The sequence below is a fragment of the Bos taurus genome, chromosome 10, assembly GCF_002263795.3.
Source record: "Bos taurus isolate L1 Dominette 01449 registration number 42190680 breed Hereford chromosome 10, ARS-UCD2.0, whole genome shotgun sequence".
NCBI lineage: Eukaryota > Metazoa > Chordata > Mammalia > Artiodactyla > Bovidae > Bos > Bos taurus.
The window spans coordinates 42,338,591-42,410,679 of NC_037337.1; the positions used below are offsets into that span (position 1 = coordinate 42,338,591).

Consider the following 72,089-nt stretch of genomic DNA (forward strand, 5'->3'; position numbering starts at 1 on the left):
CACTTTCACTTTTCACTTTCATGCACTGGAGAAGGAAATGGCAACCCACTCCAGTGTTCTTGCCTGGAGAATCCCAGGGACAGGGGAACCTGGTGGGCTGCCATCTCTGGGGTTGCACAGAGTCGGACACGACTGAAGCAACTTAGCAGCAGCAGCAGCAGCAGCAGCAGCAGCAAGACTACCCTCTACCTCTGGCCAGTCTCCAATCATTATTTGTTTAGCAGATTATCCAGAATTAAAATAACCTTCATGAACATCTAAATATGTAATAATATCATGAGTTGTCTTCCCACAAAATCTGTAAGAGAATTCAATAGGAGAAAGGAAAAAAAAATTAATTTGATAACATAACTACAAGGAGATTCAATGTCACATTTTTATAATAACACAAAGATAAAAACATGAATGCTGATCAATAGCTGATTAGCAACTGGCAATATAAAACCATATCATAGGCTATTATGTAGCCATTAAAATAATTATAAAATTGTATATCAATATTTATTAATATGAAAAGTTATCAATATCTACAGCATTGTGTTAAGGTAAAAGCAAATGATTAAATAGTATGTTAGTGTGCTTTTATTTTGTAAATGCCTAGGAAACATTCCCCAATATGTAAATGCTGGATTCTCTTGGTGGGTTAATTAGAGATAGTTCATATTTATACATGCAGGATAATCCTACTAGTTGTCTCAAGACCTGCTGGCCTGAGTCTGGAGTTGCCTGGGTAACTGACCCCATCCTTGGTTTGTAGCACTCAGTTCAGAAAAGCTGGAAGCCCAGGCTATGAGAGTCTAGGGAGTCTGAAGGTGATAAATGAGCATTGTGTTCTAGCTTAAGTGTGCTTTACTGAAGCACACACAGGAGACCTTTTGTATATTTTTTAACACTGGCATGGATGAAATACACCTGGCTCAGTGGAGCACTCCCAGCTTACATCAAACTATGCGTGCAAAACTGCTCTGGCCTCAGGTGTAAAAGGCTGAACTTCCAGAGGTTTTAACATAACCACTGGTCACTCAGACTTCTTACCCACAGTGTATCTTACCCAAGTGTATCTACCAGGAAGGTCCTGTTTATTGGGAAGGACCTTCCCTGAAGGTCCTAGGAAAGTCACTGGATAATGTTGCTATGACCTCTTTCTACAACCTCTAAATTAAAAAAAAGCTTAGTTGATTTACCCTAATGTGATCAGCGTCCGATCAATCTGAACCTATTACAACTGACATTTGTTCATTCAGTTCATTTCCATTTGTAAAAAGAAAAGAAAACCCATTTAGTGAGTCTGTAATATTATTCATGACAAATAATATTAAAAAGATAATCTGTTGGCTTTAAGACAGAAAGTCCTTATTAAATTAAAATTGACACCTCTTTGAACTATGGATTCTAGTTCTTTCAAAGATATGCCTCGAGCTTATTTCTGATCGGGTATAATTCATTATATTTTTCTATTATAGAATTTATTAAATTACACAAATTTTATTAAACAAAAAAACTTCTGCTGTATAAATAATTTCTGGAGAAAATATTTTTTAAATAATATTCTTTCTAAGCCATACTAAAAGCAAACTATGACTTTTACAGTGGATATGGAAGATGGGTTATAAAATAAACAAAAAAAAGCTATTGAAAGGTACACAATAAATTAGTTGAGAAGTAGGAGAAATCTGAGCTGCTGAAACTACTTACATCCATTCCCTGAGCCATCATGGCCGAATGGAAATTATCCTCTTTTTTAGTGTCTGCTTTTACACTGAGTATTGGAAGGAAAACTGAAAACACACAAATATCTACATAAAAACACAGGCACCAAAACAAACACACAAAACCAAATTGCAGATGACTACCCAATTACATTCCCCAGTGGCACTGAAGAGCAGTCAGCGCTAATCAAATAATTCAGAACATAGGACTTGAAACATGCTAAATTCGTCTTGATCTCAGACCCATCACCTTTTAAAGTGCAGACAGGATTACTCCCTCATTTCCATATCGTGAGTCATATTCCACCTGAATTTAAGCCCTGAAAAACTGAGGGATTACTGCATTGTAGTCTGAGTACATACAGTATTGAGCAAAGGCAACACAGATACCAGTCCTTCCACACAGACTAATACTTGAGTCTTTGTCTCAACCAACAGAGTAATTTTGAGCTTGCATTTATACATAACACTGTAATCATGGCTATCACACATCCCAGATTTTCAAAACATGTCTGATTTTAAGTGTTCCATTATTACATGGTCTGGTTTTTTAAGACTGAAAAAGAAATGCAGTCCTCTAAATAGCATAAAACAGAGGGCTGTTATTGGCAAGGAGGCCTTATGGGAAGACCAGATACAGTTGAACAGTATAAGTTGGTAGAGAAGTAAAAGGTGACTGATCCAATGCCTGAAGTTCAGAGGAGCAATAATAACCCTGGTCTCATTATAGTCAAGGCTTCATAACACATGTGTAACTTTCCCTACTAGAACTGTGAGTTGTATATCTAAGTATGTTAATAACTTTAAATAGGTGTTAGAAGATTGAAAGGCATGCTTGTATTATTAATGCTATAGAAATAATCAAGAGCAGCAGTCTCTAAACTTTTTAATCACATACACATTCCCTCAGGAAAAAATTCTGAGTATTCACTCAAAATGTACATTTATTTATATAAACATACACAAGTACTTGGAAAAGGCAACGGCACCCCACTCCAGTACTCTTGCCTGGAAAATCCCATGGATGGAGGAGCCTGGTGGGCTGCAGTCCATGGGGTCGCTAAGAGTCAGATACGACTGAGCAACTTCACTTTGACTTTTCACTTTCATGCATTGGAGAAGGAAATGGCAAACCACTCCAGTGTTCTTGCCTGGAGAATCCCATGGACAGAAGAGCCCGGCGGGCTACAGTCCATGGGGTCCTTAGTCACATCCGACTGAGCCTACACAGAGTTTACTTTTTAAACTCTTCTTGATGGTTTTAAACTGTGGTTGTTTTGTGATGTGATTGATAAAGGTTAAAATTAGGATGAGGAGTGTCAGGGTGGGAATTTCTGCATAGTTCCCAGCATTTCTAGTTTCACCTTAGCCAAAATTCTTTGGTTAGAATCTTTGTAAACCACTTGTCCATTTTATGAGAGTTTTTATTTACATCTAGACTATAATCCATAGATCTACTTAACCAGAGGCAAATTAACTGCAAAATATTACAACATACTGAAAGTAAAGAGTTGGGGCACTGACCTGTGGAGCCCCCAAGTTTCTCATGGCATATTTTTGTGATGTGACATACATGCTAAGGAAAGGAGACAATATCAACCTGCATATTAAATATTAGTAAAGCTTAATTTCTTTCTTAATTTCTTAATTTGGGGGCGGGGCTTCCCTGGTGGCTCAGCAGTAAAAAATCTACCTGTAATGCATAAGATTCAGCAAACATGGGTTAGATCCCTGGCTTGGGAAAATCCCCTGGAGGAGGAAATGGCAACCCACTCCAGTATTCTTGCCTGAAGAATTCCACAGAGGAGCCTGGCTGGCTACAGTCCAAAGGAACACAAAGAGTCAGACACAAATGAGCACACACACATGTGATTTCTTTCTCTTATATATAATACACATATGATAAATTTAAGTAAAAGTTCTAATGCTTTCTACATGAACCCTAACCACTCCCTCTCCCACCATGCACCATGTAAGTAATTCTCAACTTCCGAACAGAAATAACCAATATACTAAAATTAATATTATTTACTATTGAATTGCATTTAAGAGGGACCACGTAAGTATTATAAGGAAAGGGTAGGTCACAAAAATACTCAAACCAAATAACAAGACAAAAACTTCAAGTACCTAAGAACCAACCTCTGTATGAGGTTAATCCAATGGACTTATCTCCCTGGTATCTAAACTCTATGGTATCTAAACGCTATACTTTCCAGAACTATTCTACAGAAAATAATAATGACTCTCCATGGTATTGTCCTCAGTTACATCTCAGTATTTCCTATTTACTTTCACTGTTTTCTATCCTTCCCATTGGCACCATCTTTTTCCTAAGTGATCAATATTTAGATAATCCATTTCTCTACTAACAGAATCTCAACTTGGTACACCGTGGAACATTTGCCAAGATCACTCGATAGGCTCTCCATCCAAGCTCTTCATCAACTTTCCCTCCCTGTCCTTTGTCATCTGGTCTCATGCAAGAACTGTGTCCAAAGTAATTACCTATTACCATCTAAATTTAGATCCATCAAACTCCTCTGGATTTTCCCATTTCCCTTAGTCCCTCATACTTTTCAGTCTACAAGACATTTCAGACAGGCTATCTTACTGCTTAAACAAATTCAAGAAGACACAGAAAGCCACTCAATCTTACTTTTACATCCTTTTCCAGTGCCCTAAGGGCATCACCACATGCCATGGGCCTCAGAAAGGATCATTTACCCCACATCACTGTCTGCACACATCATGCAGAGTGCAGCCAGCTCCTGCTGCTGCTAACTTTGAAACAGCTGAACCTGCACCAGAGTCACTGCTATTCTTTTTTTTCCCAACTTTATTCAAGTATGGTTGACAAATAAAAAGTGTATATTTAAGGTATAGGCTTCCCCAGTGGCTCAGAGGTAAAGAATCCACCTGCAATGCAAGAGCCACAGGAGATGTAGGTTCATCCCTGGGTCAAGAAGATCCCCTGGAGGAGGGTATGGCAACACACTCCAGTATTCTTGCTTGGAAAATCCCATGGACAAAGGAGCCTGGTGGGCTGCAGTCCATAGGGTCACAGTGACTTAGCACACATATTTTAGGTATACAGTGGGATGGTTTGTTATATGTGCAGATTGTTAAATAATTATCATAATCAAGTTCATTAATACATGCATCACCTCACCTAGTTACAATTTTTTGTGTGTGGTAAAAACACTTGTGGTATACTCTCTTAGCAGATTTCAACTATAGAATACTATATCATTAACTACAGTCACCATGCTGTGCATTAGATCCCCAGAACGTGTTCATCTTATAACTGGAAGCCTGTACACGCTGAACATCTCCCCATTTCCCCCACACCCCAACTCCTAGCAGTCACCATTCTACTTTCTGCTTCTATGAGCTCAAGTATTTTAGATTCCACTTATAAATGAGATGATACAGTATCTGTCCGTCTGTCTGATTTATTTCACCTAGCATAATGGCCTCTAGGCTTATCCCTATTGTTGCAAATGGCAGGATTTCCTTCTTTTTATGACTGAATACTATCCCATTGTTTGTATATACCATATTTTCTTTATCCATTCATCCATCAGTGGACATTTTTGGTATTTCCATATTTGACTATTGTAAATGATGCTGCAGTGAACAAGAGAGGGCAGATATTTTTTGAAGGTATTGCTTTCATTTCTTTTGGATACATACCCAGGAGTAGAATTGCTGGATCACATGGAAGTGGTATTTTTTTTTTTTTCCCAGAAACTTCCATATTGTTTTCCATAATGGCTGTACCATTTTACATTCTTATATGTGCTATGAATGTATGTACTTCTTGATCACTTTTACCACTGCTAAACTTCAGTCAAGCCTTTTGGAAGTTTTATGAGGTATTCATACTCCAAAAAAGTTATGGATAAACAAAGGCCATTTGACTTCTAATGAGTCTTTTTTTAAGTTTACCTTTACTTTAAACAGCTAAAAATAAACAGCATAAACCAAATGTCAACACATACTACATAGAAAAAATGCTGGGTATGGCCATTTTTCACAGGGGAAAAAAACCCTGCATTTTTAAAGCCCACACAATGTGGGTTATGAAGTAATTCAGCAATGATTTTGAGATGCTACTATTTGGAGAAGGCTTTCTGGGGCTTTAGAAAGCATAACAGAGTGGTGTGTAAAGTGGGGCAAATCTATTTCTGGCCCCAGATTTAAGGAAGGAAATAACTCTACTCACCAATGAAGATACTTAATTTTCCTTCTCAGTCTCTCAACACAGAAAACTTCTATTTTCCACAGAGAGAACAAGACCTCAGAGAGAATGCAGTCACAATGTGCTGAAACTCAGTGAGTCATTTTCATTAACAAATAAAGGAGTTAACTTTTTCTGTAACCTATTTGAGGGAAGTAAATTCTATAGAAATCAACTGATTAATAACTGATTGATGAGTGTTTAAGAAAAGCCCAGGACACAGTGACAAGAGGTGGACAACCAGGATATATATCCCAGGACACAAGCATCAGGGCACAAAGAAAAAGATCTGAACAACATAATAGAAACCATATTTTTAACTCTATGGTTTTGGATTATCACTCCCTCCTTGAAGGAGTTGGAAATGTTTCTAAAACACTATCTAACCTTATATTTTGTCATATATAAATGTTTATAGTAGACTGTTTGTAGACCACATTAATTCAGTCAGTCTTCCCAAATATTTTATTATCTGATTTAAAGAACCCTTCCACCAGATATGATGATCCATAGAGTCGTATAGTGGCTGGGCCTTGTTAACTATCGTTCCTCAAGGCCAGGCCAACTCAGTCAAGGAGAATCCTTAATGAGCAATGTCTTAGCCAGGCTGAATTTTGTTTAAGTATGCTACAACTTACACTGAGAAAAATAGCTTTCAGCAAATAAACTGTAGGTATATGATTTTTAAAAGTACAGAAGTATTTAACACTAAGAAAAGTCTTTTGACATTGGTTCAATGTGTTGATGATATACAACAGAACTATTATACTTACACTCATGTTCTGGTAAAGGTCTGAATGCTAATTTTAAAAATGTATCTATAAATAGCAACTGTCCTCCACCCTCAGGAAACTGCAGGAAAAAATTGTCTCAGAGGTTATAAATTATATACTGTTCATCTTGATCTCAGTCAAACTGATCATGTTTGCTTCAGTTGAAATGAAGACATCTTTTGAAATTTTGGATCAGAGATGTTTTCTTTCAGAAGAAATAAAATCAAGAAACAAACCAGACATCCATTCTCCACTAGCTACTACAGGTTATTATTCATCTACCGAGAAACCCCCAACAGGAGAGTGGACAAGTCTTACCTGTGAGGTCACTAGGGTGATGAGTCCAGGCTTTCTGGAACCAGAAGTACAACCTCTTCTGGGATTCTCTTCTCTGAGGCATTTCTTGGGCAGCATTCACAAGCTCCCCTCAGCCTCAACCACACTAGAACATTCTTCACTCTACCTGCACCAGTTGCGACAAAAAGCTTTAGGAAACAAAAACTCTCTCATTTGAATAGCAAAGATGGAATCAATGTGATGTGAAGATTTAGTGATTTAATGGTTTTGTGATTTAATGTCTAAATTTAATTTAATATAAAAGCCAGTCATAAAATTGAAGTTATATGAAGGAGATTTCCAATCTATGCTAGTTGGCACTGTCTACTAAATACCATACCAAAATGTACACGAGAGAATATTTGCTATAATGTGTTATGTTAGAGTGAAACAGATGAGTACCTATAACTGGAAATTACTCCCAAAGAAAGCTAAATTAGCAAGCCTTTTACTTTGATAGATAAGCAATTTGAATGATATGCTGTCAAATCCCTACTATCTTTTGAAAATAGCTTTAAAGACTGTGTGTGAATCAGGGCTGTCTTGATTACAAAAGGGAAAAAATAACTCAAGCCTGGTTAAGTAGACCAGCTCATGAAAGCCAAAGAGATCACCTGATCAAACAGCAGAATATGCAGGGTTAGAACCAACCCTAACAGCCTGCCCACAACCTAGAGAAAAATCTCTGTGCCTGTCTGTCTCTGTCTCCCTCCTTCCCTCTCTCTCTTGCCCCCAACCTCAATCCCCTCTCACTGCCTACTAACGCCTCCAAACAGCAAGTTCTGGGCTGCATTTGTGCTTTACCTCTTGTGACTTTCTATGACTTTCACCATTCACAGAGAGAATACCTCACCAGCTCTCTGCAAATGTAAAAATCCCAGGAAGAAATGAATGTCCAAGTTCAGGTCAAGAAGCAAACTTTGGGATTTTGAAAGCATATCACACCTATCACAGGATTCTGCCCTGAGAGAAAAGGAGTTTCCAGTAAAAGAGAGAGCAATGAGTCCATAAAACCACCGTCTGATTCCACTGCATTGTAAAGATCAAAAGAGTTCTTGATGGGAAGGTCAGATTATTTTTGTCAAACTCATGATGTTTTTTAATTGCTTTGTTTTAATTTTCTCAGGCCTGACTCCAAATCTTTGATATCATTTTGTCTTTTGTTTAATGGGTTTATCAAACTAATGATTGACATTTTAAAAATAAAGTTTATTCTGTTTTTACCTACTTAAATCACAACCCCTATTATATTCAGGATATGAGAAAAAATTGCTTTTTTAAGAGATAAAAAGAATCAAGCAAGTTAACTTCCAGAAATTGACATGTTTTATTCTTTGCAAATAAAGCAGCAGAGGGAGAAAAGCACAACGAAAATATAGGTGGGGGGAGGGTGAATAAGAGAAATGAGTGAACTGTTTTGTTTCAGTATAAATTCACAATCTATTGTGAAACTGAATTCCTTTTAACTTATCGTACATGGCAATATTTGTTCTCAGTATAATTTCATCCAAATAAACTATTTGGCAAGAAAAAATAATAAATAAACAAATAAACTTAATTTGAAAATAAAATGCTTGATAAACAAGTCTTAGTTCTATACAGAACATTGTAAGGGGTCAACAGATGCTCTAAAATTCACAGTCAACTGGCCCACAAACGAGTGGGCTTATATGCTCGCTTGAGTTATTTTCTCTCTCACTCTTCTGAGGCAGGCTAAATAAATACACATGCAAGAAAAATCTCAGCAACTAAAAATCCTTGATATACTCTCTACTACCATATTAGTATCCAGAAAGTACACTAGGATAAAATCTCTTCCTCATTCACCTATACTGAATACCATTCACTTTCAATCATTCATTACATCCATTTCCTTTTCTTTTCAGAATCAATTCTCTATCACTCATGCTGTCTAAATGGTAGTACACATATTCTCCCCAAACTTATTTAACACTGTGGAGATCTTCAAAGAGAACATATACTGCACTTCAGAGCTTTAAAATGTATATATACACATGTGTGTGTATATTACTTAGAATATTTTATCGTGAAGTATTTTAGAAGTTTGTAGCAAGCCATACATTTTTACTTCTGTCGGAGGAAATTCATTTGTCTATGGTCATTCTTATCTCCTTAAGAGTCAGGCGTTACTTGCCTACCAACACCTCAACCTATAAAAAAACTGCTACAGGCTCCCCTTCCACTCAAGACATGCAGAGCACAATAGCCCTGGTGAGCCCTGCACAGGTGTTCCTGACGCCTTAAGTCTCTAGATAACCAAGTAGCATGTATCTTTTGTTATGCCCAGTGACAAGTGGGATGCATAGCAAGGAACTTATAAGACATTTCTTCAGGTGGCTCTTACACTATGACAACCTAGATGAGTCAGTGAGTCTAGGACAGAACAAGAAAGGCCAGTAAACCTGAAGCCTTGGCCCGTGTCTCCCCTGAGCTCTGCTTAGGTGACGTGGACTCCAGGGTAACTCTCCAGGGAAACAGCCCACCAGCCAGCCAAAGTTAAAAACATCTCAACTATTTCTCATAAATATATTACACAGAGAGCAATGGGGCCTGTAAAGGAGGTTCTTTTACACTATTTTGGGCTGAGATCAGTCCATCTGATGGCCTCATGCTTACAACAGTCACAGGAGACAATCTGATTATGCATGCCCTGGGTATTGGTCAACTGAAGACTGAAAAAGCAGCCATTCTAATAGAGCAATTAATATGGAACAAGGATGACTTTCTGATTATGGTCAGAATAAACATGCAATCATTCATGATGAGCCTAATAGACATGGCTGGACACAAATACAAAGCCAGTTGAAATCCAGATGATTTCAGTCAGTATACTTCTTTCATGTAATGCCTCCCATCCCTAGTCAAACCCTGTCTAGGATTGTCTGCAATGTCCAGACTGATAGTGTAATGAATCTGAGTATAAATTCCTTGAAGCCAAAACAAAGCATTTTTGTTCTACTTTGTGAATGGTATATGGGGCTTCCCAGGTGATGCACCAGTAACAGATCTGCCTGCCAATGCAGGAGATATGAGACGCAGGTTCAATCCCTGGGTCAGGGAAATCCCCCTAGAACAGGAAATGTCAACCCACTCCAGTATTCTTGCCTGAGAAATCCCATGGACAGAGGAGCTTTGGCAGGCTACAGTCCACGCAGTCGCAAAGAGTCGGACATGATGGAGAAACTGAGCACACACAGCACACACACATGTATCGCATATAGCATCTATGGTGTGATAGTTAAACTTATGTGTCAGCTTGACTGGGTAAGGGGTGCACCCAGATAGCTGGTAAGACATTATTTCTGGGTGTGTCTATGAGGTGTTTCTGGAAGAAATTAGCATTTGAGTAGGTAAACTGAGCAAAGAAGACTGTGCTCCCCAATGTAGGTGGGCATCGTCCAATCTGTTGAGGGCCTTAATAGAACAAAAGAGCAGAGGAAGGGGGACTTCGCTCTCTTTGCCTGAGATGAGACATTCATATTCTGCCCTTGGACATCAGCACTTCCAGTTCTTGGGCCTTCAGACTCAAACCAGGATGTAATACCATCAGCTTCCCCTGATTCTTAGGCCTTCAGATTCAGACACTGAACTGTATAACCAGGTTTCCTGGGTTTCCAGCTTTTAGACAACAGACTGTGGTTTTTCTCAGCCTCCATAATCACATGAGCCAATTCCCATAATAAATCTCCTCATACATATCTATGCCTATGGAGATATATCGGGCTTCCCAAGGAGCTCAGCAGGTAAAGAATCTGCCTGCAATGCAGGAGACACAGGTTTGATCCTTGGGTCAGGAAAATCCCCTGGAGGAGGGCATGGCAACCCATTCCAGTAATCTTATCTGGAGAATCCCATGGACAGAGGAGACTGGCAGGCTACAGTCCATGGGGTCGCAGAGTCGGACACGAATGAAGTAACTTAGCATAGGTTCTGTTTCTCTGGAGAACTCTAATAAATATAGTATTCAAATATAATAAATAACATTGAGGTAACAAAAACTGGAAAAGTATGCTTTTTCCCTGAAATGTTCAAATTAAGTCAATCCACCAGACAGTTTCATTAAGAAAAAAACATATGGCAAATGTTCAAAATAGATCACTCACACAAATGCAGCAAAGGCAAAGACAATAGGATGTGTTTAATAAATTTAAAACATCCCAACAGAGAGTCTTCACATTTTTAAGGGAAAATAGAGAATAATCAAACATATTTCCAAATAACTCTTTTAACAATCTAAGCAATGGTGTGGAGGGCCGGAGGAGGGAGGGTTTATTACAGCCAAACCCATTCCTACATGGCTTCAGTGAGACTTGGAGAAAGAAACGTTGCAAGGACAAACACCACCTCTTATTTCTGACTCACATACCAATTACGTAGTTTTTAGAATTTTGAGTACAGAGATCCCTTGACAAGTGGGCACTATCACTGCACCAAGGGCAAATTTCCCCTACAGTCAGTTAATAGGGGACTGCCAATTACAGACCTTTCTCGGGCACCCTTGTGACCGCAGAGAAATTAGCAACTGAGTAGGGAGGGGCAAGACAGGGACACTGATGGACCCCACAAGCCAGGTAACCAAACACACTGCAATGGGAGAGAATGAGGTTGCAGAATGAACAATGCAAAAGGTTTTAAAATGGAGGCTTTTTAATATTTTAATACATGACAGCTTAAAAGCATTGATGTTCGGTTTGAGTTGCAGGTAATACTCTGTATCCGTACTGTCCAACCAAAATATAGTGCAAGCCACATGTGTAATTTAAATTTTCTAGAAACCCCATTTAAAAATGTAAAAAAAATGATGAAATTAATTTTAACATTACATTTTATTTAACCCAATATGCCCAACATATTATCATGTAAATGTGCAATAAATAGAAAAATATATTAATGAGGAATTCTACATTTTTTTCTTATTAAAGTCTTTGAAATCTAATGTGTACATTACACTTACAGCACCTCTCACTGACCACATGTGGCCAGTGGCTACTTTATCAGACATTATAACTCTGTATGCATTCTAAGAATAGTCATTAATTCACTCAATTAATATATAACAAGTGCCTACTTTGTGCCAAATACTGTGCAATACATTAATAATTAATGCATCTCTGCTCAGAGCTTGGAGTTCATCATCTTAGCAGGAACACAGACATTAAGCAAATGTTTATGAAAGAGTGCTATACAGGAAATGTATAGTGTCGCAAGAGTATAGAATGTGTGTACATGTGCTAAGTCGCTTCAGTCATGTTCAATTCTTTGCAACCCTATGAACTGTAGCCCACCAGGGTCCTCTGTCCATGGGATTCTCCAGGCAAGAATACTAGAGTGGGTTGCCATGCCCTCCTCCAGGGGATCTCCCCAACCAAGGGATTGAACCCAAGTCTCTATGTCTTCTGCTTTGGCAGACAGGTTCTTTACCACTAGCTCCACCTGGGAAGCATCAGTTATAGAACAATATGGGCCTATCAGCTAGAAGGAGCAATCAAGAAAATATTCATGAAGAAAGCAATATCTGATCTGAGATTAGAAGGACAAATAGAAGTTGATTAAGTTTGGAGGCTGAAAGAAGGGTGGAAACAGGGAGAAAAGTGATCCAGGCAACCCTTGAGGATCAGATAAGGACGAGGAACTGAACAGGAGCCCATGAGCTGAAAGCATAGTGCATAAGGAGAAGCACAGCAAAAAATGAAGTCAAAGAGGAGGGAAAAATCACACCCATCAAGAAAGTGTGTTTTACCATAATAGCACATGGCAGCTTGGGGATAATGTTAGAGAGGGTGTGAGATGATCATATTGCACGTGAAGAAGGTTATATAGAGTGATTTTTTTGGAGATCACACTGAGGGCTTTAACAGCTGCTCAGGAAAAAGATGGTGGTGGTTCAAAACAGGATGGAGAGAGATGCCAGAAATATCTAGGATGTAGACTCAGTAGGATATGATGCCAATGACTAAGTTGGGATGTGAGCAGTGAGAGAGAGGGATGCCAGCTGAGAAACCAGGTAAACGGTTTCATCACCATATGATGAACTGGAGATATCATGGAAGAGCAAGTCTGAGGTGGAAGAACATGAGTTCTATTTTGAACATGTTCATGTTGAGGTGCCTATTATACATACAAGAAGGAATATCATTTAGATATTGCACCTGGAGAGAGGTTGGAGCTAAAAGTTTAACTTTAGAGGTCAACAAAAAGATCTAAAGCCACAGAAAGGAATGAAATCACCTGGAGTCCAAATGTCCAGTGAAAGAACAGAGGACTTGATCCTGAGAAGCTTCATCATGTAAAGACCGAATAAGAAGAATCCCAAATGGCTGAGATATGTCCAGGGAAGTCAGAGGATGAAAATGCAGAACCAAGACAGGACAGGGAAGCTAAGAAAAGAGTTTTCTCTAGGAAGGAGTGAATAGTGAATGTGTGAAAAGCACATAAAAAAGTCAAGAAAGGTAAGAGGTAAGAATTGTCCACTGGACCTAAAAACCAGACAGCATTGTAAGAGCAGCTCCCATGGAGTAGTGGGGGCCATGGAATCAGGACACGGAGATGACATGTTTCAAAAACTGTGACAATCTGGCTATGACAGGAAGATAAGAGTCAAGGCAGTAACTTCATCTCCATTCTCTATTCTCTATTGACTCAGCGCTGACATACACATAGTTACAGCTACACACAGAAGGTCTGCCCACAGCTAAAGCCAAGCTAACATAGTCCCCACAGTGGGGAAAGTGACTAAATATTACAAGGTGATTGTTGGCCATCAAAAGATGCTTCCTTTTTAAGGAACCCCCAAGTGTAAAAGGATTGGCACTCTGGTAAAGAGATTGTTCCAAAACATTCTTCTGTTGCTAAGGGACTCCTAGGCTACAGAACTATATGTATGTGTTCATATATATGTGTTCATCTACCTCTGGTCTATGGTGATCATCATTATTCCCTATCTATCTTCCTACCTTCAGAACAACTGGGAAGAAAAATTTCTGTGGGCAGGCCAGTGAGACACTGAAGATGGAGAAAGAGAGATGGCATAAAACTGAATCACTGGGTTTGAGAACCAAAGGGCAACCTGTCAACTCATTTCTAAGATCCTTAGCAGATGGTCTGTAAAAGGTAGTTTCCGTGGATTGCAAAACCTTGAAAGTATGGTGAAAAAAATAAGCTGAAATTTCAGATCTGCCTGGATCTGAGATTTCAGCTTATTAAACCCTGATATCCTTACTGCTGCACTTCCTCAGGTAACTCACTTCCAAAGGGTAAGCCTCCATTTCTTCATCCAAAAAAGGGTCTAATATCCCATTACAGTCTTGTGGCAGAAATTAAATGGGATAATGCTTAGGATGGAAAGCACTCACTCATCTGTCTGGCACTGAATAGTTATAGATAGTTAATAAATGTTCATTTCTTCCCATAAAAGGCTTCTGATCCTTCTGACTCTTTGATCAAAATGTCCCTTAAATGTGCATTAAACAGCATGAATGGGAGGTGTGTGCCAGTGGAATACTTCAGCAAGAAGAATCAATGTGAAAATCAGAAGACCAAGCAATTTAATATGCCAACATATTCTGAAGGAGTTAAAGAAATCATGAAATCATACCAGTGATGATTATCTGACAGATGAGTGACTAAAATAGCCTCTGACACTCTTGTTTTAGACTTCTCAGAAAAGAATGAAGTTACAGTGACCTCTAGTTTGGCTCCCCACAACACACATGAGGAGATTTTGTCACTAATATCCTTCCTAACACAAAAAACCAATGGGATTTTCCCACTTCTCCATGGTCAATTTCAGAACCATAGCTAAACAACCACTTTTTTTAAGGATTTAACATTTCAGGAAATATTCTTTTAAATTTCATCTCATTCATCAATTTGGAGATTAGTGGGCCTGTATTGGAGAAGGAAAATGGCAACCCACTCCAGTACTCTTGCCTGGAGAATCCCATGGAGGAAGGAGCCTGGTAGGCTACAGTCCACGGGGTCACAAAGAGTTGGACACGACTGAGCAACTTCACTTTCACTTTCATTCTGCTTCCTTATCCATTATCCCAGATTTTTAGCTATGGATCATTTCTCTAAATCTCAAGGTCAGCAGGGATGCTCTGACATCAATCTCTCTGCTCTTCAGAGGGAGCTTGTCCTAAGGCCATGCTCATCTTCTATGCTCAGCACAGTCAGTGACAGTCTCTGGGCTTAACCAAGATTTCAAAACACTTTCCTCTCTTGCCTCCAGAAAACATTCAAAACACTGTGAATTAAAAGAGTTAAATGTTTAACCAAATCTAACACAATTTTTAGAGTAAATTAGTACTTTAATATTCTTCTTGACTCTCCTCACAACTGAGCCAGACTCAGTACAGAGAACAAGTGAAGACTTTTGCCCTTTTCAAGGGCCGTTTTTGTCCTGATCCACACTAGCTGGAAACCAGGGTGATGACTACTGAATTAAGAACAAATTCTTAAATGTTGAAGCAAGGTTCCCTACAGCCCATTTTATCTTCCACATCTCCCTCCTGCAAACATTACAGTCTCATTCATTAGCTTCTATGTGAGTGTGCTCAGTTGTCATGTCTGACTCTTTGAGACCCTATGGACTGTAGCCCACCAGGCTCCTCTGTCCAAAGGATTCTCCAGGCAATACTGGAGTGGGTTTCCATTCCCTTCTCCAGGGGATCTTCCTGACCCAGGGATGGAACCCAGGTCTCCTGCATTGCAGGCAGTTTCTTTACCATCTGAGTCACCTTCTGGGAGCTCCATTAGCTGCTAGCTGGTTCCCAAACATGCCCATCACTCTGTCTCATGCTGCACTTTACTGACAGTCACCTTTGCCTGGACTGACTCTTCATCTCCACTAGTCAAACTTACTCACCCTTTAAGGTCCAATTCAAATGCCACCTCATCTATGAAATTTTCAGGTCAACACAGACAGTGATGAGTTCTCACTCTACCAAACAGCCACAGCACTCAGACTATACCCACCCCATGGTGCTTCGCACAAATCAAATTTAACTCTGCTTATGTGGAGGTATAATTTATCTCTCCTACTAGTCTGTAAATTTACTGAAAAGAAAAATCATATGTAAACATCATAATAATTTCTATAAATAATAAGTGCTTACAAATAATCAGTGTTCAATAAATAATAATCTGCTTTTAAAAAGTCTTACCAAATGCTCAAAATCACTAATCACATAATTCTCCATTCTCCTAACACACAAGGGCTATGTGACAGGATGGGCAGAGCCAAGGTTCTTTTAACTAGTTTCCAAATTCTCACCACTTACCACATCCTAGTTTTCCTTCCAGTCATCACAACATATTCATTATGGCTTTCATTCTAAACCCAGATGAGTTCTTCAGAGGAGTCAATCCTCCTTGGAAACAGACTATATTTCATAATAAGGATTTGCGACTGGCACGGAAATTTGGTTTTCGGCCTATGGGCTGGTCCTTTAGGTTTTGACATTTCTATTGTGACAAGATAGTAAACATATTCATCATGGAAGAAAACATCCTTCCTTCTATACAACAGATTTAGGAGTCACAGAGCCCACTGCCTGCCATTCGCCATCTCATCAGAAAGGCAGAGCTCATTATTGGGAAGGTGGGAGCTTTCCATGACCCTATCAAAAGAGGAACTTCAGCAAACACACCTGTTGAGGACAGCAGGTTTTTAATAGCTTGAAGACTGACATAATTTATAATCATTTTCAGTTTGAACCTATGTCATGCTCGTCATGTAAGAGATTATTTTTTTTCCTAGGATACACTTTCCTCAATCACTTTTGAAGGTTACCAAAGCAAAATGCTCTAATTCTACACTTTTTTTGGTAGGGGAGAGGGGGACAGGTGATGCTTTTAGGAGAGGAGAAGACCCTATGCCCCTGTCCGGAAGAATTAAAGCCAATCAGATCATTTTCTAGGTCTTTTCTGACAACTCACCCTCTGCCTCAGAGGCAGAGTCCCAGCTGCACTGTGCAAAAGCAAACGATATGCAGGAGGAGACAGCTTGGGCCTCTCCTAAGGAGCTTTGCTACAGAAAAACCCAGCTGCTGCTACAGCTGGACAGATCCTAGGGAAAGGTGGCCAGCTCTGGAGAGGTCAAGGTTCAGGAATAGCTGCTTGAAGTTCAATTAAATTCTACAATATGGGAAATCTGTGCTTCCAAATTAAAAAAAAAAAAAAAATAGATGACAGACTAAAAAGCTAGGTCCTTTAAGTGGGGGCGGGGAATTAGGAGATTGGGATGGACACATATACACTATTGACACTACATGTAAAATAAATAACTAATGAGAACATAACTGTATAGCACAGGGAACTCTACCAAGTGAACTCTGGTGACCTGAATGGGAAGGAAGTCCAAAAGGGAGGAGACATATGTATCTGTGGGGCTTTCCCGGGGACTCAGTGGTAAAGAATCTGCCTGCAATAGAGATGCAGCAGGAGCCACGTGTTTGACCCTAGAGTCAAGAAGATCCCCTGGAGAAGGCAAAGGCAACCCACAACAGTATTCTCGCCTGGGAAATGCCATCGACAGAGGATCCTGGAGGGCTACAGTTCATAGAGTTGCAAAGAGTCAGATATGACTTAGCAACTAAACAATGACAAATATACAGATAGCTGATTCATTTTGCTGTACAGTAGAAACTATCACATTGTAAAGCAAATATACTTCAATAAAAATTAATTTTATAAAAATTTTAAAGGGACATAAGATTTTGACAAAGCATAAGTAACCTTCAAGTCCCAATTCTAATCATGTAGTGAAGCCAAGATATCTGTGTTTATAGTAAAGCAGCATCCACATGACCATGTAAGTAACAGCCCCATTAACTGATGCCAAAGCAAAAAAACCATACTGGGTGGAAGATGGGCCACTGGTAAGAAGGCAGGCTGCACAGAGACAAACACGTCCCTTCCTCTTGCCACTTGTCCTAAAGACACCCTCAGAGCAGCCCAGTTTGGAGTGCTGCAAAGCATCACTACCCCTTTTCAACTTTTAGCTGTTCGATTAGTCTTCAATGAATTCAAAGAGGGCAGAGTTTGGTCAAGGTTTTATGCCCACACCTCTAGAAAAATTCACAGAGCTTGACCAGAAAGCAGTGTTGCTGCCTAAATGATAAAGGGATAATTCTAATTTAATTTAAAAGGGCAAACTGTCAGGGGACTGAACACCTCAGGGCTTATCTACAAGAGCTAAGGCCTTTCATTACTAGATTTATATATCCCCGTACCACTCAGATCAAAAGTGAGTGAAAGTCATTTCCACATAATGACTCTCCAGTAGCCTATGGATAATGAGTTTGTTATCTCCATCCATCTCTTATTAGGAAGGGATTGGCCCCTTTACAAACACAGGACGGAGTGACTAAACCTTACATAAAGCTTTTATGAAGAAAGAGCTGGGCAGAGTTTCCCAGAGCAACCAGGAAAGCAGATTCTATCCTCATCTTCACTGGCTGGGTCTGGTAAACTTAACCTTGACACGCCTCCATTTCTGAAAATGTAAAACGGAGACTCCCTAACAGCCCAACTGCAACAAAGAGTCTTTGTCAGGTTAATGATGTTGGTATGCACTGTAAGAAAAATGTACAAAAAGAATCCACAGCTATACTTTTACCTTGTTCTCTGGCCATTGCCAAGTCTGTTAAAAACAATGATTTGGAAAGAAAAAGAAAGCAAAAGTTTGTTTCCAAGGGTCAGCAGTAATATCCTTATATAGTGGACTTTCAGTGTTGAGGTGGCTATTAATCCACCCTTACGGTACTCAAGTGGCTAACCCACAACTCTGAACTCTTCTGATGAGGTGAGTATACCAGGGCCAAATAATCCTGTCAAGATGCCTCCCAAGAGAAGCAGATGAGGAGACTGATGAACTATATCCACTCTTCTGTCTCCTTATTATCTAGAGTATAGCTTTGGATTGCTTGTGTGTTACTTAAGTATTAAGCAGTAGCAGAAGGCAAGACAAGATTTAACACCGTCCAAGACATCATTCTCCCCAACCTGAAACCCAAACCAAAGTTCGTCATTAGGCCTAGCTCACCAAGTCCAAACAACATGTACAGTGCCAAAGCTATGAGAACAAGCTGGTTCCATACTAAGACCCGCCTGACACAGCAGATCTCCTACACATTAGGATCACCTGGGGAGCTCTTAAAATCTGGATGCCTAGGCAACATCCTAATTAAGTCACAATGCCAAGTGTGTGCTTGCATGCTAACTCGCTTTAGTCCAACTCTGTGTAACTCTATGGACTGTAGTCTGCCAGGCTCCTCTGTCCATGGGGATTCTCCAGGATGGGGATTCTCCAGGCAACTAGTGTAGGTTGCCATGCCCTCCTCCAGGTAATCTTCCTTATCCAGGGATCGAACCCATATCCCCTGCACTGCAGGCAATTCTTTACCACTGAGCCACCGGGGAAGCCCCCAGAATTCCAAGGGAGTGTCATTATATTTCAAGTCTCATTAGGTGATTCCAAAGTGCATTCAAGGTTGAGAACCACTGCAGAATACCTTTCCATCCTCTCTATGAGTTTAGTCCTGAAAAATGAAAGTGAAATTGTTAGTCACGCAGTTTTGTCTGACTCTCTGCAACCCCATGGACTGTAGCTCACCAGCCTTCTCTGTCCATGGAATCCTCCAGGCAATAATACTGGAGTGAGTTGCTACTGAAGTGGACTTCCTATTCCGGGGATCTTCCCAATCCAGGGATTGAACCCAGTCTCCCGTATTACAGGCAGACTCTCTACCGTGCCACCAGGTAAGACTAATTTAATCCTTGGATGACCAATTTATCCACAACTTTGTCAGTTTTAGCAATGAAAGTTCCACATCCCAGAACCCCTTCAGTCCCAAACAAACCAAGACAGTTGATCATTCTAATGCTGAATGCAATTTTTCAACACTTACACTTTAGCCTTATTAAAAAGAAGTCTTTTTTTATGCTTCTTACACTTGCCACTGATGAGTCATCTCAAAACAAAATCCACTATTTTTCACTTTCTCCATACATGCTTTTTATTCTATATCTCATTTCCTATCCAAAGTATTCTGAATAAAATATCTAAGACCCAGGGGTCTGTTGCTTGACTCACAAGCAACAGAAATTACCTGAAAAAGTTAAAAATGGATTTCAGTAAAATTTATTAAAAGTCTACTATATGCCAAGCAGTTTCAAAGCTGTGGATCAAAGATGAATAAGAGAAGTTGACACTCAAAGAGTTCACAATCCACTAGCACTGTAACAGCCTAGGGAGAAAAAGGAGAGTAAAGGGAACAGAAAGAAAATAAAGGAGTAGATTGAAAAGTAGGCCAGAAGAAGAAACTTGCAGATTTCATAGATTTGTAGATTTTAACTTTGAACTTTAACCTTTATAGGAAAACATAATGCATATCTGCTCAAAATAAAAATGTAATGCTGGAAGAACAAAGAAACTTCCAGATGTAATTTTAAAGAGCTATTTCTTCATGTGTCATTTCAGAAAATATTTTAGTTCCAAATTTTAAAAATCAGGGCAGATGAGCTGATTCAAAACCACTTAAAGTTCCTAAAAAATCCAAGGTCAATGACCATAATAAAGCCCAGAATACATCCAACTAAAGGAAGCTATTTGCTAGCAACTTGCCTCCCTTTTGAAATTTGATTTCATTATACTATTAATAATCCTCTCTTGTGAACCTTCCCTTAAGAAAAGCAAAAATTAAAAACAGTGCATATGGTAGTCTGATGGGTCAAGGCACATTGAATAAGACATGAAAATAGTGAAGAGAAAAGGTAATCGTAGAACTGTATAAGAAAATACAGATCTCTCTTTTAATAAGATCAAATATCAAAGAGAATTAGATAAGAATTTCAACATTCTTTTGAAACATTTTCAGCCACCAGACAGACTTCTTATGGTTGATTTTGGATAGGTTCAAATCTTATTTTTATAAATCTCCAGAAAAGGCAATTACTTTATTCTATTTTAAAATCTAATCAGAAAGTCTAGTCTAAATAGGTCTCCCTTTTCCCTATTTTCATTTCACTTCTGAAAAAAAAATGAAGAACTAGTCATCACATCAGGCTTAAAAGATACCTAAGAATATTTAAGTTCCATTTCTTTTTTTATTTCTTACTGAGAAGTGTGTAAAAGTGGATAAAAGTGAAAGTAGCTCAGCTTAAACAAAAAGCGTTTCTGGGTAAGGGTTCTAGGGGTGTGGGGAGCTGGCCTGTACCAACGTGCAGTGGCTGATTGCTGAATTTTGTGAGCTGCATGTGTCACACTGGTAGCTTGAAAACAGCCATGTGGAAGTATTCACACCACAGAAACTGACATTAAAAAACAGGACTGGTTAGTTAGTTAGGAAGCTGGTTGTTAAATATTTACCAGCACAATACCTCTTCTAACCCACCACCTATTTTTTTTTTTTGAAATAAGTAAAAGGTAAATTCTGGATCAGAAAAATAAGAGTCTTGAGGATTACCATCAGTGAGATAGCCAAAGGAGCATGGAGATTGCAAATTGCTTCCCACCACAGTGATAGAATAGGAAGGAATTAAAAAGCTGCTCTGTGTTTCAGCTCAAAGTAGAGCCTCTTTAAGAAGAGGTGCACAAATAAGCCATAGTAGGAAAGAGGTTGACACTCTGGAGTCCCACAGACTCCTCGCCCTCTCCACCTGGACCATCTCTACATAGTACCATATGTGAGTCAGGTGGGGAGGACTAAATGCCTGGTTAGTGAGCAGGACCTGACACCATTTATATGAGATCTATCCAGTTTCACAGGCCAGAATGTCTTTCCAGGGTCCCACAGCGATGCCCTTCATGAAGTTTAAACACAAAGTTTGATTCCAAAGCTGTTTCTCTCCGTCATACCAAAGTCATGCTGAGGAGAGGGGGGAAAAAAAATAGCAGCTTCTTGCTTCCCATTCTGAAGGTGATGGTCAAGGTAAGAGATTTTCTATTTTTGTTCATGCTTTGTAAGAAAGAACACAAAATTATTGGGAGTCCTGACCTGTAGGTTTCTGTTTATGTTTTTCTTCAAACGTTTTGAAATATCACTTTCCTATTTCTTTCCCCAGCATATGCTTTACGTGTCCAGTGCTTCCCTCCTAATCTTTCACATCCCTTTTTGTGACAGTCTAAAGTAAAGGTGCAGCCAGGTGACCCTTCATCGATTTAGCAATGCTTCCCTGAGCTTGGAGAGGTGGAAAAATGTCCCCTATCCCTTTCAAGGCATAACGGTAGAAAATCAAGTTTTACAAAAGGCTGTCAGACTCTGCCCCTGGGAATACATTCCTTAGCCTGCTTAGGGCTCTGCGACCCTGGGCTGACTGCTCCCACACAGCAGTTTTAGACGCTTCATAACCCCAATCAGGCTCTGGCACTCCATGTCAGGCCACTAGTCTCCCACCTGTATGGATGCCCACCTGAAACCTTCTCCGGCTCTGATACCCACACTGGGCTACCCTATCAAGGGATCACCTTTCTTACCTCACTCATGCTCTGAAATCTCTGGAGGTTTTGGCTTCCTTTAAACTCCTCATATCTGGAATCATTTCTTTCCCCGCATCCCACCACCCCCGACCTCGACAGAAAAAATTGCTAAATGTTCCTATGCTCTATAGAAAGAAAATAGGGAAGGAAGGAAAAAAGGAAGGTGGGAGGGAGGAAAAAGAAACAGAGGAAGGAAGGAAATGTCCAGCAACATTTTCTGCCACAAACCACTTCATGCTCATAAAACTAAACTTTTTTCCTTCTGCTGCCTTTTCGTGTCCCTCCCTGGACTGCCAATATTATTCAGCTGTGGCAACACCCATCAACACTGCAGCCACACACCATTTGCAATTTCTGTATCTCTTAACAGTTTACTCTTCTCCCAAGATATTTTAAGGAAAAAAGAAAAAGAAAAGATTAATATTTTTTGCACTGCAGCAGCCCTGGGAATTTTAAACTCTGAGAGGAACATTCACAACATTAAACTTGCTTGCAAACAAACAAGAAAAACTCTGTTTTCCCAGAGCCCATTAAAAAATAATAACTTTTTAAAAAAATAATAAAAAAACAAAGCATCACAGAATCAGATGTAAAAATATTTCATTAATTTGAATGGTACACTGGGCTCCAACCTTCCTGGGATGACACTGATAACTTGATACCAAAAGTGAAGAAGGAATGAATGAACCCATCCCTCTCCCCAGGCAATGGCATACCTAATCTAGGAAAAGTGAAAGGAGAGGCAAGACAGAAACCAGCTAGAAAGACGGAATTTATAATAGGAAGAAGGCTTACCGGAAGCCATCCACAGGGTGACTAAGCTGTTAGAAAGCATAAGTGATACAGGACTTTTTGGACAGCTATAGACGCTCATTTGCATGTGAAGGTAAGCAATGACCAGCCAAAGGAGGTTTAATTAGATTTCATTACTACAGTGATGCAATTAATTATCTCTGTCCCCCAAACCATTATTTTTTTTTTGCTTGATCTTCTGCTGATGGGATCTTACAAATGATGGAGCAGCAAAACTTTTTAATGCTTTGTGTTTCCTCAGGACTTTCAAGCCCTCCAATTGAAAATGCCAACATTAAGGATAGTCTCCCAAGTGAGTTGCACAAACCCTGGGAGGTGTGTCAAGTGAGGCTCTGAAGTGCTAAAAAATATTAGGACTTCTATTTTTTAATATATTTTAATCCTTCAAAAGAAAAGAATAAAGATCTGCTAACATCTAACGTATGGATCAGCTCCAGCATCCTCTCTCCACACAGATGTCTGCCTGCCAGGTCATCAGATGGCACCTCTCTAGGAGGGACGTGGGAGGAGCAGCCAGCCCTGCCCCAGCTTTCTCCTTACTTTTTAGCATCCTGCTCCCTATTGCATTGTACATGTGCCCAATTCAGTGGACTCACAGGCTGTATCATCTAGTTAATCAAACTAATCCTTCACAAAAGCTCTGATGGCTTCAAGATATTTCTGCAAAGAAATCAACTTACTAACAACGCAAGAAAAAACATAAGATGGCAAAAGCAAAGTCAACACTTCTCTGGCTTCCTGTATGAGCTCTTTCTCAGCTACTTACTTAATCTGTCCCTTCAAGGTAAATTAGATGCTTTAACAATAAGCAAGAAAGCAACTGCTTTTCAAAAGAAATTCATGTACAGAAAGACATTGTTAAAATGAATGCTTGAAAATCTTTCCATCATTATATGATTTTGTTGAAGAAAATACTGTAAGCATATTGCTATAAACACTCTCCTCTCTGAAAACTGTTTTTAAATCTTCCAAATGGAGAGTTTCAGTGGGTTTTGAACACCTTTGTTCAAAACATTAAAATGCATTACCTTCAAATTAGTTTTGAGAAAACATCTGATTGATATCACAAACGATGGAAATTCACTAGCTGTATTTCAATGAAAACCTACTGCAAGATGAATTTGGGGCTGTAAATTGACTTACATGATGAAGTGAAGTCCATGATGAATTCCTTCTATTTGGGTGTTTTTGAGGACTATTTTTCAACTATGACAACAATTGAAAAACCAAGTTTCAAACTCGAACTGGAATACCTCTTCTAATTGCTTCATCACAAAGTTTTTTACAGATAGTCTAAAAACTAATAAAACATATTCAAGTACATTGCTCTCATTTTAAATGGTAACTATTTTAATGACAGAAAAAATATTTTGTAACCATAAACTAAATAAAATATCATTTAAGGTATTTATTTATATCATCATTTTAAATTCCTTTAAGTATATGCTTTATAATAAATATATATGACTATTCGAGTACATGTAAACAGTAAAAAATATAAGTAGATTGTGGGTGAATGTTGAAAAATATTTCACAGATAGAGGCATAAGATCTGATAAGCTTTGTGACCACTGGCCTACAATGGCTGCTGACTTGGTAAGAATTTACTTCCAACACATTATGGTGCTTACTTTATACACCAAATAATAAAAGCACCTTGGCAGATAAGAGGACACTAAAAGCATATTCAGAGTAGTGCATCAATAATGCTTAAATTAAGACAAGACAGGTATTCCCACGTGGCTCTAGTGGTAAAGAACCCACCTGCCAATGCAGAAGACAAGAGACACAGGTTCCATCCCTGGGTCAAGAAGATCCCCTGGAGGAGGGCATGGCAACCCACTCCAGTATTCTTGTCTGGAGAATCCCATGGAGAGAGAAGCCTGGCAGGCCACAGTCCTTGGGGTCACAAAGAGTCGGACATGACTCAAGTGACAGCACACACGCACAAGACAAACCATACTAAAACACTGGCCACAAAACACAGGCTTTACGCATTCATACTCAGAATCACAGCACGACGGTCATGCTGTTTTCAGTATTCTGTTTTAAATGCATTTGGAAACTCTGCTGCTGCTGCTGCTGCTTAGCCACTTCAGCTGTGTCCGACTCTGTGTGATCCCATGGACTATAGCTCTCTAGGCTCCTCTGCCCATGGAGATTCTCCAGCAACAGTACTGGAGTGGGTTGCCATGCCCTCCTCCAGGGAATCTTCCCGACCCAGGGATTGAACCCAGGTCTTCCACATTGCAGGCAGAATTTTTAGTGCCTGAGCCACCAGGGAAGCCCTTAGAAACTCTGAATACGTCTAATGTATGCTTTCAAGTCAAAGGTTCCTACAGCCGTTTAACTCCCTTCCACCCTACAGTGAAATGTCATTTTCACTGGTGGCACCAAGATTTCTAATCATCAAAACACAAGTATCATTATTGACAACATATTTCTTAACCTCATATGTCAAATCACATCACTTCAACATTCAGCCTGTGACCTTTCCACGTCACAGCAAAAGTCTGGACTGTAGAAGGTCTTCTCCCATCTCACCCCTTCTTTGCCTGGTGGCTCAGTGGTAAAGAATCTGCCTGCTAATGCAGGAGATGTCGGTTCAATCCCTGGGTCAGGAAGATCCCCTGAAGAAGAAAATGGCAACCCCTCCAGAAAATCCCATGAACAGAGGAGTCTGATGGGCTATAGTCCATGGGGTTGCAAAAGAGGCAGACACAACTCAGCAATCAAACAACAACAACAACATACACACACTTGCTTTTTTATATTTAGCCGCAAGGATGATTTCTGTGTTTTATTCATGCTATATCCCCAGTGCATACAACAGTATCTGGCCCGTAGTATCATGTCTTTAAATAAGTATTCATCGTAAGAAGAAAACTGAAGCGTTGTTTCAAAATACTCAAAAAGACAAGGAGAAACCACCTCCATTAACATTTATTTATTACGTTATTGTGTACTTATTGGTGTATTTACTATGTATAAGGAAACTATTTTTTCTGATTTATTTATTTTTGGTTGTGCTGGGTCTTTACTGCTGCATATGGGCTTTCTCTAGTTGTGGGGGGGGGGGGCTACTCTTTGTTGCGGTCTGCAGGCTTCTCTTGCAGTGGCTCCTCTTGTTGCGGAGCCCAGGCTCAGTAGTTGTGGAGCATGTGCTTAGTTGCTCCACAGTATGTGGGATCTTCCAGGACCTGGGATCGAACCTGTGTCCCCTGCATGGGCAGGAGGATTCTTTAACCACTGGACCACCAGGGAAATCCTAAAGAACTCTTTTTGATTGTTTGAGGAAATAAAGATGAACCAAACACAACTCCCTCAAGAAATGTATGACCCAATGGGTGATACAAACATAAATAATTAAGGACACAACAGACTACAGATGTTCAGCACCCTGGTGGTATGGTGAGGTAGGGGAGAGAGAACCCACTTCTCTCCGATCAAAGAGGGAAGGAAAGTTAGGGACATGGAATATTGGAGGTGATGTTAGAGAATAAAATACTCTCTCAGAGGTAAAATAATGTCCATGCTTTAAACAAGTCACACATTCCATAATATGATTAATTTTTCCCAGTTTTTCCCTCTTTCCACTTCCCAGAGAGATAAATAAAACGGACTTATAAGTGTAGGAATTATTAGAATTTTAACAAAAGCTTTTTCATTCAGAAACAGAGAAATTTGACCCAGCAAAATGAGGGGACATTGTGGGGACATCAGAGGAGGATAAGTGTGAGCTAAAGCCACTGGGATGCCCCCTGGTCTGAACAGGGGAAGACTGTGTTTGTTTGGCTTTAACACCAACAGTTTCTTTCAGCAAATGAGCAAATGCCACATTCCTGGCAGGTTGACGTTTCTTATGTCAGTTTTGAACTTAAAGAAGATAACAAGGAAAAGTCAAAGTCCCATGAATCTCTCTTAATCTTTGATTCAAACATCACCTAGAGGATCAGGACATCAGATGGGACATCTTTCAGCCTTTTTCCCCCCACAAGTACTCAAGTTCTTTTAAAGCCAAATGGGAAGAAAAGATACGAATCCAGGATTACCAGATTTATACTTGCTAGTATTTTTATCTCATTCTGTTATTATATATCTGTGATCATAGCACCTGCTGGTGCAGAAGCGCCAAAAGACCAGGTTCAAGAGCTTTTGCAACTGTTTAGTTGCTGGACTAAAATAGGTATCTGGACAGAAGAAACTTCTGCTTAAAAGAGAAAGGCAAAAATATCTTCCATGCTGCTCAATAGATACAACCTTCCAGCAACAGGGTAAGGGTGGGTCAGTGGGCACAGAGGATAGCAACCAACAGGCACTGTTAGGATTGCTGGGATGTGTTAACTGGATGTGTTCTTCACTGCCGAGGGTTTGTATCAAATGGGGCATCAGAATGACTTCCCAGGAGCCCTAGTGGGCTTGTTTGCTTTACAACAGTCCAAGCAGTGATGTGATGATGAGCGGGTTCTAAGAAGACAGAACTCCAGCATTCTTTCCATATTGACTACAGAGATAGGGATGAATACTGTGGGGACAGAAATATTTTAGTTTGAAAACAGCATATGAACAGAAAGGAACACATTTGAGTCAGTTCTAGTGAGGTGGAAGAACCTAGGGCCTATTATACAGAGTGAAGTAAGTCAGAAAGAGAAAAATTTCATACATTAATGCATACATATGGAATCTAGAAAAATGGTACTGATGAACCTATTTGCAGGGCCAGGAATAAAGACACAGACATAGAGAACAGACTTTAGACACAGTGGGGGAAGGGGGAAGGAGAGGGTCGAACCCAGCGAGAGAGTAGCACTGACATACATAGGCTACCGTGTGTATAATAGCTAGCTAGCGGGAAGCTGCTGTTTGGGCACAGGGAGCTCAACCTGGTGCTCTGGGATGACCTAGAGGGTGGGATGGGGTGGGGGTGTGGGGGGGAGGTTCAGGAGGGAGGGGAAGTATGTGTGCTTGTGGCTGATTCACACTGTTGCATGGCAGAAGCCAACACAATATTGTAAAGCGATTATCCTCCAACTAAAAATATAAACAAATAAACAGCTGTTAATCAAGTATAAAATTATATTTCCTGCTTGAATAATTTTCTTAAGTATTTAGAATACATAAAGCAATGAAGAAAAATGTCTTAGGGGTAAAGCTTTGATCCTATGACCAGGATCTTCATCAGCAGTCCTCAATGTCACATCTACTCAATGTCCTTCAGAAGAAGGGCAAGGAGGGACACTGCCCTTCTCCTTTTACAATGCCCAGAAGAAATTCATTTGGTTTGCCGAATGAAACCAGGCCTTTTGTAACAAAGCGGGTTACAAACCTGCCTTTTGTAACCAGGCTCCTCTTTGTACTCTCTTATTGACTCACAATCAATGACGAGTTTATTTCTCAGTTCAGGATGTCCTGTGGATAAAAGCTGATTTCCAGAGCAAAGGAGTTGAGTTCCATGTTTTACATGACACTCAAGGGGTTAATTATTAGGTAGGTAGTGTGCCTTTCATTTCCAGGAAAAGATAAACATCTCCCCCCAGCAGTCCATGGGGATAATGAAAGGCAGACAAAAGATCTGATCTTCATTTCACTGTTGATGAAGTGAATATCCTGAATGGATATTCTATAGCAGTCTAATGAGAGCACAGCTCACAGCGGAAATTTGAAATATTCTGAGTCCCTAGAAAAAAGGAGATTCAAACCTGCTTTTGTTTAGTTCCTTACTTCCAAGAGCTTTTATACCCTTTCTCCAAGTCTCTCCCCTACCACTCCTTTCTGATTGTGCATATAACTCAGTGCATAATAGCAATTCCAGCCAAGCAGTTATTCTAGCCCCAAACGAGCATCAGAATTTGGCTTCTGTCCAGGAACAGTGTCAGTGAAAATATTTCCATTCAGGCTCTTTATCCTCTTGCCACCTCAGAGAAATGGCCTTGACACAACCCAAGGCCCAGACCATAGGAGACGCAGCACACAGACCCAAGTAGCTCATTCCTTAACTCGTTCCAGCCTGAAAACCACACCTCAACCACACTTCAGAATCAAATGTGGGACACAGCTCCAGCAGAAGTAAAGTCTGTAGCCCAAGGAAATACCACCATCCATTTTTACTGAAATCCTTTATCGGCTAAGGTCTAGTTTCTTTTAGGTTTACACAAATGTCTTTCAAATCCTACGGCCTATGAACCTACACAACTATTATGGCTGACCTATTCCATAAGTAAATGAAGCCTTCTGACCTTCAGAACTGTCAATCCAAAAATTGTCATCAAAAGCTTTTTAAAAACCCCCAAAGTATATCTGAAAAGCAAAGCAATGCTTATTATCTCAGATTTCTCGACACTTCCCTTGGAGAAAATTCTCCCCTCTCAACACCCTTACCACTACCCTTTTCAAGTGCAAAACCCAAAGGCTAGCTCCTATTAAATTCTAAGTCAATGTTGCTCTTGTCAGTCAATCAGTCATGTCCGACTCTTTGTGACCACGTGGACTGCAGCACGCCAGGCCTCCCTCTGCCTCACCATCTCCTGAAGTTTGCCCAAGATTTTTAAGTGGGGGGAGGGAGACAACATTTTGTTTAAAGCAAACCAGCACAAAAATTTTCTTCCATAAATGAAGTCATAGGAAAAGAAAGAAAACTGGAAACCAACAATATAGCCCTCCCACTCAATCAAGATTTTTGTGAAAAGTCCATGACCTGTAAGCAGTACACACATACCCCTGGCTCTCTTCTGCTGCCAGAGAAGCAAAAGGTATGTGAGGTTTCCTTAAGATATGATACCTGCTGGCCAGAGACAAGAATTAACTATGAATAGCCAATAAATATTATTTTATGAACTTTAAGGCCCCAGGGCGACTTTATTTTACCAATGAACTAGCTCTTTAAACAGGATAGATGAGTACATGAGCACATCAGAGATGCCATCCTATGGCCGTTAACTGTCTGTGCATCTTTCTCGGAGATACCAGGTGGCAAAATAAACTGCAGCCCTGTAAGATGAAGCCATAAAAGATGAAAATTAGTTTCACGTCACAATGAACTATGCCCTGTTATATTCCACCCCTGCAGACCAATAGCATCCTCTGTCTGTCTCTCTCTCTCACCTTCCTCTCTGAATATCTTTTCTCTGTGTCTCCATCTGTGGAGGAAGAAGGCCGGAACAATGGGAAGAATTCTTTCTCCTTTGTCTCTCTTTACCTGGTCTCTTTACCCCAGTTTCTCTCCCTCAAGTGTCTCTCCTCCCCCTGTCTCACTTTGGTATTTCCATTTGGGTTTTCCTGTTTTGCGGGGAGTAGTACTGATTTTACATTCCAGGAAATGAGAAGATACAGCTGGGCAAGGAGCTCCCTGGGACTGAATCACTACTGTTCCCAGTGGTTTTATCTGTCTTCATTACAAGTCTCCTTGCTGCCCACAAAAGTGCCAAGCTCCTGATAAATGGGACAGCGAGGTGTCACATTTTTCCCCTCTAAATGCAGAGTAAACTCTCACAACCTTGCTTCACTGAAAAATGAAACTATAACTACATGCAGGAGGCTCCTTAAAGAACTCCTTTCTAGGTTCAGCCCCAGAGTAGTTTCCACATGGCTAATCAAGAGCTTCAGAGGAAAAATATTTATTCTCATGAAATGATGTCCCATGAGATAACTTTGTTTCTACAGCTACCTGTTCCAGGAATCCTAGTGACATCACTGACGTTAGAACCCACACCTGTAATAAGAAGTATCTTGAGGGGGAAAGATGAGCAGCCCTTCCCAATGAGCTCTGGGTCCTCCAGACCTTTCCTTTCCATCCCCACTGGCTGGCACATTTTAAACAATAAATGTGTATTGGTAATGATGAAGCCTATATTTTATGGCCTCAAATCCTGCCAATACTGGAGTCCTGATCCACCCTTTATCCTTCCAGAATTTTATTAATTCTTGAAAATAATAGAAGTTTTCTTACAGGTTTCAATAAGCCACCACTACCCAGAATAAGAGCCTCCCTCTACAACTATACTATTTCATGCCCGTAGTTCCTATTGCTCCAAACCAGGGGCTGGCAAACTATGGCTCAAGGGCCATATCCACCCCACCACATATTTTTTTAAATTTCAGTGGCCATCATGCCTATTTGCTCATGTATTGTCTATAGCTGCTTTTGCAGTCCAATGGCAGGGTTGAGTAGTTGCCACAGAGGCTATTTGAACCATCACTGAAACAATCAGATATACCTGCTTTAAGCAACAGAACATCTGATGATTATACCAAAAATTGTACCACTCACTGAATATTTACCATGAAAAGATGCTAAATGATTTATACAGATATCTCATTTAATTGTCACAACCACCTTATAAGTTATAAGCACTTTCATTACCATCGTTTTAAGAAAGAAACCACATACATCATGTATCTATATCAAATTACCATGATATACACTTGAAATATCCTTTGATTTTATATGTCAATATAATTATACCTCAATAAAGTTGAAGGAAACAAGCTGGGTATCTTATAAGAAGAGCCAGAGTCAAATCTAAAAAGACAGGTTAGAGAGTCCACACTAGTCACCACTTTTCCAAACTGTCTCTAGATTTGAGGATGCTAATGCTCTGGTAAGCAAGAGATTGGACTTCAGGAGGACACAGTGCAAAACAAAACAAAGAAGGTTTATTTTCATGAAGAAAGTAGGACCAAAGAATGAGAAAGTATTTGCGTTCATCAGGACAAGAGCTGGAGCAGTAGACTTCAAACTTGTACCCACTTCAAACTTTAAACCACTTTCATAGATTTCCAGCATGAAATCCAGGAAAGAAAGAACAACTAGCTAGGCACTGAATAAATGTTTGATGAATGGATGGGTGGATAAACGGATGGATGGATGGATGGAAGAAAACCAACTGATCTCACAGAGTCAAAGGGAGAACTGAATGTCTAAGAACTGAGAAAAGTACCACAATAAATTCAAAAACCAACCTCAACAGGAGAATTTAGAAATTTTCTCAGCAGACCACTATCATCAACATGACAGCCCACGAAACATTAAATTTCTGGGTATTTCCATGCCAGATTTCAAATTCCAAAGAGACAAAAATCTTATTAAGTCATCCTGACTCAGGTATACACCTCTACTAGAGGGTGGCTCTCATCCCTGGTTGCACTTTAGAATCACCTGGGGAGTTTTTCGAGCATCCAAATTCCTGAGCATCACCTAAGATCAACTGAAACTGACTCTTTGAGGGTGAAGACTTAGTGAACTCAATACTCTGTTCAGTGATTATGAGGCTGGCAATCATCTTACAAGACCAGCTGGAAGCAGAGCAGAGAGCATCTCAGAGCTCAAGCCTCCCCACGCCTGCTCCCCAACCTGACTCTGGGGTTCTGTTCAGTTCAGTCGCTCAGTCATGTCTGACTGTGACCCCATGAACCGCAGCACGCCAGGCCTCCCTGTCCATCACCAACTCCCAGAGTCCACCCATGTCCATTGAGTCGGTGATGCCATCCAACTACCTTATCCTTTGTCGTCCCTTCTCCTCCTGCCCTCAATCTTTCCCAGCATCAGGGTCTTTTCAAATGAGTGAGCTCTTCGCATCAGGTAGCCAAAGTATTGGTGTTTCAGCTTCAACATCAGTCCTTCCAATGAACACCCAGGACTGATCTCCTTTAGGATGGACTGGTTGGATCTCCTTGCAGTCCAAGGGACTCTCAAGAGTCTTCTCCAACACCACAGTTCAAAAGCATCAATTCTTTGGTGCTCAGCTTTCTTTAAGTCCAAATCTCATATCCATACATGACCACTGGAGAAACCATAGCCTTGACTACACGGACCTTTGTTGACAAAGTAATGTCTCTGCTTTTTAATATGCTGTCTAGGTTGGTCATAACTTACTCTGGGGTAGGAGCTGATAAAAACCTCATTATTCCTTGTTGTTGTTCTTTAGTCACTTAGTCGTGTCTGACTGTCTGCAACCCCATGAACTGTAGCCTGCCAGGATCCTCTGTCCATGGGATTTCCCAGGCAAGAATATTGGAGTGGGTTGTCATTTCCTTCTCCAGGGGATCTTCCCAACCCAAGGATCGAAACTAAGTGTCCTGCTTGGCAGGCAGATTCTTTACCACTGAGCCACCAGTGTTATTTTTTAATTATTCTTTAAGCTAACTTACCTTAGAGCTTTTCTTTTCTGCAAAGTGTAACACCCTAACCAACAGAATCCTGATCCCCAAGAAGAAGGCACTCCAACTAATCTGCATCATCTCAATGAAATCAGATCCAGTTAGTTAATCAACACACCCCAAGGGCCACTCTATACCCAGAACTGTTCTGACTGCTTTAGAGGATATTAATAATTCTTAGACTCCCTGTATCCTTAAGAAACTCTTTTAAAATAGTAATTGTAAAACTCTGACCTACGGAATCTAAAAGAAACAGAGTAAGAATGACTTAAACCGAGCATGCTAGTAGTATATTTCCTTTTTTGTCTGGTTTATCTATTTTTTTAATGCATTTTCAAGCAAAGATATAAAAACTGTATTGGGGGAATTTTTAAGAATGGTTATCTTGTGTATTAGCATAGATTTTGACCTCCTGATATGGGAAGCAAACAAGTAACGTTTCTAGGACTATTTTCTGGGCTGAATAAAAGGCAATCAAAAGAACTCTTACAAGATTATCTACAGCTGCAAAGTCATGATTCCTGAAGCAAATCAAACTCTCCATGCAAAATCCCATCTCCTCAGTGCAACCTTCCGAGGAAGCAAGAGGAACAAAGCACTGATTTCAAAGAGGAGCTTCTTACTGAACTCATTCAAACCTCCAGTGGCCACTTGCTTCTGAGTAAACCACCTGATCTTTGGGAAGAGAAATAAATCTTCTCCTTGGTGGTTCAACTGTTAGTCCCGTGGAGAGTGCTTCCAAGATGGAAAAAGGCAGAAATTTAAATAATGAAGAGAACAAGCAACTGCAGCTTCTCCCCTTCTAGCACTAGGGAATTCAGTTATTCGATTTTCAACCTTCCTGACTCTCAAGCAGCCACATGGGGCACACCAAGACTGCAACCATTTAGGGCCCATCTCTCACTATCAAGAGCTTGCACTGCCTCCCTAATAAGATCCATCTTATATTTTATGGTGCAGTTGAACAGGGAGCTTTAGATATTGGAGCCAGGGTTTATCACTGTGAGGATAATTGAAGAAACCAGTCCAACATGTTAAGTGAGCCTGTAAAAAGGGGCTGCTGCTGCTGCTGCTGCTGTGTCACTTCAGTCGTGTCCGACTCTGTGCGACCCCAGAGACAGCAACCCACCAGGCTCCCCCGTCCCTGGGATTCTCCAGGCAAGAACACTGGAGTGGGTTGCCATTTCCTTCTCCAATGCAGGAAAGTGAAAAGTGAAAGTGAAGTCACTCAGTCATGTCCGGCTCTTCGAGACCCCATGGACTGCAACCCACCAGGCTCCTCCGTCCATGGGATTTTCCAGGCAAGCATACTCGAGAGGGTTGCCATTGCCTTCTCTGGTAAAAAGGGGCAAATTCTGATAAAATTTGTAAACTAAGAAGGCAAATGGGTTTGGATAGTGATGGTGGTGATAATGATGAGTTGAAATTAAAATGTAATGCAGACTAATTTTCCTTTGGAATTCCAAAGTGGTTTTCTTTTTAGCTCTTGTATCTCAAAACTATTTCAGAGACTAGCGGTGGTTAGCACTAGGGCGTATATATTGTGGAATATTCATTCTGGTTGCAAAACAGATTCTTTTAGACTCCAAGAGCAACTGTTTGAATCAACCAAACAAAGAAACACAGTTTTCTAAATAGGAATGGCATCTTTATAAAATACAGTTCTCCTAAAATAAGAATGTTAGCACTGTTATTTTAACAGGTCTCTCCGAAAGACAAGTACCTGGTCAACTCCCTACCATCCTGAATGGAAAGACTCTGTAAAGGATAAGCAGATATTTGTTCAGCAAAATAGAGAACTATTTTTTAAAAATCTTTTTGTATTTATAGCTGTATGGGCCATGCCTTAACACATTTTTTGTATAACTAGCACAAGAGGATTTCTGCAGCTTGGAAACCAGAGATAAAATTAATATATTGGCTGATACCCACAACAGCCTCTCAGGTGTCATCACTGAGAATTATTATTTTCAGTAGTTCATGGCTCATTTCTTTAAAATTAAAATTAGTGTTGTGGCACCCAAGGATAATTTTCCAGCTGTCTCTACAGAGAATAATATAAGCTTGGTGAGTTTAATGAATGGTGGTTTACTGCCAGTCAGTGTCAATGCCGTGGATGCGTTTGTATTTAATAGGAACTAGAGTCATCGTCTTACCACTGTGTCTTCATTAATATGAAATCCTTATATAGCCATGTTAGCTGATAAATTATGCCCAGCATCTCAATTACCTTATCAAAGAAAATGATTCCTAATGACCAAGGAGGGGATACAGGAGTGCAGAGAGAAATCATGACCAAATTAGTTAGGCTGAAAGTGAACCCTCTGCAGATTGGCAGATTAGCTTTGCACTAGTTAGTAGGAAGTGTGCAGCCTGTATGAGCAGGAAGATGTGGAGGTGGCATGAATAAATAGGAAACAAAACATAAAAGTGGAGTTAAGGGAGGTGGCAGACCCCACAACTTCTCCAAACGAGCAACCAGGAAGATCTCACACATTTATATCAGGTTCCCAAACACATACAACCAAGCATACACATAATCCTGAGGGCAAGAAATGTCTAGGGACTTTGCGGAGACCCCATGGGTGAGACCCACATGGGTGCTATGCCCTGGGTGTACCAGCCATGGGCCCCTTTGCTCCTAAAGTTTTTCCCAGCCTTCCCCTGCTCTACTATGCTGCAGAGGGACCTGCCCCTGTATCAGGCTGCTTCTCATCCTGTCTCATCAACTGGCTTCCAACTGGATTTGACCAACAGGAGCACTAAAAGGAGACTGGGAGGCAGGAGAAAGTGAGAAGTCACAGCAATTCCCCCACTCCTTCCCAGTCTGTCTTAAGTAGCATCTCCAGCAGAAGCTATGCTTTTTCCTTGATCCCAGCTCATACTGGACAGCCAGCTATGGGTGAGTCCAAGCCATGAGCTCCAATACCATCACCTTCTCCCTTTGCTTCTCCACATAACGATAGGGAAGCTTCTGGTTGTTTCTAACCCCGTGAATATCTACTGTCCTCCCCTTGACTACCCATCTCTCCCTTGACTGATAATAACAAATACCTTGTATTAAATTCATTTAATTTAAATGCACAGAATGGCTTCTATTCTCTTTGTTGGACTTTGAGTGATGCAGGAAGTAAGAGCTGGAAAGGCCACAAGTGTAAAAGGCCTCAGGAATCTATATGACAGAATCATTCATTCTTACCAATGAATTGGGTTGAGAGGAGCTAATTCATTATAGAGAAGTGCCTGGAGAGCCAGGCACCCAGGTTTACATGAATTCATTGCATTATTCTCCATCCAGCAACCTAGGAATTCAAGAAAACTAGGAGCAATAGCCTTCCCAAGCAGGCCCTTGGGGGAAAAAACAGCTCTAAAATCAAAACCCTCAAGCTTTCCTTTCCCTCCAGAGAAGACTTGAGAAAACAGTTGTGAGAGCTTCTCTATTCAGAGAAAACCATGTAGGCCACAGAACCTCTTCTCTCCATTCAAAGGGAAGAGTTAGAAACATCGTCAGGATCTCTACAGACTCTAAAGAAAGCATAGATTTCCAGCAACAGGGTGGATCCTTAAGCCAATCAGCAAAAATTTATTTGAAAAAAAATGCTAATTAAAATCAGCACCTCTCTGTCTTCAAAATCAAACAAGTGGGCAAGTCTGGGGTGGGAAAGCCTCCAGGCCAAAGGCCATATGCCACCATCTTTACAAGACTTAGAAAATGTTTATGAAGGAACACTCCCCAGTTTCTTTCCCAGATGAGCCCCATAAACCACCAGATCCCCAAGAACTGAAATAATTCCATCTTCCCCATGGAAGAATGGAGGCAATGGAAGGGATCAAGACTGTACAACCTGTCAGTGGAAGAACAGAGACAAATAAGATTTAAACATAAGCAAAAGTCCCTGACATTAACAGTGAGTCTGCTGGCTTGTGGCTGCCTCCCAGGAATCATTACTATATTGCTTTTCATAATCTCCTTAAAGTGAAATTAAAAGTCACCACTCCTCTTCATCTCCCTGCCTATTTGCTCAATGGAATGAAATCGTCCTTCCTTATGCTGCAAATGAACTCCCTACTTCAAACATCCCTTAGACACTCATGGCATTTCCTTGAAGAAAGTCCTCCTCCAGCTATCCTTAATTAAACCAAGGTGACAGGAGAAGCTCCTATCACCGCCCCCGTCAGCCTGTGTAGCTGCACGTTGCTTCGCTCCCTTTCCCTGTGCTTCCCATTTAGGCTTGTAGCCACCCACACCAGCTGCAAGCCAGCTTGGCCCGTGAGGAAATGGCTCATACCTACACTCAGGGAACCTTTCCCGTAGTGCATGGCGCTTTTTTTTTTAATTTATTTTACTGAAGTATAGTTGACCTACAATGTTGTGTTAATTTCTGCTGTACAGTAAAAGTATCCGTATACACATTCTGTTTTCATATCCTTTTTCATTATAGTTTATCACAAGATACTGAATACAATTCCCTGTGCTTAGGATCTTGCTGCTTTTCCATTCTATATATAATAATTTGCATCTACTAACTCCAAACTCCCATGCCACCCTTCCCCCCAACTGCCTCCCCTTTGGCAACCACAAGTCTGTTTCTTTGTCTATCCCACAGTGTTTTGAAGAATGCTATGCCTCTGGGGTACCCAGCTGGGGAGCCGACTTCGAGCTCTGAAAGGAGGGATAAGGGAGATGAGCCAGTCTCTCTGCAAAAACTTGTACCCCTTACCAACAGCTTCCCCTGGGAGCCTCCAAGGCTTGGAGCCAGGCCATTTCTGCCCACAAGCATCTCACCAGATGGACACATGAACCTGACTTTTAGGTCCAGTAGAAAAATGCTCCAGCAACAACTGCATCAATGTCACCTTAGTCTTGAATGATTTTCCATTTTAAGAAATTTTGAGAATATTTAAAGGTAGAGCAATACCTCCTGAAATTAAGCCATTTAAAAGAAATATATAGTAAAATTCAAGACTCTTCATAGGCAGCCAAGGTAACTAGTGTATGTGACCTTAAAGATTCTAGAGAGGTTGCTGTCAGCCCCTGCGGCTGCTGCTGCTGCTGCTGCTGCTACTAAGTCACTTCAGTCATGTCCAACTCTGTGCGACCCCATAGATGGCAGCCCACCAGGCTTCCCCCGTCCCTGGGATTCTCCAGGCAAGAACACTGGAGTGGGTTACCATTTCCTTCTCCAATGCAGGAAAGTGAAAAGTGAAAGTGAAGTCGCTCAGTCGTGTGTGACTCTTTGCACCCCATGGACTGCAGCCCACCAGGCTCCTCCATCCATGGGATTCTCCAGGCAAGAGTACTGGAGTGGGGTGCCATCGCCTTCTCCAGTCAGCCCCTGCTGCTGCTGCTGCTGCTAAGTCACTTCAGTCATGTCCGACTCTTACCTACCCTCCTCCAAAAAGCAGAATAGACTAGTAGCCAAAAAACAGACTTCAGGGCCAGAGGATCTAAATTTGATTCCAAGTATAACAGTAAGAACTTTTGTATTCTTAATCACTATAATCACTATAGGAATGTTACCTATAAGCTTAAATTATACATAATGGTCCACTTCTGGGAACCCTGCCTCCCAGGTAATGATCAGTAAGCTAAAATACCTTTGTTTCACTCACAGGAAGCATCCTGACCAGGCCTGCCTGTGAATGACTGCAGAAAGAAAGAAATTGGAACCAGGAAATGTTTGACTTGACTCCCTCCCCTTCTAGTATAAAAGAAGCCTGAATTCTAACTCAGGTAAGATGGTTCTTTGGGACACAAGTCCACCATCTTCTCCATCTGCTGGCTTTCCAAATACAGTCTCAATTCCTTGTCCTAATAACTTATCTGGAGAAGGAAATGGCAACCCACTCCAGTGTTCTTGCCTGGAGAATCCCACGGACAGGAAGCCTGGTAGGCTGCCTTCTATGGGGTCGCACAGAGTCGGACACGACTGAAGCGATGCAGCAGCAGCAGCAGTAATAACTTATCACTCAATTTATTGGCCTGTTTACAGTAAGTAATACAAACTTAGACTTGGTAACACAAGTTTCACTACATCCTAGATTACTAGAACAAGTTTCTTCTCTGTATTTTTATCTTACGATTTGTAAAAGTACCCACCTCAAGGTAATTATGAGGATTGAATGGGTTGAATGCATGTTAAGTTGCTTCAGTCATGTCAGATTCTTTATGACCCGGTGGACCATAGCCCACCAGGCTCTTTTGTCCATGGGATTCTCCAGGCAAGAATACTGGAGTGGGTTGTTGTGCCCTCCTCCAGGGGATCTTATCAAGAACAGTTTTTAATGAATCCCAGTGAGTGGTGTTTGCCATTCATTATTGACCTATTCATTCAACAAGTATTTACTATTCTCCTTGACTCCTTATGTTATACACTGGAGGCGACAAACAGATTCAAGGGATTAGATCTGGTAGTCAGAGTGCCTGAAGAATTATGGACAGAGGTTCATAACACTGTACAGAAGGCAGTGACCAAAACCATCCCCAAGAAAAAGAAATGCAAGAAGGCAAAAAATGGTTGTCTGAGGAGGCCTTACAAATAGCTGAGAAAAGAAGAGAAGTGAAAGGCAAGGGAGAAAGGGAAAGATATATCCAACTGAGTGCAGCATTCCAGAGAATAGCAAGGAGAGATAAGAAGGCCTTCTTAAATGAACAATGAAAAGAAATAGATGAAAACAATAGAATGGGAAAGACTACAGATCTCTTCAAGAAAATTGGAGATATCAAGGGAACATGTCATGTAAGGATGGGCACGATAAAAGACAGAAACAGTAAGGAACTAGCAGAAAAAGAAGAGATTGAGAAGAGGTGGTAAGAATACACAGAACTATACAAAAAAGGTCTTAAGGACCCAGCTAACCATGATGGTGTGGTCACTCACCTAGAGCCAGACATCCTAGAGAGTGAAGTCAAGTGGGCCTTAGGAAGCATTAATATGAACAAAGCTAGTAGAGGTCATGGAATTCCAGCTGAAGTATTTAAAATCCTAAGACCTGATGCTGTTAAAGTGCCATACTCAATATGCCAGCAAATTTGGAAAACTCAGCAGCAGCCACAGGACTGGAAAAAGTTAGTTTTCATTCCAATTCCAAAGAAGGCCAGTGTCAAAGAATATTCAAACAACTGCACAATTGTACTCATTTCACATGCTAGCAAGGTTATGTTCAAAATTCTTCAAGCTAGGCTTCAGCAGTATGTGAACCAAGAATTTCCAGACATACAAGCTGAGTTTCGAAGAGGCAGAGGAATCAGAGATCAAATTGCCAACATTTGCTAGATCATGGAAAAAGCAAGGGAGTTCTAGAAAAACATCTACTTTTGTTTCGCTGACTATGCTAAAGCCTTTGACTATGTGGATCACAACAAACTGGAAGATTCTTAAAGAGATGGGGGTATCAGATCACCTTACCTGTCTCATGAGAAATCTGTATGCAGGTCAAGAAGCAACAGTTAGAACCGGACATGAAACTGATTGGTTGAAAATTGGGAAAGGAGTACGTCAAGGCTGTATATTGTCACCCTGCTTATTTAACTTCTATGCAGAGTACATCATGTGAAATGCCAAACTGGATGAATCACAAGCTGGAATCAAGATTGCTGGGAGAAATATTAACATCCTCAGATAAGCAGATGATACTACTTTAATGGCAGAAAGTGAAGAGAATTTGAAGAGCCTCTTAAAGAGGGTAAAAGAGGAAAGTGGAAAATGCTAGCCTGAAACTAAGCATTCAGAAAACTAAGATCATGGCTTCTGGTTCTATCACTTCATGGCAAATAGAAGGGGGAAAAAATGGAAGCAGTGACAGATTTTATTTTCTCGAGCTCCAAAATCACTGCAGATGTTGACTGCAGCCATGAAATTAAAAGACTCTTGCTCCTTGGAAGGAAAGCCATGACAAACGTAGACAGCAGAGACATCACCTTGCTGACAAAGGTCTGTCTAGTCAAAACTATGGTTTTTCCAATAGTCATATATGGATGTGAGCGTTGGATGACAAAGAAGGTTGAGTGCCAAACAACTGATGCTTTTGAACTGTGTAGTATTGGAGAAGACTTTCAAGAGTCCCTTGGACTGCAAGGAGATCAAACCAGTCAATCCTAAAAGAAATCAGTTCTGAAAATTCATTGGAAGGACTGATACTGAAGGTGAAGCTCCAATACTTTGGCCACCTAATATGAGGAGCTGACTCATTGGAAAAGACCCTGAAGCTGAGAAAGATTGAAGGCAGGAGAAGTCGGTGGTAGAGAATGAGATGGTTAGATAGCATCACTGACTCAATGGACATAAATCTGAGCAAACTCCAGAAGAAAGTGAAAGACAGGAGCCTGCTGTGCTGCAGTCCATGGGTCAAAAAGAGTCAGGCATGACTTAGCGACTACACAAGAACAACAACAGACTCCTGCATGTGGCTGCTAACAAAGACCCAGACACTATGGTACAGAAACAAAACTCAGTCCCTGAGTCCTTGTTCCCCATGAGAGTCCTATAACCACAAAGAATGAAGTCCATAATATTAGCTCTTAGAGAGCAGAAGCCCACAGAAAAGTGGTGGCAGCCACAGCACTGAAACCATCCCACCAGGGAGAATATGTATAGCTCTAGACGTGCTCATTCCTTGGAACCTTTCCAAATGTAAGTTGCAAAAGCAGAACTGGTTAGTACATCAGTTGCACTTTCCCCTCCTGCTGTCTCTAGAGAGTCTGATAGCAGGACTCCCAGGGCAGTCAGGAGCCCAATGTTACCTGCAGCCTTGCGGATCTGCCCTGGCTGCCCTGCCTCATGGAGGGACTCATCCATCCAGAGCTGCAGGTGCAGGCTGGCTTTCCATGGCCCCTGCGTTTTACAGGACACAGCATCCTGGACAGCAAGCATCTGCAGGAGAAGTCACAGCTGGTCACAGGGTGACACAGGCTAGACCTCTTCTCTTCACTGTCCCTGTACCTCTGGGAAAATGACTGATGTTTCTGAGATTGTGTCTCTCCAGAAGCCCCTCAGAGGTTCTGCCAAGCTGGGGTTGCCAAAGCTAGATGCCTCCTCTGTCTGGAATCTAAATGAGGAGCAACCCAGCCCAGGCTAAAACCTGCATTGTGATAAAAGGAAATTAGGAAAATGCCCCATGAATGGCCCAGAGATAAGGGGACCTGGTCGCTATGTGTGAACATCTTAAGAGATAAACAGGTAAGGAAAAAAGCATCCTTCAGAGAAGTCATCAAGGAAAATAAACCTCTCCGCTATGCTTGTAATATCAATTAACAGAATCATGGATTGAACATCTGGGGTTAGAATTCTAATTCTGAAACATCCTAGCTATGTGACTTCAAGCAGCTTTTAACCTCTCCTTGTGTCTCATTTTCCCCACATGTCAGCTGGGGCGATAAGGCCTGCCCCCAGAGGATGCTATGAAATGAATGTGACCTGGTGTGGAAGTGTAACTGGGGGCCCAGAAATGGGGTCCTCCCTGTGCCTCCAAGCCTCAGTGCCTCCTTCACTCCCATAGCTTTACTTCTCCCTTCTTTCCAGCAAACTAGCACCACAATTCTTTTCAACATCTGTTCTGCTCCTTAGTTTTCTCCACAGTTTCACCTAAACATGGATTTGCTTATCTGTGTTTCCTCAAAGAGTTCCGAGAAGCTCACTGGCCACATAAAGCCCAGGCCACTCCTGGCATCACACTCTAACATCTGAACCACCTTCCCAGAGCAGTTTCTCAAACACCCAATCAATGCATTATAACTCATCATTGTTGTTGAATTGCTGTGTCTGACTCTTTGCCACCCCACGGACTGCAGCACACCAGGCTCCTCTGTCCTCCACTATAAAAAATAACTAATTTTGACAAATATGTCCCTAAAGTTCTTGCTCGTTGATAGAATGTCTTTTATCTTAAATAACACAAACAATCCACTTTGTTGCAACTGTGCAGTCAGAGCTTGTGTTCGCCTGAGACTCATTAGCTGTAGTTCCTGCATGTGGCTCAAAACTCAACGTGTCATCAGGAGCCGTGTGCTCCAACAGCACCCCCCCAATTCACAAGGAGACCCCAAGCAGGTTCCTTTGCCTCAGGTCACTTAAAAACATCTTCAACACTAAAATGAGGAATCTTGATATATATAAATAGCTTCCTGGGATTTATCGAGAAGTCGTTTTTTAAATTTTTTATAGTTTTAATTTTATCAATATAAATACACATCAAAAGATGCACTTCACAACTGTACAGTAACAGTTAAAAAAAATAAGGATTTTTTCAGGAAGAACTGCTTTAATATAAACATCTTTAGGGGGTTATATATTTTAATCACAATCCATGATAAATATTTGATTTGCATTCATTAGATAAATGGGAATAAAGTTATAATCCCAGGAAAGACATTTAGTGATTCTAAATGCTGAACATTTGAATAATAGTGCTAAGAGACTGAAATGGGAGTGAAATGTACCCAAGAGGAAAATTCAGAGACTTCAAAACAGCTTTTTGGAAAAATAAATAAATAATAGAATGATAAAAAGCACTGCAGCTCAAAAGATGGGGGAGGGGCAGAGATTTTAAAAATTAATGAACTGAGATCTTTTCTCCAGAAACATCATTTCTGTATCATTTAATCAGACTTGAGCTTTCTTAAATTGCCTTTGAAACAAGTTAATAAACAATGCATGCCTGCCCTAGCATGCATTTCTTACAAGTTAATGTACTCTGAGATTCGTTCTTCGGTAAATACCGGAGAAACACCAACGGTCCCTGCAGGCTTTATTTGAGGTCAACTGTGAAGGGTAAGGGCCTTCTCAAAGGCTTTGGAAGGCATGGGAAAAGACCACCTGCTCAGAAATATCATTCTATCTAACTACTGCAGGGCAGAAATATCCACTACCAGGGTCAAAGTCACTGATGGCCATTAATCCCTTGTCTCCAAAGGAATGTTAAAAATAAACATGGGGCAACATCAGGATTTCCTCTTTCGTGGCTGAATAATATTTCATCACACACACACACACACACACACACACACACACACACAACATATTCATGATGCACTCATCCACTGATGAACATTAAAATAATTTCCATATCTTGACTATTGTGAATAATGCAAGAAATGAACCTGGGGGTGCAAATATCTCAGTATCTCATCGAAATACTGATTTCACTTCCTTTGGATACATATCCAGAAGTAAATTTGCTGAATCATATGGTAGACCTACTATTACTTTTAGAGGAACCTCCATATCATTTCCCATAATGGCTGAACCAACAAGGACAAAGCTGGAGGACACTATGCTAAGGGTAATAAGCCAAACACAGAAAGACAAATACTGTATGATCTCACTTACGTGTGGAATCTGAAAAAGTTGAACCCTTAGAACCAGACAATGGTGATTACCATTGAGGGATCACCATTGAGGGATGGTGGAAATGATATTGGTGAAAGGCTATGAATCTTCAGTTATGAGATGAATAAGTTCTGGGGATCTAATGTACAGCATGATGACTATAGTTAATAACACTATTGTAAACTTGAAATTTGCTAAGCAAGTAAATCTTAAGTATTTTCACTACCAAAAATATTGGTAACCAGGTAACAGGTAAGTTACTTTTGATTTTAGCAATCACTTCCAAATGTATACATATATTAAATCATCACACATTGTATACCTTTTAAAAATAAGTAAATAAATAAAATCTGAAAAAAATAATAATAAAAGAGATATGTGGACTATGACAGGTGATGTGCTGGTGCTAAGTCGCTTCAGTCGTGTCCGACTCTGTGCGACCCCATGGACTGCAGCCCACCAGGCTCCTTCGTCCATGGGATTTTCCAGGCAAGAGTACTGGAGTGGGGTGCCATTGCCTTCTCCATGACAGGTGATAGATTAATCCATTAGTACCCATCAGTGTGGGCTTCCCATATGGCTCAGTGGTAAAGAATCCACCTGCCAATGCAGGAGACGAAGGAGACACAGGTTTGATCTCTGGGTCAGGAAGATCCCCTGGAGAAGGAAATGACAACCCACCCCAGTATTCTTGCCTGGGAAGTCCCATGGACAGAAGAGCCTGGAGGGCTACAGTCCATTGAGTCACAAAGCGTAGACACAAGAGTCTACTCTTGTGTAGACACAAAGAGTCAGACACAACTGAGAAATTTCGCATACAGACATGCACTCATCAATGTACTAAGAGGAATCAGAATTTCTAGAAGACAAGTGTTGAACCAAAATATTTTGACAGAAAGGGAGGACTGAATTAAAGAGTAAAGACTGAGATGACATTTCAAAGGGCAGAGAGGATGGTGAGGGTTGGAGTTGGGTTAAAATTGGAGAGGGAAAAAAGAAAGAGGGAATAGAGATATCTTAAAAGTATCCCCATCTATTTTTCAATTCTGCCTAAGGTGGTAATACTTCCCCACCAGGGACCTAGGTGTGTCTTAATGTACCATACTGAGATGAGCTGCCAAGGGGATAATTTTTTTTTTTTTAATCACAGAGTTATTTCTCAAAGGCCACTGAGAATCAAGCTCCTTGGTTTTCAAGTCTACAGAAATCTACCTTTCACACAGTCTAGACCTAGGTGGAATTCTTTAACTCATTGTGATAACCTTAAAATAAAACTGAGAGCAAAATCATTAGCAAGGTGTACGCTGAAGAAGATCTCACCTGCTTGGCCACACTTTGATTCCCAGGTGCTGTGTAAACACCTTTACACTACTGATGCTCAACATACTACCCCCAAAAAAGGCTTAAATTTCCAGAGAAATAAATAATTATTCTGCAACTTGGGAGTGGAGTTTGTTTTTGTCAAAATTTTTGTAGGTTGTGACCTTTTCCATTTCTGAAATAGCAGAAAATACAGAGGGAACTGAGGTTTGCAAGTTGAGAGACTAGATCACTGTGGAGCTTGATATGACTCTAAGCCTAGTTAAATGTTGGCTAGAAATGTGCCCCAAACACCCAAACAAGGTGAAAAGGAGGGTCAGAGATTTTCCAAAGGGGAACGGTGGTGAGAAAACTCACTGCCTATTTGCTAGAGAGTTCCCCTCAGATACAGAGCCACTGATTGAAATTTCATTGCCAGGCAATTTCACATTCTCCTATATTAAGCAGGCACCAAACCATCCCAAACCAAGTGCTAAGATACGTGAAATGTTCTAACAATTTTAAATTGCCCTCCTCCACTCATGAAATGACTCCCAATCAACTTCCTATTCCTGAACATATTAATATGGCAGGAATTTTGTTAAAATTCAATCACTGTGAATCAGGCATGGTAATTTAAAACTACTGCAGACTAATGTTTGGTTGAGAACAGTATTCTAATTGAAAAAATGATAGAAAAGTTAGTCTAGTTCAAGGCGCCAGGACATATTGAAAGAAACCGTGGCTACAAAGCATTACCCAATCACACATTCTTGTCCTCTGTGTCCACTTGTTGAGAGGGCAGGACCTACCCCTGGCTCTCTTCATGGGACATTAGCCAATCTGGAAGAGATGTTGCAGAGTAAGCTGTGCTGAAATAGGGTATCTTGGGGGCAGGGATGGACTGCCTAGAAGTCCAATGATTGGTATGCAAAGGAAAGACTGAAGTCAAGGAGAGAGCTGAAAAGGCCAAGCTTGGGACGCATTCCTAAACCTTGGCAAGAAGACAGAGGCAAGGACCAAATCAGGAAGACAAATGTCTCAACAAAAACCAGCAGTGATGAAAGCATGTCAACAAGTAAAGTTTGAAATGGGCCAGAGGGAATGATTATAACTAAGCTCAGGAACCACAGAAGTGCTGTTTTCATATGGTCCAACCACATGGTGAGAAGGTGGGTTACTGGCTCCCAGGAACCATGCAGGTGGGTCTCCTCCCCCAGAGAGTGAAAATCACTCAGTCGTGCCCGACTCTTTGTGACCCCATGGACTATACACTCCATGGAATTCTCCAGGCCAGAACACTAGAGTAGGTACCCTTTCCCTTTCCCAGGGGATCTTCCCAAGCCAGGGATCGAACCCAGGTCTCCCATTTTGCAGGCAGATTCTTTACCAGCTGAGCTACAAAGAAAGCCCAAGAATACTGGAGTGGGTAGCCTATCCCTTCTCCAGCAGACATTCCTAACCCAGGAATTCAACCAGGGTCTCCTGCACTGCAGGCAGATTCTTTACCAACTGAGCTATCAGAGAAGCTCCCCAGAAGCCTCCCCAGAGGCTTGGACAAACAGATACAGCCCAGGATCCAGCCAGGGTTATACTCTCAAATTGTGTTTGTGTGTCTGGTGTGCCAAGGAGTGAACAAAACCCCAAGATAAGCATGGCACATAGACTATGAATTGTCCTAAGTGGATAATTCAAGTGCTATTTTTATTTTAAAACAATCCTAGTTATATTATACAATAGAATTTGAAACTCCCAATAAAAACTGTGGCACTAATGAAAGGAAGATCTGCATTGGGTTCTGCCCCAAAGCTCCCTGGGGGAACTAATTTTCTCTATCAATAAGGGAGCTTGCCTGCAAGATTGACCAAATGTGTGAAAATAGTTGAACCCGTTGGGGTCACCTTTTCTCAAAACAACCAAAACTCAAGTAAATGACCCCTCATCTCCTATAGTCTATGACCGGCCTCATAACAGATGTACATACCTCTTCAATTTGAATACTAATTTAAAATCTGATTTATATAGCGGGTTCTGGAGCCTTAGGCTCACAAGGCTTTTTGAAGGACTGTTTGTAAGGACTCTCTCTCTGCTCTATAAATAGTCCTGAGTTTAAATGGCCTACAGAAGTTGACCAGTGGAATTGCCTCAGGGCCAATGTTATTCTTTTGCAACACCACACACAGCTACCTGGTCATTTGGAATTTACAAAGTGAAATTGCATAGGGATCTATGGCTAACGCTGTTGTTAAACTTCCATTTCCATTTGTGGGGTTTCTCAACATGGTAGTTCTTAACATAAAATGGTTAGTTACCTACTATTTACTCTTTAGCAATACTGTGAGTATTGCTGTGTTCTGGAAATACTGTGGAAGAAAAAAACAACATGAAAATTAATTTCCTCAGCTAAACTGAAGAGAAAAAGAAGGTCTTTCCCAGGAATGAAGAGGAGGAGGGTTAAACAAGAACACCACAAATAAACTAAGAAAAAGCTGTCTCTTTCAAATCTTTGAGCTGGCAGGTGAAGGAGAGAAAAGACATGTGGAAAAGCCAGAGTTGGCCAGAAGAAAGCTAGTATTTTTTGTTTTCTTTTTTTGAGATATAGTTGACTTACAATACTGTGTTAGTTTCAGGTGTATGGCAAAATGATTCAGTTATTTTTTTCTAGAGTATTTTCCATTATAGTTTATTGCAAGGTATTGAACATAGTTCCTTGTGCTATAGAGTAAAAACTTATTGCTTCACTATTTTATGTATAGTAGCTTGTATCTGCTAATCCCATACTTGAAATTTATCCCTCTCCCTTTCTCTTTCCCCTTTGGTAACCATATGTTTGTTTTCTATCCCTGTGAATCTGTTTCTATTTTGTACATAGACCCATTTGTACTATTTTTTATATTCTTACATATAAGTGATATCATATAATATTTGTCTTTCTCTGTCCAACTTACCAGTACCACACAGTATGATATTCTCTAGGTCATTCATGTTGCTGCAAATGGCAGTATTTCATTCTTTCCATGACAAAGTTATATTCCACTGTATTGATATTTATATATTACATCTTATTAAACCAATTGTCTGTTGATGGATACTTGGGTTATTTCCACATCTCGGCATAAAAACAGACATAAAGATATCAATGGAACAAAATAGAGAGCCCAGAAATAAACCACACACCTATGGTCAATTAACCTATAGCAAAAGAGGCAGGAATATACAATGGAGAAAAAATAGTCTCTTCAACAAGTGGTGTTTGGAAAGCTGGACAGTTACATGTAAATCAATGAAATTAGAACACTCCCTCATGCCATATTCAAAAATAAACTCAACATGGTTTAATGATCTATATAAAACTCCTAGAAGAGAACATAGGCAAAACAGTCTCTGACATAAATCTTAGTAATATCTTCTTAGATCAATCTCTAAGGCAAAAGAAATAAAAGCAAAAATAAATAAATGGGACCTAGTCAAACACAAAAACTTTGCACAGCACAGGAAACCACAACAAAATGAAAAGATAACATACAGAATGGGAAAAAATATTTACAAATGATATGACAAAAATGGTGACCATTAACAAATATCATTTGTTAATGGTATTAACAAATGGTTAATATCCAAAATATACAAACAACTCATACACCACAATATCAAAAAAACACAATTCAGTCAAAAAATAGGCAGAAAGACCTAAATAGACATTTAGCCAAAGAAGACATACAGATGGCCAACAAGCACATGAAAAGTTGCTCAACATCACTAATTATTAGAGAAATGCAAATGAAAACCACAATAAGACATTACCTCATACCAGGCAAAATGGCTATCATTAAAAATCTAAAAATATTAAATTCTGGAGACCTGTGGGGAAAAGGTAACCTTTCTACATTATTGGCGGGAATGTACAGCCACTATGGAAAACAGTATGGAGTTTCCTTTCAAAACTAAAAATAGAGCTACCATACGATCCGATAATCCCAGCCCTGAGCATATGTCCCCAAAATACAAAAACTCTATTTTTAAAAGATACATGCACCCCAATGTTCATAGCAGAACTATTAATAATAGAAAGCTAGTTTTTATTCTGTTCTCTAAGTCAATGAGAGCAGACACCTCAGAAATCATACACCAAGAATTAAAAGGTGACCACTTCCATCTATTTAACCCAGAGAGCCTTCTGAAATTTAGTTCCAAGCATCCAATTTGAAGAAATATGAGGTTCCCTATGGCTACTCCCAGCTTTCGTGACCTACTGAGGAGGCACATGAAGAGGAATTTTAGTTCAGATATTGCCTGGAGGAAACTGTAGTTACTTCATAGTAACCACAAGAAGCATAGAAGCTCACTCTGAACTAAGGAATTCTGAAGACCTATGCCTTGCCTCAGAAGTTCAAAACTGCTATAAGGAAACCTCACAGTAGATCTGTAACCCAGACTCACCTCCCTGGTGAACCCATCTTCCTTCCCAGATCCGCCCCAGAAGAACTCAGTTAAGTACTGAAGGTGCTGTGAGCTGCCCTCCACTAGCGGTGCTGAACTACGAGAGCTGCTTGCCAAGATGCCAAAGCAATATTGAAAGAGATGGGAGATAATGAGGAGTAGCTGCTGTCATCGTCTATAAGGGTTTCCAAAAGGAGCCATGATCAAAAAGTGCCACCACCTCTCACCACTGAGCTGCTGTCACTGAGAACAAGTGCCGATCGGTCCTAGCCAATCGGACAGCACCTTCAGTTGGGATTCCCACAGACAGGATTGTTCCTGGATGTAGCAGTGTCAGGCTAACGAGGAAGGAGCAGAAATTTTTTCCTGAGGGGTTTTCGCAGCCCTTCTGCCACCCCAGTGCAATAACACTCTTGCAATATCCAAAAGTAAATGGAATTATACAGCTTTAAATTTATACAGTGTTATATGTCATATCTATGTCAATTTTCTTAAGAGAAATGGGAGATCACTGGCCCTTTGATATGTTTAGGGAAGGCCTTCTGATAAATTCACTGAAGCAAAAGGACAATTTTATACTCACTAATTTCATGGGGATTAGAGACCCAAAATGTGGGGCAGCATCTACTGTGTCTTGAATACCCAAGCCTCTGACTCTCTAGGTCCCAGTATGTGACACTGGAAAAGAACATCACAGATAATAAGATGGGGTCAATGGAACATTGCTTTTATAACTGCTTCAAACCTCATCTATAAACTGTGGTTAATAATATCCCCCTCAAAGATTGTTGTGGAAATTAAATAATTTTTAAAGTATGTGAAAAGTCTCTGGCATGGAAGATGCATATTGAGATGCATATATGAGAAAACCAAGAGTCAGGAAATTAATTATATACATGTATAGAGATAGAGATTGCCATGATAACACTTATCACAATAGTAACAATTATAATTATGCATTTGTGTATATCCTTCAAAAAGACAAAATCCATATTTATTCAGATTCCTGTGTCTAGCTACTAAGATTTTTTGAGTGCTCAGTAACTATCTGTTGAATTAATTTTACTCGGATCCCCCACTACTAGCCTTGAAGCATGAAGAGTTGAGAGAAGCAATGAAATTATTGGAGTGTTCTCTAGTCTTCCTGCCTAGTACCCAGAGACATCTAGAGCAGCAGCTATTCCTCTTTATCTCTAACCTCTTTATCTATTTTATCTCTTTATCTATTCCTCTTTATCTCTAATCTCCTTAAACATCTCTCAGCATCTTAGCAGAAAGTCTAACATACCTACTCCACTATACCCCGTTAATGTGCTCTTAGCATTTACTTATCATGCTTCCAGGCTAACAGTAGAAAAATACCACATACTTGAAATGTGCTTTTTGTACTGCTCACAAGTCAAACAGCAGGAATGGGGGGGAAAGAAAACAGGACAAATGAAAAAAGAATTTGTTACATTTTCTGCTCTCATACCTGTGGTCACAGATGCTGGACACTTTAGTTAGTTTTTTTTTATTCCTGCAAAAAAATTCCTGAAGTTTCACTGAAGAAACAGCATCTTAACTCTGCTATAAATTTCCATATGTAAGTATTTAATTTTATTAATCTTTACTAATAAATTAGTCCAAACTATGGAAGAAGCACAAGCTGGAATCAAGATTGCCAGGAGAAATATCAATAACCTCAGATATGCAAATGACACCACCCTTATGGCAGAAAGTGAAGAGGAACTCAAAAGCTTCTTGATGAAGGTGAAAGAGGAGAGTGAAAAAGCTGGCTTAAAGCTCAATATTCAGAAAACAAAGATCATGGCATCCGGTCCCATCACTTCATGGGAAATAGATGGGGAAACAGTGGCAACAGTGTCAGACTTTATTTCTCTGGGCTCCAAAATCACTGCAGATGGTGACTGCAGCCATGAAATTAAAAGACACTTACTCCTTAGAAGAAAAGTTAGGAACAACCTAGATAGCATATTGAAAAGCAGAGACATGACTTTGCCAACAAAGGTCCGTCTAGTTAAGGCTGTGGTTTTTCCAGTGATCATGTATGGATGTGAGAGTTGGACTGTGAAGAAGGCTGAGCGCCAAAGAATTGATGCTTTTGAACTGTGGTGTTGGAGAAGACTCTTGAGAGTCCCTTGGACTGCAAAAAGATCCAACCAGTCCACTCTGAAGGAGATCAGCCCTGGGTGTTCTTTGGAAGGACTGATGCTAAAGCTGAAACTCCAGTACTTTGGCCACCTCATGCAAAGAGTTGACTCATGGGAAAAGACTCTGATGCTGGGAGGGATTGGGGGCAGGAGGAGAAGGGAACGACAGAGGGTGAGATGGCTGGATGGCATCACCGACTCGATGAACTCCGGGAGATGGTGATGGACAGGGAGGCCTGGCGTGCTGCAATTCATGGGGTCTCAAAGAGTCGGACACAACTGAGTGACTGAACTGAACTGATGGTTACTAATGTTTACTTATAAATCAGTCCAAAATCTAGAGTTTAGATGACATTTCTTAAAGCAAATAGATTACTAATTTAAAAAAAAAATTCTACTAAGCCCTGAAACTGGCTCATGGATGTCCATTTTACAACTCAGCCTACTGCTTCTAAAAGTGACAACCTCTAGACATTTCTTTTTTTAAATTCTGTTTTCTGTGCATAATTCCAAGTATATGGAGAAGCCTCTAGATGTGGCACTAAATGGATTATCCAGATGAGAAAAAACTTTCTTGCTGTATGCATATTTATGATCAAATACATTTGCAGCTTCTAAACCCCAAACTCAACACTGCTAATGTACAGGAGGAGTGAGGCAACACAGACCATGTAACACAAAAGCCAGGGCATTGATATGCATGATGAGAATTCACATCAAAAGATGTCACATTTGATCAAGGACCTGGACATAGCTTCATAGTAAAGTGTAGGTATTTTGGGTCTTTGATGTAGATAATCAAAGGGGAAAAAAAAGTCAATAATGTTTGATCAGACCTCAGAAGGAAATTAATCATAGCTGTTCCATGAAACAACTTGGGGGAAAACTCATTTTACAGAAACACATAACCTACATTTGATGCTAATTTCAGACACTGTTTTAAGTACCTGTACCAAGTTATGACTAAGCCAGTGTAGACAAGAAAGGTGAGAAACAAGTCCCCACCTGAATGAAAACTGAACTAACATTGAGAAAGAGCTCCACCTACTGGAATCAGTTTCCCTAAAACTGGCGAAAAACAGGAAAACACTCAAATCAGACTGGAGAACCACAAAGGTGCCCCCAAACTTTTCTGAACTAAAACTTCAACAGCATCAGAGGTCAAAGAACAGGTGCTGGTTGACCCTGATGTCAAGTCACACTGAGGTGCAGAGAATTTTCCAGTCAAAGGAAACTTTTTAAATTCATTATCTTCTTTCAACCATTGATCCAGAGAGTTGTATTCTAGCAACCAGAATCCATTTTATATAGAAAAATAGGGTTTTTCACATTGTATTTCTAAGAAAACAGAGATAATAATAGTATTACCTAACATCTGTGTAAATCTTTGGTTCACAGAGCTCTTTTATATATATTATCATTTAATAATATTTAATAACAACTGGAAAACTACTGCTTCCATGGTTAATATCCAGCCAGAACACACCAATATGACATATTAAAAGCATTCATTTTAACTGGTCAGTATCTAAATGGTACAGCTTTAGTGGTGGTGGTGGTGTAGTCACTAAGTTGTGTCCGACTCTTGTGACCCCATGGACTGTAGCCTACCAGGTCCCTCTGTCCACGGGATTCTCTAGGCAAGAATACTGGTACCAGCTTTAGAAATTTTTAATATAACCTTTGACTCTATCACATTCAAATAAAACTGAATTGAAAACAGAAATCTGAGTAGATTTCAATCAAGAGATAAATATTTTCTTAAATCTACGCTCCCATTCCATCCTCCCACACAAACCCTAAGTCAATATTTGAGCTGGGGTGGGGAGGAGGGAGTATAGCCACCAGTTCTAACCATAGTCTTCTTAGTCAGAGGGAAATACCTTTCACAGGATTTACACACACTCACACCTCATACACGCACCCCCCACACGCACTCACACCACATACACACTCACGCAATATACTCACACACTACACACGTACACACACTTCTTCTCCCCACTTTCGAGGAAACTTCAATTTCTTCAGTCAACAGACTTTACTGAACACTACCATGTACCAATTAAGTTCTAAAAATATAAAGAAAATAATGAGGAAACTAAAACTGGATCCCTGCTCAACTACATGCAAAGCCCTACACAAACTCTACCTGGATTCATTACTAGGTCAGTTCAGACTGCTATAAACAGCAAGAGTGTCTTTCTCACAGTTCTGGAGGCTTGGAAGTCCAATCTCAAGCTGCTGACACATGTGGTGTCCGGGTGAGGACCTGATTCCTGGGTTACTGGTGGCCATCTTCTTGTTGTATCTTCACACGGTAGAGAGCAGAGAGAAAAGAGGCAAGCTCTCCCATGTCTCTTCTTATGAGGGCACTAATCCCATCCATGAGGGCTTCACCCTCATGACCTAATTACCTCTCAAAGGCGCCACTTCTGAGTACCATCACACTGGGGATTGTATATGGAAATCAGCATATGAATTTGGGGGAGACACAAACTTTCAGTCCATAACAGTTACCTAAATGCTACAATGGCTAGTAAAAGAAAATGCAGAAGACCTACCATGACCTAAGAATGGGAAAAGTCTTCTTAAACTGCAAAAACACAAAACCAAGAATCAAAACATTGACTAATTAGGCTTCATCAAAATTAAGCTTTTCAGTTCCATAAAGAGTACCGTGGACAAAATTAATATAGCACTGACAGAATAGGAGGAGATAGTCACACGGCTTTACCTGTTTGAGATTAATATCTAGAACATCTAAGAAACTCCTAAATCCAAAATAAAAAGACAGCTCTCTCAAAGGAAAAATACGCAAAGGATTACAAAATGCAATTGATGATAAAGGAAATCTTGAAAGCTAACAAGCATAAGAATAGACATTCAAATCAACAAGTAATCAAAGAAAGGAAAGTTAAAATAACAATGAAATGCAACTTTACAACAAGACAGCTAAAATTTAGAAAGCTGGATAATGCTAAGTGTCGGCTGGGGTATAAGACGGTGAGAACTGAAAGACATTAAAAAAAGATAAATAAGACCATTGCCACAATAGTGACTAATGATATCATAGAAATCAGAAATATCTTTTTTAAAAACTACAATTTTGAGCACCTGCTCTGAGCCAGCCCCTGTCCTGCTCACTCTAACATGCATTGTCTCTTTAATCTCTGTGACAATCGTTACTATTTTCCACACTTTGTAACCAGTATAACACAACTTCTGCTCAGAGAGATTAAGCAGTGCTCCTAGGGTCACACACCTATGAACAGTTAGTTTAAAGGGCATTTAAAACCATGTCTTCTGACTCAGAGACCAAGGTTCTTTCTCCTACACCAGAGTCCTCTCCCATTTCTCTGTATACCCTACCCCTAAAAATACTCTAATGGGCCCAGGAAAGAAAACTTCCTTTTAGAAATAAAACACTATAATTGTTTCTGAAGCAGCCATATAAAATAACAGGAAAGTCAACTCCTTTGTTTGGGAAAGCTCATTAATGATGTTTTCTGGCTATGCAAAGGCAGGACCTTAGTCTGAGGTATACACTGAAAGAAATTATGAGCTTCTCACTGGCAAGTTCAAAAGGATAAGAAGGGAATGACTGTATGAAGTGTCCAGACTTAAAGATCAAAAGGAGAGAAAAATCAGCATAGGATGAGAGAAGGGGTCCAGCAATAAGGCGGAGCCCAAGAGAGGACTCAGGAGAAAGAGTGCCTGTTGTGGGGAATGATGGCGACATATTTAGGAACACAGACATTTGAAACCAATAGGAAACAGCTTCCTATTCTGTTCTGAGCTGGGACTCCAGGACCCCTAGTCCTCTAGGAAAGTCTGCCATCTAGCAGCCAGGCCTTAGTGGTGCTGATTCATAACCCCTCTCCCTCCAGCCCACCAGGCACAGTGGCATCAGACAGGACATGTGTGGCACTGTGGACATACACATATTTAGTTTACCAGCTGCACTGACCACAACTAAATCCAGGATTGTTTCACGCCTTTTATACAGGCAACCAACATTCCTTCCCTTGTGATTCCATTTGTCTGCTGCTCAAACCCCTCCAGAACTCCTTCCCATACCTTACCATTGCTTGGAGCTATCCAAACCATCACTGCTCATCCTCTGATTAATAATCACTTTACTTATTTGTGGTTTTTCTTCCCATGATTTCATTGTCATGGTGGAGTGAGGGAGACCATGCAGCCAAGGCAACCCAGAGGAGTGTGTGCTCTAGTCAGTCTCACTAGACACCCTGTTCCGTTTGGTCCCTTTGGTCTGGAGTAAGGGGGAAATCAGGGAGGCCTTCCTGGAAGAGGTAATGTCTGAACCCAATCTGGAAGGCTAAGCAGTGATTTGCAGACAGAGAAAGAATAACAGAACATTCAGACAGAGGAAAGGTGTATATCTGAGATAAATGGAGTGTGGAATAACTGGGAATAAAAACAAGGCAGGATTTGCTGGGACACAGAGCTGAAGAGGACACTGAGCAATGTGCATTTCCCCCTAAGAGTGACAGGGTGTTAAACTTAAGAATGACAGTTAATTCTAATAACCTAAGAACACGCTTTACTTAGCCATACAAAGGATTGTCTCATGGAAGGCCTAGCAATTTTTTTTCCTATTTTTTAAATCAATTGCTACAAAAATATTTACAAAGATTTTTTTAATGTCACATTTGTTTCCTTCTCAAATCCATAGGAATACCCTAAAAATCTGTGACACAGATACCAAATTAATTTCTGAAATATGACAACTGAAAGATAGTAAGATAGTTCTTGTTCTCAGGGTCCTAATTCCAATTTTTTTTTTATTTTTATTTTTTTATTGCTGCATGTATATTCTAATACATGATCTCCCAGTATACATGTTGAGTGTTTTTACTGTACTACTTTTTTTTTTCTGCATGTTATCACTTATATGTGGAATCTAAAAACATAAAACAATTGAATAAATATAACAAGAAAGAAACAGACTCATATATATATATAGAACAAACTAGTGATTACTAGTGTAGAGAGGGATGGGGGAAGGGCAAAATTGGAGTAGGGGAATAAGGGTACAGGCTTCCTGGTATAAAATAAATAAGCTGCAAGGATACATTGTACTGCACAGGAAATATAGCCAATATTTTTATAATAACTTTAGTTTTTAATTAATTAATTTTATTTTCGGCTTCACTGAGTTTTCATTGTTGCGTGTGGGCTTTCTTTAGTTGGAGTGAACAGGGGCTACTCTTCCTGTTGGTGTGAGGGCTTCTTTTTTTTTTTTTTTCTTCCCACCCTCTCCCTCTCCCACAGAGTCCATAAGACTGTTCTATACATCAGTGTCTCTTTTGCTGTCTCGTATACAGGGTTATCGTTACCATCTTTCTAAATTCCATATATATGCGTTAGTATACTGTATTGGTGTTTTTCCTTCTGGCTTACTTCACTCTGTATAATAGGCTCCAGTTTCATCCACCTCATTAGAACTGATTCAAATGTATTCTTTTGAATGGCTGAGTAATACTCCATTGTGTATATGTCCCACAGCTTTCTTATCCATTCATCTGCTGATGGACATCTAGGTTGCTTCCATGTCCTGGCTATTATAAACAGTGCTGCGATGAACATTGGGGTACACGTCCCTTCTGGGAAACCAGAAGGGAAAGAGACACGTGTACTAATTCCAATTTTTAAAAGGACATGGGAGTAAAACTTCACATCAAGAAGTTAAGGTCATCTACAAAAATCCAGGAGGCCAGCACATGGTACTGAAGACAAAACACCAGGTTTGAGGAGGAAGTCCTGCCAGGCAGGCTGGTAAATGCCTTAGCAAGGGGCAGGGGGATCTGCCAGAGCCATGGGAGCAACAGAAGGAACTAGGCAGAGATGTTAATATCAGAAAAGCTTTTAAGGTCTAAGACCAACCAAGGAATCCAGATGCACAAACCAGATCCTACAGGACTCACGCCTGCACCTCAAAGAATCCTCTCAAATCATGTGGTCCACACATGGCATGACAAACTCTGTCCTCTCTCTCTTCTCCTCCCCTAAACTCTACTACATAATGCCTCTCGTTTGCATGTACTTAGTTAGGTGCTCTGGAGAAGGCAATGGCACTCCACTCCAGTACTCTTGCCTGGAAAATCCCATGGACGGAGGAGCCTGGTAGGCTGCAGTCCACGGGGTCTCGAAGAGTCGGACACGACTGAGCCACTGACTTCATTTTCACTTTTCACTTGCATGCATTGGAGAAGGAAATGGCAACCCACTCCAGTGTTCTTGCCTGAAGAATCCCAGGGATGGGGAGCCTGGTGGGTTGCCATCTATGGGGTTGTACACAGTCGGACACAATTAAAGCAACTTAGCAGCAGCAGTTAGGTGCTTGCCTATTTCCATATGCATGAAAATCTGCCAGATACACACACACGTGCACACACATACACAACAATGGACCTGAGTGTTTGACAAGTACACTGTCCCCATTTCCACATACTTCATAAGTATGTAAAGTTCCCACAGTGTACTTTGGCCCCAACCACCCTTGTTATCATCAGAATCAACCAGAAGCCCAGTCTTCTGTGCTGTTACAGAAAGTACAAAGTGGTCAACAGTTTCTAGAGTTGTACATATTCTGATTTAGCAATTCCCCTGCCAGGAATTTATCAAATTAATAGGCAAATATGTATGGAGAATACCATCACAGCATTGTTCATCATAAAAAATAAATGTATTAACAACTTAGATAATCATCAATAGGAAAAAGTTTAAATATATCATAATAACCATACAACTGCACAAAGGAATCCTACAAAGAAATTAAATTTAATAAAGTAATTTCATATTGACTAGAATAGAAAGATCTTTCACGATATAAAAAGTTGAAAAAGATTATACATTTATATGTCTAGTATTATTCACTTTTGTAAAATACATTCAAGAACATATTAAATACATTCCTAAAGTATGATGAACTTACTTAGGTGACTTTTCCTATTTTTTGCATTTCTTAAAGTTTCCACAATAACAATAGCTATATCTTTTATAAGAAAGAAGTTATTTCTTAAAGAAAAAGACCCATGGATTTCAGTAGCTGTCATAATATGAACCAATAACATAAGTGATATAAACACAAACCTGGTAGAAGTGTAGAGCTTAATAGTTCTATTCCCAGTTAATAGAATGTAGGGCTGAGAACCGGGAAGGCCTAAACTCAGGGTCCACAATACTACCTTCCAGTCTGAATTCCAAGTATCGAGCATGACATGAATAAACAAAAAGTTCATCCAGAGAAGTGTTCCCAGGAGACCAAAGGGCCAAGAAACCTGTCCCTGAGGCATGACTGATGAAACTGAGAGGTTTATCCCTGACACCAGATTCCCTGGGGCCAGCAGGAGGGTTGGCTTCAAATACAAAAAAGGGCTAACGTGTGTAAGAAAGATCTGCATCATTCTATATAGCTTTGGAGAACCAGTGAGTGGAAGTATAACTAAATCAAGATTTTCCTTTACAACAGAAGAAGGAATGGGAGAAAAGATGGGAAAAAGGGGAAGGAGGAAAAAAACAGAAAGAATCTTCTAACGATTCAAATTTTTTGAACTATTCGAATAGGCAGAAGTGGTAAGTTAGATCATCATTGAAAATGTGCAAACTGTAGCTGAGGTCCACCTATCAGGAATAGTGTAGCAGGGCTTCTTGTATTGGGGATAATCCCAAATGTTCTTTCCAACTCTAAGCTGTTACAAAATTCACTCGCCCCCAATTTACTCCAATATACACTCTACAAAACAGAAGACAGGAAATAAATGCTTGGGTTCAATAACCCAGAGAAATAAAGGTAACTAATTCCCTTGAGTGCAGAATGACTCATTCAGAGCATTCACATTTTTTCTGTGGAGTCTGAAGAAACTGTTATGAAAATGTTAAGTGCATAAGAAGTGAATGTCACTTAAAGTTAGAATTCTCTCATGTTTACACACTGCAGTAATAACAGCCTCTTGTCCATGTTCCAGATCTAGTTCATCACAAAGAAAGTTGGCCTAAGGATTTGGGTAATGTATGGTCCTTCAACCAGGGAGGCTTCTAGTTGTAATCCTTTCTTAAGAAGTTTTTCCCACACAAAAAGTTATCTCACTACTATGAATCTGTTTCATCTTTTGAAACTGAATGGAATATCAACTTATCTCTCATAAATATAAGGATGAATAATAATAATAAATTATTTAGCTAGAATATAGATGAACTATAGTGTGGGCTTCCCTGGAGGCTCAGACAGTAAAAAACCTGCCTGCAATGCAGGAGACCCAGGTTCAATCCCAGGGTCAGGAAGATCCCCTGGAGAAGGGAATGGGGTTACCCACTCCAGTATTCTTGCCAGAAGTCTATGAACAGGGAAGTCCATGGGGTTGCAAAGAGTCAGACACGACTGAGCTAACTAAGCTCAGCACTTTCACTTTTGATGATAAAGTGTATTTTGTTAGCACAATAAAAACATAATAGAAAAGGAAATAATAAAATAGTAATGTAGAATCGGTTCAGTTCAGTCGCTCAGTCATGTCCGACTCTTTGTGACCCCATGAATCGCAGCATGCCAGGCCTCCCTGTCCATCATCAACTCCCGGAGTTCACTCAAACTCACGTCCATCAAGTCAGTGATGCCATCCAGCCATCTCATCCTCTGTCGTCCCCTTCTTCTCCTGCCCCCAATCCCTCCCAGCATCAGAGTCTTTTCCAATGAGTCAACTCTTCGCATGAGGTGGCCAAAGTACTGGAGTTTCAGCTTTAGCATCATTCCTTCCAAAGAAATCCCAGGGCTGATCTCCTTCAGAATGGACTGGTTGGATATAGAATATTGTAATGCTAATAGAATAGATACTATTCATAATATACAATAGTGTAGTATATATTATATTCTATGCAATAATGTTAATAAAATAAGCCCATATAGAATCATGCATCAGACCTTATGATTGTTTCTGTGTATGTGATTGTTACCTAACCGTGCCTCATGATAACACCATCTGCACATTTCAGCATCCCTTAGAAGAGTGTGGTCCTTTGTCAGTAACATTTCCCCATGCCCCTTGAGTTCTCTTACACAAGGTGAACAAGTAGAGAGCAGTGGATCAAAGTCAGAGACCCATGATCCCATCAGACAGAAATACTAGACTAGAGAGAAAACAACCACCATGTCATGTATGATGATGCTTCGGGCTCTCTCCAGAGGAGTTCTCTACAAATAGTTGGTCCAGAAGATAGTCATACTCAAATGTCTTAATTTTATTGTTCAACTGAGCCAGAAATATGTCTTCACTGTAAAATAGAATGAGCCATTTATGTATTTAGTATCCACTTCTTTGGGCCTTCTCCAGAGTTTCCAGGGATTTCAGTAAGTGAATAAGTGCCTCTGAAACAGTACTTATGATAATCAGTTAATCAACTAATCAACAAAATTTACTTTTTCACTTATTGATTTAGAAAACTTAGGGAGTACCTACTATATCCAGGCACCAGACATCAAGGTTATAATGATGAATGAGATGGTCAGTTCTCTCTCTCAAGGTTATAGTCTAATGGGAAAAATTACATCAAGTATCTATCATTTACTGTCGTATGCTGAAAACTATGATTGTGTTAACTGGGGAAATACAGGAGGGAGGAAGAGAGGGAAGAAAGAAGGAAAAAAATACTATACCATGATATTATCTGTTCTCAAAATTTTCAACCTAGTTGGAAACAGACATAAAATCAACAGAAGTGAAACACCATAAACTTTGGAATGAAAAGTTCAACTTCAAAGGGATCACACACACACACACACACACACACACACATGGTTTGAACTTTGGTATCATCTCAGTAATGTGTCAGCAGTTTTTCTTGTCAGCGAGGGAATTTGTCTGAAAAAGTCCTAATTAATAAGTCTTCCTCTGAAATCTGAGTTGAAATGCTGAAAGGGCTCTCCATGCTGGCACAAGGCAATTTGTACACATTTGAGAAATGATTCTGTAAAGAAAAGCTTCAAGAACATCATTACATTTGGAGTATACCTGGTAGGGAGCCAATTGTTGGACGTTATTAGATGATACCTCAGCAGCTGAAGAGGTTTGAATGTGTAATTATCATATTCACATTTTGCCAAAATTCTACATTGTAAAATATTGTCATTTTCCATACAATCTTTGACCTGCTCTTTACGCCCTGGTCCATTTGCTTTCCTAGTGTAACAGTGACTTAAAGTTGGTGACTGTGAAGCACAGAGTCAAGCTGTTCCATTAAAGATAAACAGAATATCCTCCTCCCCCAATTCAAATTTCTTAAAAATGCAAAATACACAAATCTGAGCCATTGTGACATATGCATCATACACGAAGCACAGAAAACTGGTATGGAAATAGATTACCTCTTGGCATCATTCTTTTTGCTAAAGCAATTTTTTTAGACTGTAGAGTTATGCCTCTAATACCACAAAACCAAGGGTAACAAAATATGCCAATTCTTTATTATCTTAAAATGAACTGAATTAAATGAGAAGTGCTAGAAATACATTTTTGCAATTCTTCCCAGGCAAATTCATCTCAGTGGGCACAAATGCCAGCTCACACATGTAATAACCCTATGTGACCACAACTAAAACAGTAGTTGGCACCTCTGAGGAGGGACTTAGTAAATATTTTTTAACTGAATGGATGGTTTGAGTGAATGAATAAATAAATTAATGACCTCAAAGGACCTCTAAATGAAAGGAGCTTAGGAGGTTTCCTTTTAGAAAACAGAGTGAGCAAGCGAGAGAGTACTATGAGACAAGGGTGAAGATGAAAACAAGAACCAATAACACAGCAGCCTGTGCACCACGGTAGAGAGGTAGACTGTATCCTTGGTAACACCAGGAAACTTCTGATGAATTTGTAGCAGTCCGTTGACATGATATGTGCTTTAACTGACTAGCACAGTTAGAATAGAAGAGAGTTAGAGCAGAATATGGCACCCCACTCCAGTACTCTTGCCTGGAAAATCCCATGGATGGAGGAGCCTGGTAGGCTGCAGACCATGGGGTCACGAAGAGTCGGACACGACTGAGCGACTTCACTTTCACTTTTCCCTTTCATGCATTGGAGAAGGAAATGGCAACCCACTCCAGTGTTCTTGCCTGGAGAATCCCAGGGACGGGGGAGCCTGGTGGGCCACCGTCTATGGGGTCGCACAGAGTCGGACACGACTGAAGCGACTTAGCAGCAGCAGCAGCAGAGCAGAATATAGAGAACACAGTAGCAACTGAAGCAACTTGCACAGTGTTTCAAAGAAAGGTGAGGCAACTTGGGATAGTCCCACAAAAACTGATAGCTCAAAAGATCTGAAACTAGAGTATATTCTAGTTTAAAGCCTTGTTTATACATGGAGCATGTGGATCTAGCCAACTAGACAGTGCTACACAGAGAAAGTTTTCTTTCTTAACCTTCCGGATAACAGCTGGTTTCCAAGGAGGAAATGTCATTATTCTGGGGAATGTATTCAACTACAGGTCCTGCTTGGCTTGTAAACTTGTCATTTTGAGTCTGGTTCTATATTTGTTGCTGAAATAAATACAGGAGCAATAAATCTATGTGCTGAGAACCCGGAGTAGAAATAGGTTTCCTTTCATTTTCTCTGACTCACCATCCAATCAGCACCACTGACCTACTGCACTGATAGGAGGAAACACAAAGTGAAGAAGATGATCAATTAACACTGTGCCCTTCACCAGCCTAAAGATGACAGTCATGTCACCCTCCAATTCCTACCTCTTCCTGGACACACAATTTTTCTATTACAGAACACATTGTATATCTTATTTTTACAATCCAAAATAAAATTGGCTGGTTTTCATTCTATCAATTTGCAAAGTATATCTAATTCCACCTGCCTACCAAACATCTGTGCACCTTACATTTTTTTCTCTCATTGTTCTGTTTTACTTTTATATAACTTCTTGACACACTCAAAAAACAACCCCTACTCCCCACAAAAAACCATCTGGGGAGTCATTCATTCAATTGTTCACATGCCGGCTTATTATTACCAGAATGGGAGAAATATAAAATATTATTAATAATTAAAAGAGACATAGAGCTCAAATAGTATAGCTTCCTCATTCTACAAATGGGTAGATGACCAAGGTCAGTGATATGTGGTAACCCAACCAGATCACAAAGAGGTGCTGTAACCCACAATTGCTAACTGGTAAAGCATTGGACAGTTTTCTTTACATGCCACTGGTTAGTAATAACAACGCTAAAGGAAGCATCACACTGGCTTTGTATTATAATTATTTGGGACTCTGTCTTGTCAGCAGATTGTAGATTTGTCTCGTCACTAGAGCAGGGACCACGATGTGCTTACTTTACTCACAGCAGCACATCTTGGACAAAACAGTGCTTAGGGAATAGTTGCCACCTTCCATGTGTTCCTGCCTTTGAAGTGGGCCTCATAATAACAAGATGGCTGCTCAGTAACGAGGATCACCTCGCAAGCATAACCGGGCCCCACAGAAGGCCTGGCTCTTCCTCTTCCTCTCCTCTTTCTTAGAAGTACACTCCCATCACATGGGCCACAGCTGGTCGCCTGAGCACCTCTGGGCCAATCACTGGCAAGAAGCACGGGGAAGCCATGTCAGATTTGCAAACTCCCCACACCTACATAACACTGTGCAACAGCGTGTGGAAGCTCGTTTATACAGACACAGAAACAAAAATACAAACTGCAAGGTTGTGTGCATATTACAATTTAGATTTATAAAAGTTGACCAAAAAGAAAGACGTGAAATATACACTAATTAAAACAGCTTTATCTGGTGGGATAACGATTCTTTTTCCTTCTATTGTAACTTTCTTCCTTAATCTGATAAACTTTAGTATTCCCACATGTAGCCCAGTTTAACTAGACACAAAACTTGGATCTTTGATCTTGCCCTTCAGGACTGACTACCTGGGGATTTGAATGGCCCTTCCCAGGGCAAGTCTGTCCCAGAAGCAGCAGGAGGCAGGCTCCCCGGATGGCAAGAACCGGCACTGACTTTACTCTTCTCATCAATGTCCAATGAGAAAGAACTGAGGATCACTGAGATAAGTGGGGACAGGTCACATCACACTATTTGTGGAAAGTGGAGAAGGATGTTGGGGTTAGGGAGAGGTCTCAGGCACCCTTGTGATTTCCCACAGTCTCCTCAGATGCTGACTTCCAAAGGAGGCTGGTGACACTCTGTCGGATGACACAGCCGCCTCACACACCGTGTGGTGTGATGTGATGAGAAGAACAGGAACCTGCACCCCCACAGAGCAGGTCAAATAAGCAGCCCATGCCTGCTGGGACACACTCATTGCAGGAAAAGAAGCAAAGGAAAGAGATGAAAGCCATGAAACTTTACAATATTGGCTGTTGGATGATTTTCAAGAGTAGAGCTTACACTGTTTGGTTTCTAAAACTTCCTTCTTATAAGTTGCAGCCAGGAAACTTGTAAATGAGAATATGGTGCCAGGCTATCAGGGAAGCTCAGCATGGAAATTTTTTAAGGCTCATGGGTAGGGCTTACCCCAAGTAAACCTTCTCCAAAGAGAGATGCATCATGGGCTTCTGAACAGCTCTGCCCATTTGCCATCCTTATTAAAGTCCCCCAACAGGCATAAAGACCTGTGACTGAATTCACTAACTTCTTTACAGTCAACAAACATTGCTTTCTAAAGGTACAAAAGGTTTGATATTGCATCTAATGAAATAATAAGCTATAAGTATTAAATAATCACTACAGATGAAAATGAATTTTAAAAAATACATATATTCTACTGACTGAATAAGAAATAAAACACCAATGTTTTTCACTGATTATATTAAAATACATATATTTAATAATATTAGATGCCAGAGAATATGTGAAACTGTAATTGATACTTCGGTGCTAGTAGTAGTGTAAATTAAAATTGCTTTTTTGGAGTGCATTTCAGCATAAAAACAAAATGATCATTTTGTTGGAACAGGCAAACTCATTGTAGAAATCTAATTCAAGAAATAACCCAAAATGTAGAAAAATCTGTTATGCTCAAAGATGTTTGTCATGGACTATTGTGCAATGGCACCCCACTCCAGTACTCTTGCCTGGAAAATCTGAAATCTATGGGGTCGCTGAGGGTCGGACATGACTGAACACCTTCACTTTCACTTTTCACTTTCATGCATTGGAGAAGGAAATGGCGACTCACTCCAGTGTTCTTGCCTGGAGAATCTCAGGGATGAGGAAGCCTGGTGGGCTGCTGTCTATGGGGTTGCACAGAATCGGACACGACTGAAGTGACTTAGCAGCAGCAGCAGCAGCATTGTGCCACTGTTATAAGCTGCAGTGATGAAAACTATGTTGAACACAGAAAAAATACAATTCAACTCACACTTTAGTTTTGAAATACAGAGAAAATGCTTATTTTTTCTATAATTAATTTATATAATTAATTAATTTGGTCATCACACTAAGCTCTCACTTTTTATTAAATGAAAAAAAAAATAGCTTTTATTATTCTGTCCAGACCGAGATTGTATCCAATGTAATAATTTAATAATAACAATGATAATATTCCCTTTGGGTTTTATTCAGGCTTCCTTACCTCTTTTCTTTTTTCATAAGAAGATGGGCTGTGTTATATGATGAGAGTGACTGGAAAGAACATCACCCCTAACCTTGGCAGGATCTTCCGTGACTGCTGCCTCACCTCCTCTGATCCCTATACTGCCTTACTTGCATTCAAGGAGAATGCCTCTGGTGTAACATGTAGTCTGGTCTCTTTTGTTTCAGTGAATTAGGACTCCCTAGGTAATTTGGCCTCACCTTGGAGCACACTATAGAAGAACTCTGAGCCTCAGCCAGGTCCCCACCTGGCGCTTTGGCCCAGCATCCATCCCAGCCTTTGCCTTAAGTGAGTCTGTGGCAAGCACACTGGCTCTTGTTTTAGCATCTATATATATATGGCATAGGAATTACTCCCCCAAAACCTCAGCTCCCTGCCGTTTTCTTGAACATCTTACACTACTTTTCTCTCTGGCCATGACCAAGGGGAGATAAGGCAATAACCCTCTTCTTTTGGCTCAGGATTACCCCTAAAGAATGAATCTCTGCTACTAAACTAGAAAAAAAAGAGCTCAGGAAACTCATATCCAAATGCTTTGTCCTGTCCTTCTCTCCTACCCATACCTCCTGCAATCCACAATCCCCTAAGCCCAGAAAGGTTTACCTTTTTCCTAAGACTTTCTTTCTTCTAATTCCCAGTTAAGTCTTAGAGGTTGGCAGAAAGGTCTCCAACCATATAGTTGGAGAACACTGTAAACTAAACCTTCCAAATTCAGTTGTCAATATGCTAGCCAGAGGGCGGTTGGTGGGAAGGGACAGGGATGGACACAGAGAGAGCGAGGGGAGCTACAGAATGTAATAAATCTCTCAAGTACATCTCTCACTGTTCTTGACCTACTGTATAATTTGATTTTGAATATCAAACCAAAATATGACCTTCATCTCTCAGTTAGAATCCTTTCTCCTTGCATACAGAAAACCTAACTTAAATGTGCTTCAACAGTGAAGAAGCCAGAGGTTTCAGAGTTAACTGACTTAGTGCTCATCAACACCATCCTAGGTTCCTTTCATAACTTGGTTCTGCTATCCAAAGGTATAATGCTGGACAAGGACCAGCTCTTCTGGTACCCTTTTAAGAGCAAGAAAAGACTCCCCACCCTCATATCTTATCATCTAAACCAAGGATCAACTATTAAGCCACAGACTGGGTCACCCACCTCTGAATCATGTCAGGGAAGACAATATCCGGACAAGATCAGGGTTCTGTTAGCAAAGAAGACTGGTGAAACAGACACGGAGTAAGCAACCAACAAGCGCCTGACCTTCCCGCTTAGGGCTAGGCATTTATTCAGTAGCAACCTCAAACATTTTTGTGGCTAGAGAAGTTACACTCACCAAAATTTGGGTACCCATTAAAACAAAAAAAGAGAGAAAAGGAGGTTGAATATTTTAAAATTACAATCCTTGTTGCATGTTTATAATAGAATGTTTAATGACAAAAGCTAGTCGACTATAACTAAAACTGTTTAAAAAACATTTTAATATGAGAAATAAAATATATCAAAGTAATAATAGTGATTGCAGTTGAGGTCATGGGACTGTTGGTGCCTTTACCCCTAATTTCTAAGTCTTCTATAATATGAACAAATGTCTTATATAATATCTTAATTATAAGAATTCCAAACTGCACTTATATAAATTCTTTTAAAATTGTATCACCATTGTCCTCAAGCTTTCTTTATTTGAACATCCAAAATAATCTGTATGGTGTATCCATATTCATCTTATATATGAGGCACAAATACTCTCCACGAACAGGATAATTAAACAAAACGGCTCTCTGTCATAAATGTGTGCTCACTGCATCAAAACTTGCCTTTAAATGTGCTCCTGCATTAAATTTGGAGTGGTTATTTCTACAATTTTTCCCACAACCACTATAAAAACTCTAATGAGCCTTATAACTTTTTCCTACTTTCTCAAGGCATTTTCTAATTTGAACAATAGTGGCACTGAACCTTTTAAGCCACCATTTTTGGGATAATATCCACCCCTAAAGCACCTTTAAAAGGGAAATCTTAATTCTGCTCTCTCTTTATCTCCTGATTTCCTCAAGCTAGCCTGAATTCCAGAGTAGTTAATATTTTGCCAGAAATATTTAGGGGGTTTCCCCATGATGCCAACTCCCATTCATGCAGAAGCTAATCCTGAATATAATGTGTTCTCCTGCTTTGCATCTGTCCTGCCCTCCATTCTGCTGGGCTTCCCCACTAACTGCTGCTATTGGCAGGCTTCCCCCTATTGGTTCTGGGTGTGGCCTAACATCTGCATCATTGACTTAATGGACATGAGTTTGAGCAAACTCCAGGAGATAGTGAAGGACAGGGAAGCCTAGCATGCCGCAGTCCGTGGGGTCACACGCAGTCAAACATGACTTGGCAATTGAACAATAAACACCACCACCACATATCTGTAAATCAGCCTATAATCTGCCTTCTATCCTATCCAAACTGTATAATTTATGGGAATAAAAGTTAGTGAACTGAATAGTGACTACTGAACCTTCATTCAAACCTTCTCCACAGTTTTGAAATTGAAGAGCCTTGGAAGAGGAGGAGAAGGGGACCACAGGGGATGAGATGGTTGGATGGCATCACCGACTTAATGGACATGAGTTTGAGCAAGCTTCAGGAGTTGGTGAAGGACAGGAAGCCTCGCGCGCTGCAGTCCATGGGGTCGCAAAGAGTCAGACACAACTGAGCGATTGAACTGAACTGAACTGGGAGAAGTGATATAGTTGCTTTCTCTCTACACAACACTTGCTAATTTCTCCATTAAGAGACATCTTCATCATAAACTAAAATCTCTTTCTAATTCTATTTTTTCTTCTCCTTCCAATTAATCCTCTAGCCTATATTTAACTGGGGTTCTGCAGAGAAATAGAACCAGTAGGGTGCATGTGAGTATATGTGTGTAGGTGTGTGTAGTTTATTACAAGGAATTGGCTCACAAGATTATGGAAGCTGACAAGTCCCAAGACCTGCAGGCAACAAGCCAGAGACACCCTGGTGTGTTCCAGTCTGAAAGCCAGGAGGCTTGAGACCTAAAAAGAACCCATGTTTTGTTAGAGTCTAAAGGCAGGAAAGAACTTGTATCCCAGCTCCAGCCCGTCAGGCAGAGCGTTCCCTCCTACTAAGGGAAAGGTCAGCCTTTTTATTCTATTCGGACCTTTGACTAATTGGGTAAGGCAATCCCCTGGAGAAAGGAATGGCAGCCCACTCCAGTATTCTTGCCTGGAGAATCCCTTGGACAGAGGAGCCTGGCAGGCTACAGTCCATGGGGCCCAAAGAGATGGACATGACTGACTAACACCCACCTAAAGAGGGCAATGTGCTTTACTCAGTTTACTGATTCAAATGTTAATCTGGTGGCTAACAAACAAATGAAAAGATGCTCAACATCACTCATTATCAGAGAAATGCAAATCAAAATCACAATGAAGTACCATCTCACGCCAGTCAGAATGACTGCTATCAAAACGTCTACAAACAGTAAATGCTGGAGAGGGTGCGAAGAAAAGGGAACCCTCCTACACTGTTGGTGGGAAGGCAAACCAGTACAGCCACTATGGAGAACAGTGTGGAGACTCCTTAAAAAACTAGAAATAGAACTGCCATACAACCCAGCAACAGACACCGAGGAAACCAGAATTGAAAGAGACACGTGTACCTCAATGTTCATTGCAGCACTGTTTACAACAGCTAGGATGCGGAAGCAACCTAGATGTCCATCGGCAGACAAATGGATAAGAAAGCTGTGGTACATATACACAATGGAGTATTATTCAGCTATTAAAAAGAATGCATTTGATTCAGTTCTAATGAGGTGGATGAAACTGGAGCCTATTATACAGAGTGAAGTAAGTCAGAAAGAAAAACACCAATACAGTATATTAACGCATATGTATGGAATTTAGAAAGATGGTAACGATGACCGTATATGCGAGACAGCAAAAGAGACACAGAGATAAAGAACAGACCTTTGGACTCTGTGGGAGAAGGCGAGGGTGGGATGATTTGAGAGAATAGTATTGAAACGTGTATATTACCATATGTGAAATAGATAGCCAGTCCAGGTTTGATGCATGAGACAGGGTACTCAGGGCTGGTGCACTGGGATGACCCTGAGGGATGGGATGGGGAGGGAGGTGGGAGAGGGGATCAGGATGGGGGACACATGTATACCCATGGCTGATTCATGTCAATGTATAGCAAAAACCACTACAATAATGTAAAGTAATTAACCTCCAATTAAAATAAATTAATTTTTTTAAATGTTAATGTGGAACCCTGTGGCCTAGTCAAGTTGGCACATAACCATCACTTAGGCCAAGCCTGATTTTTTTAATAACTCTTTTGGTTTACTTCCTCTCCATCAAACTTTTTTTTTAATTGCTTGCTTATTGCTTTCCATTTCTCTTCAACCACTTTGCCCTGCTGCTTCTTTTTTTCCATTTAGATATCACCACTATAAGTTTCTTCTTCTGCAGATACTTAATGGAGCACTGTCAATATAAAACTTAGAAGATCTCAAGTTGTTTTAGTTTTTTAAGCAATAAGAGCTATGGTTGTTAATACTACAGAGAAGTGAATGCAACAGCATCTTTACACTTTTTTGCTTCTTAGACAAAAAAAGATGTTCATGTTAACTGAATATCATCAGCAATGTTTTCAAAAGATTGAAAGCCTACTCTTTGTGAGAAAGGAATAC

At 40.3% G+C, this 72,089-nt stretch overlaps 1 long non-coding RNA gene across 1 annotated transcript; it reads left to right on the forward strand.

The window, feature by feature from the left end:
• Positions 1 to 18,734: 18,734 nt before the first annotated feature.
• LOC132346364 (uncharacterized) lies at positions 18,735 to 24,697 on the forward strand. Its single transcript, XR_009496186.1, has 4 exons — positions 18,735 to 19,429; positions 19,728 to 19,844; positions 21,871 to 22,015; positions 23,618 to 24,697. It is a non-coding gene; the product is annotated as an uncharacterized lncRNA (long non-coding RNA).
• The last annotated feature ends 47,392 nt before the right edge of the window (positions 24,698 to 72,089 follow it).